The 72,089-nt window shown below is 33.6% G+C and overlaps 1 protein-coding gene and 2 pseudogenes across 1 annotated transcript; 2 read left to right on the plus strand and 1 right to left on the minus strand.

Moving 5' to 3' along the window:
* Positions 1-27,620: 27,620 nt before the first annotated feature.
* Positions 27,621-28,662, minus strand: LOC114370397 (lectin DB58-like). Its single transcript, XM_028327744.1, has one exon. The coding sequence runs from the start codon at positions 28,625-28,627 to the stop codon at positions 27,785-27,787; it is 843 nt and encodes a 280-aa protein (XP_028183545.1). The 5' UTR covers positions 28,628-28,662; the 3' UTR covers positions 27,621-27,784.
* Positions 28,663-40,036: 11,374 nt separating this feature from the next.
* Positions 40,037-47,508, plus strand: LOC114371594 (annotated as a pseudogene).
* A 23,281-nt stretch (positions 47,509-70,789) lies between these two features.
* LOC114371595 overlaps positions 70,790-72,089 on the plus strand; it is a 10,154-nt pseudogene continuing 8,854 nt past the window's right edge.

Consider the following 72,089-nt stretch of genomic DNA (forward strand, 5'->3'; position numbering starts at 1 on the left):
ATGTTGTTAAGTAAATAAAGAGTAGAAAAGAAACGTAACCAAAAGTAAAAGCGGGAATTAAAATGCACAGCGGAAATTAAAAGAGTAGGGAAGAAGGAGACAAACACATAAGAGTTTTTATACTGGTTCGACAACAACCCGTGCCTACATCCAGTCCCCAAGCGACCTACGGTCCTTGAGATTTCTTTCAACCTTGTAAAATTCCTTTACAAGCAAAGATCCACAAGGGATGTACCCTCCCTTGTTCTCTTTGAACAACCTAGTGGATGAACTCTCCACTAGAACTGATCCACAAGAGATGTACCCTCTCTTGTTCTCAGTCAACAACCCAAGTAGATGTACCCTCTACTTGTACCACAAAGGATGTATCCTCCAATATGTTAAGATAAAGTTCTCAGGCGGTGAAACCTTTGAAACTTTGTGAATGGGGATACAAAAGAATTCTCAGGGGGTTAGTCCTTTGAAATCTTTTGTATATGGGAAAGGGAAGAATCAAAAGAATTCTCAGACTGTGTCGTTTTGAATTCTTTGACAAGGGAGAAGGGAGACACAAAATAATTCAAGCGGTTAGTCCTTTGTTCTTTTGGAAAAGGGATAAGAGAGACACGAAAAGAATTCAGGCGGTTAGTCGTTGGCGAATTCTTTTTTGCAAAGGGAGAAGAGAATGAAAAGAATGAATAGCACAAGTTTTCAAGGTTTGGAAAACCAGAAAACTTTGGAAAGCTTTTGGCAAAAGGAAGAAGAAGAAGTTCAAAGAGACTCAGAAATCAATTGGCAAAAGTTTGTTGTCTAAAGAATGAATTGGAAAGATTGTTGAAATGCAAATCAAAGCCTTGCTTTTATAGACTCTTCATGTCTAGTCAAGAGAACCATTAGAAGAGTTATGACCTTTAGAAAAACTTAAAACCAATTTGAAAAAGTCAAAAACTATTTGAAGAGTTACATCTTTTGATTTGTTCAGAAACTATCACTGGTAATCGATTACCAAATCAGTGTAATCAATTACACAAAGCTTTTTTGTGAAAGGATGTGACTCTTCACATTTGAATTTGAATTTCAACGTTCAAACACACTAGTAATCGATTACCAAATCATTGTAATCGATTACAACATTTTGAAATCAATTGGAACGTTGTAAATTCAGTTGAAAGCTTTTTGAAAACTATTTTGCTACTGGTAATCGATTACAATAATCTGGTAATCGATTACTAGAGAGTAAAAACTCTTTGGTAAAAGGTTTTGAGAAAAATTCATGTGCTACTCAGTTTTTTGAAAAAAACTTTTTAATACTTATCTTGATTAAGTCTTCTCTTGATTCTTGAATCTTGAGTCTTGAATCTTGATCTTGTTTCTTGGAACTTGAATCTTGAAACTTGATTCTTTGATTCTTGAAATCAAATTTCCTCTTTGAACCTTGAAGTGTTCTTGATTCAATCTTGAACTCATTCTATGATTCTTGAGATCATCTTTGTTATCATGAAGTGTTCTTGACTTTTGAGCTTTTTGTCATCACCTTTGTTATCATCAAAACTTCTTGGAATCAATCTTGATTCATCATGAAACTTGCTTTTACAAAAGCCTGTCTTATGCAGAATTAGGGTACAACTTTGAAAAGGCCCAGTGCACAGAATTCCACAGCACACCACAGTGCCTATTTCAGGAATAGAGCTCTGGAGGCAGTAAGAGGAGCAATTTTTGCAGAGATACCTAGGTTTTGTAAGCTTATTATTGTTAGGGTTTCTTTTGTAATGGCTGGCTAAACACCCTAGTTGGGGATTTCTAATGAACAACTGATGTAAATACTTAATACCTAATTGATTGTGTTTTCTATGTTCAATGCTTCCTTCAACGCTTAATGTTTGTATGCTTTTGGTCTGATAATCCATTTGTGTGCATAGTTAGGTGACTTTAGCATTGGGAAATGTACTGTTGCCTTAGAACTTAATTGAAGCGGGATTGAAACTTAGTCTTACAAAAGGGATTTGCAGATTAAGTTTTGGTTTTAATTATGTTGTTACAATAATGCGGTTTAGTCTAGGCCTAGTCTAACAAGAGGGATCTGCGGATGAAGCTTAGGGTAAATTAGGCTAAACTTTCGTAAGCTTCTTGAGCTGAGTCTAGTCTTACAAGAAGGATCTGCGGACGAAACTCAGCTTAAGTGATGCAATCCTACCCCGCAAGGGTATTGGATTGAAGACTCCAAGAGGATTGGGCTAGAGCTGCCAAAGAAGGCCTTGGGGTTCTCATGAATCCCAGGGTAGATTTCTGAGCCCATAGACCAAGGTTGGGTCCTCTCTTCTTTGTAAATATTAGAATAGATTTTTCCTTCTTTTGGGCCTTGTATTTTGGCCATTCTATTAGTATAGGATTTTAGCCTTGTATTTCAGGGCATTTTGAGTAGTCTTTGTAGTAGGGACTTTTTTTTTGTATTTTCATGTATTTTGTCAAGGAGGTGAGCTTAGTTTTTAGATGGGTGTATGTAGCTAAGCTCTAGCTTCCCAAGGAAGCTTCTCAAGGAGGTGAGCTTAGTTTTTAGATGGGTGTGTGTAGCTAAGCTCTAGCTTCTCAAGGAAGTTTTCTCAAAGAAGCTTCTCAAGGAAGTTTTCTTAAGAAATCTTCTCAAGGAAGTTACCTAGTCTATAAATAGAAGTATGTGTAACACTTGTTGTAACTTTGATGAATGAGAGTCTTGTGAGACACAACTCAAAGTTCAACTTCTCTCCCTTTTTCTTCCTTCAATTTCATGCTCCCCCCTCTCTCTTTCTCTCCCTCTTTCTTTTCCTCCATTGAAGCATCCTCTCCAAGCTTCTTATCCAAGGCTCATCTTGGTGGTGAAGCTCCTTCTTCCATGGCTTATTTCCTAGTGGATGGCGCCTCCTCTCACCTCTTCTTCTTTGTCTTCTGCTGCATCTCCATGGTGGAAAATCACCATTAAAGGACCTCATTGAAGCTCAAAGATCCAACCTCCATAGAAGCCCCACAAGCAAGCTTCCATCATTAAGTTACTCTACACCTAAGAGGGTCGTCTAAATTGGGCCTAGTCCAATAAGAGGGATTTGAGGACGAAGCTTGGATTGATTTGGTCTGACAAGGGATCGAGGTTTAGTAATTTAGGCTACAACATAGAACACAAGAGCATGATTGATTAGAGAAATATATTTATATACATCAGCTTGTCTGTTAGAAAGACCCAACATTTCTACCTACTGCTGTCACTTTTACTTACGTTGTATTTTATAGTTTTTAGCATAAAGGTTTAGTTTAAATTCTGTTTGAAATTATCCATCATACATGTTCTCTCAACAATGCTTCATTTCTGAATTTAACTCAAGCTAACATTAGTTCCCTGTGTTCGATACTCGGATCCATTCATTTTAATTTTTAAATACATGACGATCTAGTGCGCTTTCCGACAAACCAGATTTCCCTTAAATATATTTGTACGAAGAAAAAGTGGTACAAAAAGTAATCACATGGGAAATCCAACACAGACCCTAAAGCCTAGGCCCAACAATAGGGTTCAAACTACTTGATTACATTGGATTTGACACGGAAATCTCGGGTCGCTCCATGATCTACTGTAGAAGCAAGCTTCAAGATTGATTCAAGGAGTTTTGATGATAACAAAGATGATGACAAAAAGAACACTTCATGTAAACAAAGATGATGACTTCAAGAATCAAAGAATGAGTTCAAGATTGAATCAAGAGCACTTCAAGGTTCAAAAGGAAATTTGATTTCAAGAATCAAGAATCAAGTTTCAAGATTCAAGTTCCAAGAATCAAGATCAAGATTCAAGACTCAAGATTCAAGAATCAAGAGAAGACTCAATCAAGATAAGTATTAAAAAATTTTTTCAAAAACTGAGTAGCACATGAATTTTTCTCAAAACCTTTTACCAAAGATTTTTTACTTTCTGGTAATCGTTTACCAGATTATTGTAATCGATTACCAGTAGCAAAATAGTTTTCAAAAAGCTTTCAACTGAATTTACAACGTTCCAATTGATTTCAAAATGTTTTAATTGATTACAATGATTTGGTAATCGATTACCAGTGTGTTTGAACGTTGAAATTTAAATTCAAATGTGAAGAGTCACATCCTTTCACAAAAAGCTTTGTGTAATCGATTACACTGATTTGGTAATTGGTTACTAGTGATAATTTCTGAACAAAATCAAAAGATGTAACTCTTCCAATAGTTTTCAAGTTTTTCTAAAAGTTGTAACTTTTCCAAATGGTTTTTAAGTTTTTCTAAAGGTTATAACTCTTCTAATGGTTCTCTTGACCAGACATGAAGAGTCTATAAAAGCAACACTTTGATTTGCATTTCAATACATTTATTCATTTCAACAATTCTTTTGACAACAACTTTTCCACTTTGATTTCTGAATCTCTTTGAACTTCTTCTTCATCCTTTTGCCAAAAGCTTTCCAAAGTTTTCTGGTTTTCCAAACCTTGAAAACTGTGCTATTAATCTTTTTCATTCTCTTCTCCCTTTGCCAAAACAATTCGCCAAGGACTAACCGCCTGAATTCTTTTTGTGTCTCTCTTCTCCTTTTTCCAAAAGAACAAAGGACTAACCGCCTGAATTCTTTTGTGTCTCCCTTCTCCCTTGTCAAAGAATTCAAAACAACACAGTCTGAGAATTCTTTTGATTCTTCCCTTTCCCATATACAAAAGATTTCAAAGGACTAACCGCTTGAGAATTTTTTTGTATCCCTATTCACAAAGTTTCAAAGGTTTAACCGCCTGAAAACTTTGTCTTAACACATTGGAGGGTACATCCTTTGTGGTACAAGAAGAGGGTACATCTACTTGGGTTGTTGACTGAGAACAAGAGAGGGTACATCTCTTCTGGATCAGTTCTAGTGGAGGGTACATCCACTAGGCTGTTCAAAGAGAACAAGGGAGGGTACATCCCTTGTGGATCTTTGCTTGTAAAAGGAATTTTACAAGGTTGAAAAGAAATCTCAAGGACTGCAAGTCGCTTGGGGACTGAATGTGGGCACAAGTTGTTGTCGAACCAGTATAAAAACTCTTGTGTGTTTGTCTCTTTCTTCCCTACTCTTTTAATTTCCGTTGTGCACTTTAATTCCCGCTTTTACTTTTGGTTAAGTTTCTTTTCTATTCTTCATTTACTTAACAACATAGTAAAAGCCTTAGAAGAGTAAATTTTTAATTAGTAAAGGTTTACGAATAATTAATTCAACCCCCCCTTCTTAATTATTCTGAGGCCACTTGATCCAACATCTGCCAATTTTTCAATTCAAAGCCCGGGGAACACGGCGGCACCCAATTTGGCTGATCTTGATTGGTTTCATTGTCCAGCACAACAACTTGATCCTCATGCATCCTGTTAGTCGATGAATACGACTAACTTTTGTGTATAAAACTTGTGTAAATTGTATCAAACTCCTCCAATTTATGGTTATTTTGTAGTGTTGTAATTACTTTTGGGTAAAGATAGGTAATAAATACTCAGTACTTCCCTTTTTTGTGTTTAATAATCATTTTCTCTCAATTTCAGGTTAATTAGGCGAGTTTGTGAAGTGCTGATTTTCACCCTCTCGCTAAGCCAATCTGCTGGCTTAGCGAGCCATCCGCTGAGCGCAACATTCCTCGGCTAAGCGCGAGGAAGAATCTAGAAGAAGGATCAGTTGTGCATGTTCGCTGAGCAAAGGGCCATCCCGCTAAGCGCACAGCTTCAGTCCATTCGCTGAGTGAGAAAATCCGCGCTAAGCCGAAATTCACTAATGCGTGCTAAGCGGTTTAGAATTGCACTAAGTGCATGAGCACGAACAGAACCACCTATTTAAGTCTGAAATCAGATTTTGGAAGGGAGTTTGGCCTTTTCTTGAAGCTTCTGCATGTCTAGGGAGTTCTGGAGAGAGAAAGGTCCAAGTTCCAGAGAGTTTGAGAGATTTTGTTGTGTGAAGATCTGCAGAGACCAGAGCTTAAAGAGGAAGTCGTCCTGAGAGCTTGAGATGAGTTTGTGAGTGATTGTGAGGTCCTAGAGGTGGAGGAGACATCCCCACTACTTGTATTTCTACAATCTTTCATCTTTCTCTTCTCTTTGTTGTAAAGGAAGCTTCCCAGTTATGGAAAGCTAAATCCTCTGTTGGATCTTCCTTGTAGGTACTTGATGTAAATATCTTTTTATCTATCTAATGATGTTTTGTGTGTTCTTTGTGCTATCAGTATTTCATTCTAGTATGCTTTTACCTTGATCACGTAGATGCATGCTTTGTTAGGGTCATTCAACAGTGGAAACCGGTCTGATTCTTAGAACTTGATAGGACAGGGCTAGTTTGTCGTACTATCACGAGGGATCGGGATACGATAACCTAGTTGTTGTATGTTTGTCTTAATGCGGTCCTGGCCAAGTTTAGTCCAACAAGAGGAATCTGCGGATGATGCTTGATCAGGATTAGGCTAGACTATCATGAGGAATCAAAGTTTAGCATTTTAGGAGACACCATAGAACGCATAAGCATTATTAAGTAGAGAATATCCTTTTAACATTAGGAACCTATTAAGAAGACCAACGTGTTGTCTATTTGTCTTTACACATCATTACTCATGTGATTTTCCTTTTAATAGTTAGGTTACACACCTATTCATAGTAAACATATCTCTTTTCACACTAGACACCTATTCACTGAAATAGTTTTACCAAGTAACACAAGTTACACGGGAGTTCGATACTCGGTTCTTACCGTTTTATACTACTTGTGCGATCCGGTGCACTTGTCGAAAACAAACAAGTTTTTGGCGCCATTGTCGGGGAACTTCTTTTTATTTGGAAAGTTAGTTTGTTTTTAGGTGCCTATTCTTTATTCGTTATTCTTTGATTATCTATGAATAATTTTTCTCAATTCATATTTTTCTTCTCTTATTGAATTGGATAACCGTTGTTTCTGTTAGTATTTTATATGCATAGATCTCCCACAGACAATTTAGTTCCTCTTGACTTAGAAATTGAAGCTACATTGAGAAGGAACAGGGCCGAGAGGAGAAGGAAACTTCTGCAAGACGGAACAATTACATCCATTCTTGAGGAAGAAACTCATTTTTCTGATTCATTATCACCTGATTCACCATCATCAAGGGAATCCGCTACTCAATTGCCTGAAACCACTATCATGGCAGACAAGCAGCACCAGAGGATCACCCTTGAGGATTATTCAAGCAGCTTAGTACCAAAATTCTTTACTAGCATTGCATGTCCTGAAGTGCAAGTTCACAACATCAACTACCCGCATTCTTTAATTCATTTAATGCAGGGGAATTTATTCCAAGGATTACCTAATGAAGACCCCTATGCACATTTGGAAATGTTCATTGAAATATGTAACACTGTTAAGATTGATGGTGTGCTAGATGAAGCTATTAGACTCAGCCTATTCTCATTCTCATTGGTAGGAGAGGCCAAGAGGTGGCTTCACTCATTTAAGGGTAACAGTCTGAAAACCTGGGAAGAAGTTGTTTAAAAGTTTCTAAAGAAATATTTCCCAGAGTCCAAGACTGCAGAAGGGAAAGCTACAATCTCTTTATTTCATCAGTTCCCTGATCAATCTCTAAGTGAAGCATTGGAGAGGTTCAGAGGTTTATTGAGAACAACTCCCACCCATGGGTTTTCTGAGCCAATTCAATTGAATATGTTTATAGATGGGCTGAGACCACAAACCAAGCAACTACTAGATGCTTCTGCAGGGGGGAAAATAAAGCTGAAGACCCCGGAAGAAGCAACTGAGCTAATTGAGAATATGCCAGCCAGTGATCATGCCATTCTGCGCGACAAAACCCATCAACCCATAAAGAAAAGCTTGTTAGAACTATCATCACATGACGCTTTATTGGCACAGAATAAGTTGCTTTCTAAGCAACTTGATATTTTAACAAAACACTTGGTAAGTTGCCAACTAAACTGTCTATTGGTCAACCTACACATTCTTCTGTTTTGCAGGTTACAGGTTGTACCATCTGTGGTGAGGCTCATGAAACAGGTCAATGTATTCCCATTGAAGAAAACACTCAAGAAATTCATTATATGGGAAATCAACAGCGATAAGGGTATACTCAAGGAGGATTTTCAGGCTTCCAGCAGGGTCCTTATAATCAACAAGGACAATGGAGGTCACACCCTGGCAATCAGTTCAACAAAGACCAGGGTGGACCTTCGAACAAGCCAATCCAACAAGGGCCTAACATCTTTCAGAGGACTACTAAGCTAGAGGAGACTTTGACTCAATTTATGCAGGTAACAATGTCAAATCATAAAAGCACTGAGTCAGCACTGAAGAACCTTGAGGTCCAGGTGGGACAACTAGCCAAGCAGATAGCTGACAAGTCATCCAACAATTTTGTGGCAAATACAGAAAAGAATCCCAAGGAGGAATGCAAAGCTGTGATGACAAGGAGTAAGAGGTTTGTGGAGGCTGAGGGTGAGGAGAGTGTTGTGCACAAGAAGAAAGCTGCTGAAAAGAAAGGTACTGATGGCAAGAAAAATGATGTGAAAGGTGAAAGCAATCAGGAAAAAGGGAAACAAATAATGGTCAAGAAAAAAGAATTTAATGACCAAGAAAAAGAAAAAGAACTAGAAAAAGAAAAAGAAAATAAAAAATTGAAAAAGATGAAAAAAATGAGAATGAAGAGAAGAGTAGAAGTGATAAAGCTGTGAACGAAGGTATGGAAGCACCATATCTTGTGGTACCTTCCAAGAAGGAGAAGGACCGTCATTTGGCGAGATTTTTAGATATTTTCAAGAAACTAGAAATAACCATGCCCTTCGGAGAAGCTTTACAGCAGATGCCACTCTACTCCAAGTTCTTGAAGGATATGTTAACAAGGAAACATAAGTATATTCACCAGGAAAATATCATAGTGGAAGGAAATTGTAGTGTTGTGATTCAAAAGATCCTTCCACCCAAGCATCAAGACCCTGGGAGTGTAACTATTCCTTGTTCAATTGGAGAAGTCACTGTGTGAAAGGCTCTTATTGACCTGGGAGCCAGTATTAATTTAATGCCACTCTCCATGTGCAAAAGGTTGGGAGAGTTGGAGATCATGCCCACTAAGATGACTTTACAACTTGCTGACCGCTCCATTACCAGACCATATGGAGTAATTGAAGATGTGCTGGTTAGAGTGAAACATTTTATCTTCCCGATAGACTTTGTGGTAATGGATATTTGTGAAGATACTGACATTCCTGTAATATTAGGAAGGCCATTCATGTTAATTGCAAGCTTCATAGTTGATATAGGTAGAAAGAAGCTGGAAATGGGTTTTGAAGATCAGAAAATTGATTTTGATTTGTTTGTTGAAGACAAGCCTACTCCAGAATGAAATGTTTGCTTACAGGTAATGGAAGTGGGTCAAGAGGTTCTGGAGGTAAGAACCAAAACATGATATCACCCATTGAGGTAAAATCGTCAAGCTAATGACATTAAAGAAGTGCTTCCTGGGAGGCAACCCAGTTTTAATTTTTGTTATCTTTGTTTTTCCTGCATTATATCATGTGGAACTTGCTTTATAATATGTACATTGGAGTATATCAGCCTATCCTTGAATGTTAGATATAAGGGTTTCAATTTCTTGAGAAAGGGACTGAAAAATAACTCAGAAAATATTTTCTGAAAAACAGTCCTTTCGCTAAGCGCAAGCCTCGCGCTAAGCGCATCTTTGGTCATGCGCTAAGCTGCGAGTCTCAAGCGCTTAGTGCTCAACCCTTGCATCTTAGGCTGATTTGGTTCGCTAAGCTGGCCAAGGCTGAGCTAAGCCAATTTCAATTTGATCTGAGCTAAGCGGTCTTATCCGCACGCTAAGCCAAGCCCTTTGTGCTAAAAAAATTGATTTTGAATTTCAAACATCGGCTAAGCGCGCAGATCCGCTAAGCGAGCATCATTGAGAAACCTAAAATCTCTCTGGCTTGCTTAGTGCAGCGGTCCGCTAAGCAAGAAGGTCGAAAACTGCTTAAGTGAGTGTAACGGCAGTTACACTCACAATTGCCAGATTTCGCAAACTCTATCTCTGCATTCTCTTTCTCCAAAAATTTGCACACCTTGCATCTGTGCTTTCTTTTTGCATTGTCTACTTCGAATCACAAAGCATCAACGATACAAGTAAGTTCCTTACTTCTTTTTCCTTTTCTCTTTTACTTTGTTGAACTTTAGGGTAGAAAACCTTAGATTTAGCTTTAGATTTTTAGGGCTTTAATGTTTTTTTAGAAGTAGTTAAAGATTAGGACTTTTATATATGTTTGTACTGTATAGATTATTTGGGATGGTTTGCATGTTTTGGAGGTGGCCTTTGCTTTTTAATTGATTTGGTTCAACGACTCAAATGTGATGCATATATAGGACTTTCACCGGGATGTGTATTTATATATAGTGAAAGGATAGGATCAAGAAGGTCTAGTTCATTTGGTTGAATAGAATGTGTGAGGATTATAAATTCTTTGATATCATATTCAATTCTAGATTAAAAAAATAGTTAAAAGGATAGGACTATCTATAACTGTCTAGATTTTGAACACAAAATTATAAGACATGAAACTTAAGTCAGGTTTATTTCTTTCGTGTTTTTAGGCAATAATAAATAAAAAAGGCACATGGAAATTTCTTCCGAAAACCTCTACGTACTACGAAAATCATGTCTTTTTTCATATCTATTTTTCCTTTTGCCTTGCAATTCAATAAGGTAAAATCATCTTCGAATTGTGCTTTTCTTATTTGATAAATAAATATGATGCAATTTTATTTTTGTTAAATTATATACTTGTTTTTACCATCTTATTTGTCTATATACGATATATACAAGCAACCTTTAACTTTAATGATCCGTTGGATCAAAATTCTCAAAATTTTAATTTGACAATAACCACTCATTTGATTCAATAAATGTCTAGCATACTTAAACATTTGTGAATCGTTGGATTAAAATTCTAATTTGAGCACAGCCGTTGATTTGATTTAATAAATGTCTAGTATACTTAACATTTATTGGCATTAGATAGAAATTTTAATTTCACAACATGGACTGATTTGATTAAGTAAATACCTAACATAGTTAACATTTATTGGTGTTAGATCAAAATTTTAATTTCACAACATCCGTTGATTTGATAAAATGCACATTTTTATTTTATAAAAAAATATATCTATATATCTATATACTATAAGTAAATGAAGCTTAAACTTTTGTAAACCATTAGATCACGATTTTAACTCTATAATAACCGTTGATCTAAAGTTCACTTTAAATTATTACAATCATTGATAAAAAATTTATACTTCACAATAGTTGTTGATTTTAATCAATATAATATAATATTAATGTTTAAAAATTATTTTATTGAAATTATATTTATTAAATAGGATAAGAGAAAATAATTATCTTTTTTATATAAAAAAATGTAACCGTAAATATAATCATAAAATCATATACTATATGTAAAGGAAAAGTTTGAAATTCCGTGAGCCATTCGATCGAATTTCTAATTTGCCAAGAACCGTTGATTTGATATACTATCTATTTATCTATATACTATATGTATAGAAAACTTGGAATTTTATCAACTGTTGGATCAAAATTCTAATTTGTCTGTTGATTTGATACTATATGTAAAAAAAACTTGAAGTTTTGTCAACTGTTAAATCAAAATTTTAATTTGATAACAATCCTTGATTTGATACTATATGAAAGGAAGAAACTTTGTCAACCGTTCTCAAAACTCTAATTTCACATCCACCATTTATTTGGCTATTGCAATTTCCTTTTTAGAAAAATATTTTATTTAGCGGAAATATTTTGTAATAAAAAGTATTAAACGTTTTAGAATAAATAGATTTTCTTACTCTCGTTGATTTTATAATCAATTATAAAAATGGATTATACAAATATATATAGACATATATAATAATTTTTATTTAATTCTATACTGTTTAATATTATCATCATTGGATTGAAATTAGAATCATCAATAATCAAAATGAAATCACATTTATTTTTTTTTCCATTTAAAATCAATTAGAACGAAAATAGTATGAAGGAAAAAATTAAAAATTATTAAAAATTTTGAAATGTAAAACTCATTTAATATTTTTTTTAAAAAAACTCATTTTATACTAACCCATAACAATATATCTTCTCATCTAATATTTTTTTCAAAAAAAATACTATTATGGACAAACTTATTTGCTTTTAAAAGAAGAAGGTTGGTATCATTTATTTGCTTAAACCTACAATATATGATATATTAATTTATTTAAGTAATTAATATATTAAAAGAGTAATTAAGGTAATTAATATATTCAAGTAGGTAATTAAAGTAATTAATATTCAAGTAGGTAATTAAGATAATTAATATCACGATCAGTGTTGTGGAGCCCGATTCGGCCCAGTCGGTCGAACTGGTCCAACCGGGATCAGGTGGCCTAACCAAGCCAGTTCTTTTATTGCATTGGTTATGCAATTGACTTAGGATGACCCAGCCAGTTAGGTCACCAGATCCCGATTGGACTAATCCGATTTTACAAAACAAAAAAAATAGACCACTTCTACAACACTGTTTTGATATCTCATTATTATCAATTGTTATTTTGAATTTTGGAGTATGAATAAACATTTTTTAATCAAATAATGTTAGTTATATACTTATATATAATTGATACATATATAGTTTTGAATTTTTAATATATACCTAGTCAAATCGGACCAATTACTGACCCACTACCTCGACCAAGTCAATGACCAAGTTTCATAACAATGATCACGATTTGAAGATTCAATTGTTCCTTTTTAATTAAAATTTTGAATATGTTTTATAAATAATCTATTGAGTGAATATTGAACCTATGAACGTCAAACCTTACAAGAGCTTTTTCTTCTACTCTTTTGTAAACATCACTATATATATTTCTTTTGTCATTATTGAATTCATTTTTTGTATCTTCTTTTTTAGGATAAGTTTCTACCTTTTGGAGTAGATTGTCATGTAGAGTTGCCTGAGTTGGTGGTAGGTCAATGATAGTTATATCTTTTGTTCATGTTTTTTAAAATGTTTATTGAAGAATTTTTGTATAACTAGCTAATTGTATTTGTTGTTGCACAAGCATGAGCTATTGTGAGTTTTTTATATGGTGATTAGGTCATTTTGACACATCTTATACTTAGAAAATGACATATTTCAATAGTAGTATCCATTTTCTTTTAAAAAAACATTTATTGTTAGCATGTTAACATTATTTCATTATTTCTACACAAGAAAGAAAAAATAGTACTATTTAGAAATATTTTTAAAACTAGACCGGTAAATAAACTGGTAAAAATACTGGTTTAAGGTTTATGATTTAATCGTAATTGAATTGTTGCTGAATCGATAATAATTAAATAATATTTTTAAAATTTTTAATATAATATATTGATTTTAAAATATATATTAAATATATTATTAATTATTAAAATATTTTCACATTGTTTATTAATATTTAATTTTTTTAATATAATACTTAAAACATAATTTGTTTTCCTTTTTTTACATAATTGTTGTTTTGGAGTTATTGCATTTGACCCTCTGATGCAAACTCATGCATAAATAGTGGAAACAATCAGATCCTCTCCAATTGAAAATACTTGGAGAGTCTTCAATTAACAATTTTTCAACCATTAGTTTAAATTGGGGAATGAGATTTGGCCACGTTTCTAATTAACAAATATTGTTGTTTTGAAAAAATATATCAAATTTATCAAATTTAATATATTTTTAAAACAACAATATTCAGCCTCTTTCGTGCACGAGACCAAAATCCCTTCCCCATTCACACAATTGCTTCTCTCAGCACAACCAATGATGGGCGATGGGTGTCGAACGTCGACGAACAACTTCTCTCCTCTCTCGCTTTTTTCCAACATGGTTTAATTTCTGCAAGGTCACCATCGTCCCTCCACACTTTTTCTAGCAAGGTAGCTCTTATCTCACCCTTTTCGGTGCTTTCTGGCGAGGTCACATTCTTTGCGGGTTGCCGTTCAGGTAAGGTGCCCTTTTCGACACGGTTTTTGTTTTTGCCCTTTTTCTGGGTTTCTATTGTGTGTTTTTGCCTTTTTGGCTTTTCACATTTGTATTGTAAGGTGCTTGTGAGATGATACTATGTTTTTAGCTTTTTTCCCCTGTTTTTTTTTTTGTAAACTCAATGACTTAGAGTGGATCTCACCACATATGGCCTCGTTCCTCAGCAAAATCCACCGTTTTAGTGAAAAGAATTGTCGAAGTTCTTCCAATATTATCATGGACAAAATCGAATACATTTCTACTGTTCTAAAAAAAATTGAAAACGTGACCAATCTGAATCTCCAATTTAATCCAATGATTGACAATTTATTAACTAAATATTATCCATTTTTTTGTTGGAGAGGATTGGGTGAGAGATAGACAAGAGACAGGTATTGGAAAGCGTGAAAGATAGATGAGAGATAGTGAAAGAATTATGATCATTTTTCATTATTTTTTAAAGAAAAAACCAACTTTTGAATCTAAGATCTAGCACCAACGGATGAACCTCACCTGCGATTATGATCATTTGAAAGCGTAGATGAACCTCAGTTGCGAAAGAACTAGAACATCGTCGGAGATGCTGCAACAAAGATGGAGCTCGTGGAGAGGAAGGAGTGTTTACGAGCTTAAGCCAACTGGTTCTCTTATGGCCCTTTTCAGTTTCAAATACAATAGGCATAGTATGCAAATTTTTTCTTCAAAAAAATAGAACCGTTGGAAACTGTAAAACCACTGATTTTGTCAAATTTTCCCAGATGTAGACCGGTTCACAAATTGTTTGACGGGTTATTAAGCACTCCAATTTTATGGCGTATTCAAACAGGATAACAAGTCAGTTTCGGTTCAACTGGTTGAATAGGCCGGTCCGACACGATCTTATATTGTTATTTAGTGAGTGAATAGGCAATTTAGTCCCTAAGATTGTACCCATTTTGCATATTAGTCCCTAACTTAATATTAAATTCAAAATAGTCCCTATTTTTGCATAAGTGTTGTAAAATAGTCCTTCCGTTAAATTTTAAAGTAACGCTGTTAGTGAGGTCAATTTTAGTGCCACGTGGACTATCCAACGTGGCACTAAAGGATGACGTGGCATGACACGTGGATGTGCCTCGTAAAAGATGTCACGTCATTTGATGATAACAAAATGAGAAAATAGGCAATTTAGTCCCTGACTTTGTACTCCTGTTGCATATTAGTCCCTAACTTAATGAAAAATTCAAAATAGTCCCTATCTTTTGCATAAGTATTGCAAAATAGTCCTTCCGTTAAATTTTAAAGTAATGTTGTTAGTGAGGTCAATTTTGGTACTACGTCATTTGATGATGATAAAATGAGTGGCTTCTTCAAATTTGATGGTTCTAAACCAATTGAGGCATATATACAAAAAAAAACCCACACACACTTCCATAAATAAAAAGAACCAAAAATCCACAGCAACAACCTTATCTTTGTAGCCGTCAACACCAATGGGCGAGGTCTGCATAACCATTCTCTTTTCCTCTTTTTTTTTCTTCAATTACCATCAATGTATCATTCCGGGTTCTGATTTTTTTGTGTGTTTTGAATAGGAAGAGAAAAAACCAGAGGAAAATAAAGTGGAGGACAAAAAAGCAAATGAAGAAGAAAAGAAAGAAGAAGAGAAAAAAACCAGAGGAATCAAAAGATGACAAGGAATCCAAGGAGGAATCTGCGCCGCCAGAAATCATGCAAGGCACATGTAGAAGCAAAGCTTCATGGTGAATCAAAGGTGATTCAAAGGTGTTTTGATGATAACAATGATGATAACAAAAGATAATGACAAAGGTGATGACAAAAAGCTCAAAGATCAATCAAAGAACAACTCAAGTGACTCAAAGATCAATCAAAGAACAACTCAAGTGAATCAAGAACAATTCAAGAGTTCAAGATAAGAATCAAGAAGAATTCAAGACTCAAGAATAAAGTTAAGAGTCAAGAATCAAGATTCAAGGTTCAAGATCTCAAAAATCAAGATCAAGATTCAAGAATCAAGATAAGGCTTAATCAAGATAAGTATAAAAAGTTTTTCTCAAAAATTGAGTAGCACATGATTTTTCTCAAAACATGTTTACCAAAGAGTTTTTACTCTCTGGTAATCGATTACCAGATTGTTGTAATCGATTACCAGTAGCAAAATTGTTTTGAAAAAGTTTTCAAATTGAATTTACAAAGTTCCAATTAATTTCAAAAAGTTGTAATCGATTACAATGTTTTGGTAATCGATTACCAGTCCCTTTGAACGTTGAAGTTCAAATTCAAATGTGAAGAGTCACATCCATTCACATAAAAGCCTTGTGTAATCGATTACACTGATTTGGTAATCGATTACCAGTGACTGTTTCTGAATAAATCAAAAGATGTAACTCTTCATAAAGGTTTTTGACTTTTTCAAATTGGTTTTAAGTTTTTCTAAAAGTTATAACTCTTCTAAATGGTTGTCTTGAACAGACATGAAGAGTCTATAAAAGCAAGGCTTTGTTTTGCATTTCAAGAATCTTGAATACTTTTCCAATCAATCCTTTACAAGCCTTGAATCTCTTTGAACTTCTTCTTCTTCTTTGTACCAAAAGCTTTCTGAAGTTTTCTGGTTTTCTAAACCTTGAAAACTTGTGCTATTCATCTTTTCATTCTCTTCTCCCTTTGCCAAAAAGAATTCGCCAAGGACTAACTGCCTGAATTCTTTTTGTGTCTCTCTTCTCCCTTTTCCAAAAGAACAAAGGACTAACCGCCTGAATTCTTTTGTGTCTCCCTTCTTCCTTGTCAAATAATTCAAAATGACACAGTCTAAGAATTCTTTTGATTCTTCCCATTGCCTAATACAAAAGTGTTCAAAGGACTAACCGCTTGAGAATTCTTTTGTATCCCCATTCACAAAGTATCAAAGTTTAACAGGCTGAGATCTTTGTCTTAACACATTGGAGGGTACATCCTTTGTGGTACAAGTAGAGGGTACATCTACTTGGGTTTGACTAAGAACAAGAGAGGGTACATCTCTTGTGGATCAGTTCTAGTGGAGGGTAAATCCACTAGGGTTTCAAAGAGAACAAGGGAGGGTACATGTCTTGTGGATCTTTGCTTGTAAAAGGATTTTTACAAGGTTGAAAGAAATCTCAAGGACCGCAGGTCGCTTGGGGACTGGATGTAGGCACGGGTTGTTGCTGAACCAGTATAAAAACTCTTGTGTGTTTGTCTCCTTCTTCCCTACTCTTTTACTTTCTGTTGTGCATTTAATTTCCGCTTTTACTTTCTGTTAAGTTTCTCTTCTACTCCCCATTCTCTTAACAATTTAGTAAAAGCCTTAGAAGAGTAATTTTTTAATTAGTAAAGGTTTAGGAATAATTAATTCAACCCCCCCTTCTTAATTATTCTAAGGCCACTTGATCCAACAAGTGGTATCAGAGCAGGTATCTTGTAGAAAGTCTAACCACTTCAAGATAAATGGCCTCCTCAAATCCCTTGTTTCCTGAAGGAAATTCCATTCACAGACCGCCCATTTTCAATGGTGAGGGTTACCATTATTGGAAAACCCGCATGTAGATATTCATTGAAGCCATAGATCTAAATATTTGGGAAGCAATAGAATTAGGACAACATATACCCACTATATTAGATGTAAGCACAAGCACTACAACCCAAAAACCTAGAGATCAAAAGACAGAAGAAGATAGGAGAAAAATCCAGTACGATCTCAAAGCCGAAAACATCATCACTTCAGCCCTAGGGATAGATGAGTACTTTAGAGTGTCAAATTGTACTAATGCCAAGGATATGTGGGATACTCTCTAGTTAACCCATGAAGGAACCACAGATGTAAAATGGTCTAGAATAAATACTCTTACCCATGAATATGAATTATTTAGGATGAACCCAAATGAAAATATCCATAGTTTGCAAAAAAGGTTTACACATATAGTAAACCATCTTGCATCTTTAGGAAAAATCTTTCCTAATGAGGATTTAATTAATAAAGTCTTAAGATGTTTAAGTAGGGAATGGCAGCCCAAGGTAACTGCTATTTCTGAAAGTAAAGATCTTTCTTCCATGTCTCTTGCCATTTTATTTGGTAAATTGCAGGAACACGAGATGGAACTTCAACGCCTCAATCAGAATGGAGAAAATGACAAAAAGAAGAGAAGCATAGCCCTTAAAGCCTCATCTTCAATACAAGAAGAAAACGAAGAAGAAGATTCAGATGATGAAGAAGATTTTTCTTTCCTTGTTAAGAAATTTCAGAAATTCATCAAGAAAAGAAGAATTGACAGGCGTCAGAATTTCAATAATGGAAGAAAATCACAAGATGATTCTCAAGTCCTTAGGTGTTACAAATGCAACCAAATTGGTCACATAAAGGCCAATTTTCCTTCAAATGAAGAATGGTCAGAGAAAAGTGAAAAGAAAAGATTTGATGAAAGAAGAACTAAGAAAGCATACATTGCATGGGATGACAATGATTCATCCGATGGTTCAGAAAAGGAGATTAATCTCCTGACCAAAGATTATGAAAGTGACGAGAACATCTCTCAAGAATGAAAAACAAGGAGAAAAAGCATGATCCTCATCTTTGAAGATCTAGATACTTCAATCCTGAAAAAGGTAATATCAAAACCATTATCTTATTAAAATTTCTCTTAAAGTTGAAATTTTTATTCAAAAAAATTTGATTATGATGACTAATAATTCTTTATTTGTGTGTCTTTTGATTGTTTTAAATCATGAGTATATTTGCTTGATTGATTTCATCTTATTTGCATGAAATATTCATTCATTTATTTAAGTAAAATTAATAATCCTCTTACTTGTGTTTTGATTTTTTATTATCTTCATGTTTTAATGTTTTTGCATGACATGATATGTGAGTTACATGATTGAGAATTATTCATAAAGTATCTTCAAATATATTTTTCATAAAAAATATTTTGATAATAATTCAAAAACGTCTTCTCTCCTAGAAAGCTCTTTTATTTTTTTGTTTTCTGGCTAAAATAACCACTGGTAATCGATTACCATAATAGTGTAATCAATTACAAGCAGTTATTTCTGGCAATGTTGCTCTCTGGTAATCGATTACCATATTTGTGTAATCGATTACAACACATCCCTGCACCTATATATTCAAATTTCAAATTCTGAAACCTGCAACCCCTCTTTCTCTCGAAAACCCTTGCCCCCAATTTTTCTTCCAGCCATATCTCACTCAATTCTTGTCCAAATCACTCCCCACAAAGCCCAAACTTCATCTTTTTTCAATCTCTTTCATTCGAACCAATTGAAATCCCGAAAAAAAAATCCTCAAATGGCGGAACCATCGAAAAAGCGGAAAGACACTTCGAGTCGGAGTCAACGGCATTCCGGGGCACAGGAAACCTCAATGCCTTCCTCCATTCCCTCTGGATCATTGTTCTCATCAGAGGAACAGTGTATACGGTACACAAACCTCTTTTCCTCTCGTTCCATTATAGACCCAAAATTCATAGATATGGATTTCTTCTCAAATGAGAGTTTTGAATGCCTTCAAGCATTTGAAAACTCCAATCTTATTCCATTCATGTCTTTGAAATTACCTGTTTATTCTGAACTAGTCAACGCTTTCTATTCTAATTTAGAAATCCATGAAGGTACCCTAATATATGAGGTTTGTGGGATTAAGATGGTCATTGACTAATCCCTATTTTATGATTTAACAAAATTGCCTAGTGAAGGTGTGCCTTTTGAGGGTGCACTGATTGATGAATGGAAATTCGATTTTTCTGTGCATGATGCCCGCTGGTTGGTTTGCACCAACCAAGTGGATATGACCAGAAGGCTTCTTGCTGGTTCATTGGCTTTTGAAAGCCGCATCCTCCATTACCTTATTGTTCGCATTTTGCTTCCTAGATCTTCAAACCTTGCCCAGGTTTCTGAAGAAGATCTCATTGTCATGTGGACCTTTCATAAAGGTTTTCAAATTGATTGGGCACACCTTGTTAGATATCGCATGCATAAGGCATTGCGATTGAAAGCCCCTTTGCCTTATCCTCATCTTATTACCCTTTTCCTTCAACACTTCAACATCCCTCTTGATTCTGAACCCTATGTTCCAATCAAGAGATCATTCCTTATAGGTGCTTCAGTCATAGCATCCTTTGGTTATATTAAGGAGCATGATGGCTCTTGGGTAAAGAAGGGTGCTAGAAATGTTGGTGAAGAAGGACATGAGGGAGAAGATTCATCTCTTCTTTCGAAGATTTTGGAAAGGTTTGATGGTCTTCAAACCTTTGTTGGTGAGAGGTTTGATACTTTGGAATTGCAAGTGGATATGTGCTTCAATGAAATGGAGTCAAGAATGACAAAGGTTGAAGAAGATGTATCTTATATTCGGTCAAGCTTCCATCTTCCACCACCTCCGCCACCATCATCTTAGAATTATATTTTAATATTATTACTACTTTGATTTTCAGCCTTGTATTTTGGCTATATTATTATTGTATTTGAACAATTTACTATTTCCTTATTTGCATGGTATGCTTGGACCAATATTAAGTATGTTATTTGACTATGTGGAGTTTAAAATTAATCTATTCATGGTTGTTGCTTCATGGTTTTCATGGTTCTTTCTTCTTGCTTCATGATTTGGTTGATATTCTTTTCATGAATATTAAGTATGGATGTTTAAGTTATATTTGTATACCTTAAGTTTGATACGCACTTTGGCTTTTTGTTGATGCTAAAGGGGGAGAGAAATGGGATTAAATCAAGAACTCACATGAGTAATCAATTTAATTTTAAGATAAGCACAAATTCAAAAACAAAGGGGGAGAATTTATGGGAGTGATCGACTAGGAAAAAGTGTATGTGTGTTTCTTGATTTCAGAAGTTATCATCATCAAAAAGGGGGAGATTGTAGAAGCAAAGCTTCATGGTGAATCAAAGGTGATTCAAAGGCGTTTTGATGATAATAATGATGATAACAAAAGATAATGACAAAGGTGATGGCAAAAAGCTCAAAGATCAATCAAAGAACAACTCAAGTGACTCAAAGATAAATCAAAGAACAATTCAAGTGAATCAAGAACAATTCAAGAGTTCAAGATAAGAATCAAGAAGAATTCAAGACTCAAGAAGAAAGTTAAGAGTCAAGAATCAAGATTCAAGGTTCAAGATCTCAAAAATCAAGATCAAGATTCAAGACTCAAGATTCAAGAATCAAGAGAAGGCTTAATCAAGATAACTATAAAAAGTTTTTCTCAAAAATTGAGTAGCACATGATTTTTCTCAAAACATGTTTACCAAAGAGTTTTTACTCTCTGGTAATCGATTACCAGTAGCAAAATTGTTTTGAAAAAGTTTTCAAATTGAATTTACAACGTTCCAATTAATTTCAAAAGGCTGTAATCGATTACAATGTTTTGGTAATCAATTACCAGTCCCTTTGAACGTTGAAATTCAAATTCAAATGTGAAGAGTCACATCCTTTCACATAAAAGCCTTGTGTAATCGATTACACTGATTTGGTAATCGATTACCAGTGACTGTTTCTGAATAAATCAAAAGATGTAACTCTTCATAAAGGTTTTTGACTTTTTCAAATTGGTTTTAAGTTTTTCTAAAAGTTATAACTCTTCTAAATGGTTTTCTTGACCAGACATGAAGAGTCTATAAAAGCAAAGCTTTGTTTTGCATTTCAAGAATCTTGAATACTTTTTCAGTCAATCTCTTACAATCCTTTACAAGCCTTGAATCTCTTTGAACTTCTTATTCTTCTTTGTACCAAAAGCTTTCTGAAGTTTTCTGGTTTTCTAAACCTTGAAAACTTGTGCTATTCATCTTTTCATTTTCTTCTCCCTTTGCCAAAAAGAATTCGCCAAGGACTAACCGCCTAAATTCTTTTTGTGTCTCTCTTCTCCCTTTTCCAAAAGAACAAAGGACTAACCGCCTAAATTCTTTTGTGTCTCCCTTCTTCCTTGTCAAATAATTCAAAACGACACAGTCTAAGAATTCTTTTGATTCTTCCCATTGCCTAATACAAAAGTGTTCAAAGGACTAACCGCTTGATAATTCTTTTGTATCCCCATTCACAAAGTATCAAAGGTTTAACAGGCTGAGATCTTTGTCTTAACACATTGGAGGGTACATCCTTTGTGGTACAAGTAGAGGGTACATCTACTTGGATTTGACTGAGAACAAGAGAGGGTACATCTCTTGTGGATCAGTTCTAGTGGAGGGTAAATCCACTAGGGTTTCAAAGAGAACAAGGGAGGGTACATGCCTTGTGGATCTTTGCTTGTAAAAGGATTTTTACAAGGTTGAAAGAAATCTCAAGGACCGCAGGTCGCTTGGGAACTGGATGTAGGCACGGGTTGTTGCTGAATCAGTATAAAAACTCTTGTGTGTTTGTCTCCTTCTTCCCTACTTTTTCACTTTCTGTTGTGCATTTAATTTCCGCTTTTACTTTCTGTTAAGTTTCTCTTCTACTCCTCATTCTCTTAACAATTTAGTAAAAGCCTTAGAAGAGTAATTTTTTAATTAGTAAAGGTTTATAAATAATTAATTCAACCCCCCCTTCTTAATTATTCTGAGGTCACTTGATCCAACAGCACAACCTTTGCAATGCATGGATACTTTAAGCACGATTTTTGGCATCTATTAAGTTATGGACTATTTTGCAACACTTATGCAAAAGATAGGGACTATTTTGAATTTTTCATTAAGTTAGAGACTAATATGCAACAGGGGCACAAAGTCAGGGACTAAATTGCCTATTTACTCATTTTGTTATCATCAAATGACATGAAATCTTTTAGGAGGCACGTCCACGTGTCATGTCACGTCATCCTTTAGTGTCACGTTGGATAGTCCATGTGGCACTAAAATTGATCTCACTAACGGTGTTACTTTAAAATTTAACGGAAGTACTATTTTGCAACACTTATGAAAAGATAGGGACTATTTTGAATTTAATATTAAGTTAGGGACTAATATGCAAAATGGGTACAATCTCAGAGACTAAATTGCCTATTCACTCGTTATTTAGTCCATTTCATTTGTATCAAATTAATTATAATGTTTAAACAAAAATTTAATTAGTTATGAAATCAAAAACAAATAATTATATGTATCAAAAATAAATAATATAGATTAAATAAATAAAATAATATGATATACTAATATTGATTTCAATAATAATCATTTATCTTTTAAAGAATTTTTTTATTATATTAAAGAAATAGATTTATATGTATTGTTACTATATTTATTTTCTTCCGCAAAAAAATTTAATTTTATTATTTCACAATAATTAATAAAGGGATGCGTTAATAAAAATAAATTATTTGTTTATCATTAAAGATTAAATATTATAACAAGATATTAAGTAATGATAACAATTTTTATATTAGTTTAAGTTTTATAATGAAATCAATAACAAATTATTTCTATAAATATGAAAAAATCAGTAATAATAAAATTTAATTTCCATTTTTTTAATTAATGTATATTTATTCATACATTTTAAAAAAATAATCATTTATTTAAAAACATGTTTTTATATAAAACAGTAAACAGTATAAGACTTTAAAATTTACTATCATGGTTACAAGAAAAAGTCATAATTACAAAATATTATCATTAAAAATATAATATCACAAATACGTAAATAAATGTTGATAATAGTATTGTTGAAATAAATTTCTAATATTTTAAGAAAATATTAATCAAGTATAATATCATTTCAAAATACGGTGCTAAAACAACTTTAAATAAGAAAACAACATTTTTTTATTATTCTTCAATTTTAAATTAAATTAGGACAATAAATTAATATACTATTACTTTTAGTTAATTCAAAATCACGTTAACATCAATAAAGTTTTTTGAATTATATTATATTATTAATAATCATTAATGTTAATTAATCAAATCGTGTAAGTTCAAATATGGGTAATGAACGTAATTGTACAACTAATTTTTGTATATTAAAAAGAATATATTATAGAATTAACATAACATTTTAATCTAAAAATTATTTAGAACTTTAACTTAAAATGTATTTACTTATATTATTTTAATTAAAATAATATCATGTTAATTGACTACATTCTGTATTTAATTTTTATTAATTTAAAATGTATTTACTTATGCTATTTTAATTGATTATATTTTTTCATTTAAATATAAATTATCATAATAAATTAATTAATTTTCATAAAATTATTTTAAAAATTATATCAATAATAATTTTTTATTAAATAACAATTATTACTGTTAAATTCTTCTTTTTTATTTATTTTTTTATCTCGCTGCCATGTGCTTGAATTCCTCCTCTCCAATAACGATAGTACACTGTGTGGTGTACAACAGTGATACACAGTCGATCAATAGTGGACATAAATTCAATACAGACATGATCAGATATGCTTATTGACTACTACAATAAAATAAAAGTATTATCTTATCCTCAAAAAAAGAAAAAAAAATGTTTATATATATATATATATATATATATATATATATATATATATATATATATATATATATATATATATATAACTCCTGACTTGCCCCATAATATTCAATCCATAGTAGCCACGTCTCGCGCGTGATCGTGCCATAAAAATATATATTGCTCAATGCTCACTGTTCTTATGAATATGATGGTTAAATTTGTTTAAATGATTTTCCAGTTATATATGACAGCTAAATATTTTTTGAATATTGCTTCCATTCATTGCACTCATGGTGTTATGTTATGGAATTATTTAAATAATATTTCTTTGTTTATAAGAAAATGTCAACTAGATTTTTTGAAGTTTTTGTAAGACTAATATATATGTATGACTGAAAGAATAAAGAAAAAGTTATGATGATATGTTACATGAAAGGTTTAGGTGTTAATTTTATATAACTATTAATTTTAGGTTATAGATGTTATGAAATAATATAATATTAAGATAAATTTTATTTATTTATCTTACTATTAAATTAATGAATAAATTTTATTATATTTTATTTAATATATTTATATGGACTTTAAAGTGATAAGATTTGTTAACATAAAATTACATCTTTTATTAATCTGTTTTTGGTCAATTTACAAATATTTTACATATAATACTTTTATTGCAAAATAAGATTTTTTTCAAAAACTTAATGCATCCTTTTAATTAAATTCTATTACCAATTTATTTAAAAAATAGTAAGAAGTACATGTGTCTTAGAGTAAAAAGATGTTATATGATAATGATATATATGATGGCTTATCACCCCTTCCATTTTCTCATGCACGTGTCCACAGATAATTTATCTCAAAATTTCATTATTTCTGTCTCTCTTAAAGTACGGTACGGTCAGTGTGGGTATTTTGTTCTCTATTCTGCGCGTGAACTGTCCTAGTTTATTCTAAAATAAAAGGCTGATGTGATGTGTTGCCTTTATTTTGCCCTCAAAGGAGTACAAGACCAAACAACTTATTACTCTTAAGTAGCTGATAATCTGAAATGAAGACTTTTTTCTTTTTAGATAATAGATATTGTAATGTGAGATGCAATTTGTTGAAGTTAATAAGATAATTATGAATGGTAATTTTTTTCTTTTTTATATATTTAATGTACTTAAATAGATATTTTTGTCTTTAAATGTGTAGATAACTTACAAATTCATTTTCAAAAGATGAAAATTCAAATTTTAGTCTCTAAAAGTGAAAAAAGTACGATAAATTGATTTATCTGTTAACTTTCTTCCGTTACTTTCAATGAAAGAACATACCTGCTACAGAGGGGCGAAAATGCCACAAAAATGATTGTCGATATCATTGTTGAATAAATTGGATTAAAACATCAATAAATTACCATTGGACCAAAATATAAGTAATTTTCCATTGGATCAATATGTCAATATTTTTTTAGACCAAAATGTTAATAAGTTTCCATTAAACCAAAATGTCAATAATTTTTTTTGGACCAAAATGTTAGTATGTTTCCATTGGACTAATTTGTGAGATCCAAATTTTGTTTCATTTAATGGTAAAATATAATTTAATTTTCATATTTCCCCCCTTTTTTTATCATTGTAAGCATAACATTAAAATAAATACTTAAAGAAATAGAGAAGCAAATATAAGTTAAAACAAACATAATAATAAGCATAATATCATGCAAGCATAAAATTTGATTAATTATTTAAAAAAATATTGATTAATACACATAATTACTTTAACAAATATTATGCTTACTATTATATTTGTTTTAACTTATGTTTGCTTTCCTATTTTTTTAAGTGTTTATTATAATATTATGCTTACAACAATAAAAAATGAGGACAATGAACATTAAATTATATTTTATCTTTAAATGAAACGAAATTTGAGGCCTAACAAATTAGTCTAATGTAAATATTCTGGTATTTTGGTAAAAAAAAAATTACTGACATTTTGGTCCAATGAAAAATTATTGACATTTTGATCTAATGGTAATTTACTGACATTTTGGTCTAATGTATTCAGCAACCATGTTGGTAATAATTTTTGTGACATATTTGTCCCTTTGTGTCACTAGGCTCTTTCATTAATGGTAACAGACGAAAGTTAACAGATTAATGAATTTGTCGTAATGTTTTTACTTTCAGGAACTAGAATTTGAATTTTCATCTTTCGGGAACGAATTTATCAGCGCTCTACATATTCAAGGATAAAAATAACTATTTACCTAAATATTAATATTTGATAATAAAGAATATATAGAAAAGGTGGATTCAAACAATGAGAGATAGCTTCTAGTTATTGTGGTTTGGAAGTTAATTTAAACTAAGGTAGAAATAATCAAAGGTAAGAGGTAGGTTTTGTTTGATTTTGGTATATAAAAAAAATAAATGTTAAATTGTTTGCTTAGGTGTGTGCTCAAACTCAAATTGAAGAAGCACTTTTCTCTATATTTTTAAACCAATTTTAAATAAAAATGCAAAAGCTACTATTTTTAGACCAATGTAGATAAAGTATTCTAGTCGTCTCTGATCCAAAGCCAGACGACACACACTAAATTGAATTTAATTAATTACTGAAGAGAGTTAACATGACTTCTAGATCATGAGTGGACAAAGAAGTGTTCTTATCTTGTCTTATTTTACTAATTATGATATAGTCTAAAATTTTGTATCGTTCCAATCAAGTCCAATGTTGTTGTTTTTTTTTAAATGGCATTTTTTTTTAAAAATTATTATGTATTAATGATATAACTTCTTGAACTTTTTTTTATAGACTATAGTATATCCTCACTCAAAACAATCTTGTTTCATGTAGATAAAAAATATTATGTGAATTTTTTTCCTACATATATATTTAATGTAATTATATATCTGAGATTCAACTATATATAACATTAAAATTAATATATTGTGTAACTAAGTTAAGTTAATCCTGTCTTATTCTATATATTTTTAAGTTTTAATAAGATTGGTTCCACTAGAAAAAATTGATTAATCCTTCAAAATATTGAATGAAAGACATAAATAAATATATACGTCATGATATTATGTTCAATACTTACCCATAAAATAAATAGTGTAGATCGCTTGGATAAACATTATATTTAGTATGATGGAGTAAAAAACCAATTATTATTTCAAATTACGATAATTTTTGTGACAGATAAACATTATTAGTAGTACTAGCCTCTAGCAAGCTAGAGCGCTATTTAGTTGTTATTCTTCTGTCACATTTAACTACTTACGACGTTGGAAGCTAGATGGCCTCATTGAGCAGAAAGCTTGGAAGATCCAAAGTATCACTGGTGCTACCATCTGACAACTTGGAAGCAAAAGACCAAGAAAACACGTCATGGGTTTCAACGAAGCCTTTATTCAACCCGGTGGTGGCAGAGAACCCAATATTCACCCATTCTGGAAGATTACTCTTCAAGCTCACTGTCTCAGAGAGGATATAACTCGTTTTCCGTGAGGGGTGGATCAAAGAAGCGACTAAGAGGCTCGTGTCGGCGTCATAGGTAATGAGAATCCGTGCTATTTGCCCGTTGGCCAACCCCCACGACGCCGTTTTGACGGACTTGATGGAGTTCACGTCGATGCCAATGTGTCGGTTTGCCGGGTCCCACTTTGCGTTATAATAAGTATCGAACTCAACCGCCACGGTTTGGACTGACTTGTTCTTTGAGTCACTATTGAAAAGACCAAGGAACCCTCCTTTGGATTGGGGCTTGGACCCGACGGGCGCCAAGAAGAAGGCAAGCCCGTCGGCCGTCTTGTTGGGCGAGAAAACTTTGAATTTAAACGATGTAGCCCAGCTAGCTACCTTGCCTGTTTCACTGTCCCAAATCTGGATTGGGGCAGCATAAAGGGCACGTCCTAGGGATCCCGTCGTTGGCACGTCGTTGCTGTCAACCTTGGTGAGTCGTAACACCCCGGAGGGTGAGATAGCAGCATCTCCTTGGAAGATAAGGTTTTGTTGGCGTGGGGAAAACTTGCTGACGGTGAAAGAAACGGTGTTGGTTGAGTTTGCCTTGGTGAGTAGCACTAGAAAGAAGGCTAGGGAGAGAGAGAGAACAATTGAGAAGTTGGAGGTGGCCATGGCTTAATATGATTTGGTTAAACTCAAATGTGATGCATAGGACTATCACCAGGTTGTTGTGTATTTATAGTGCAAGGATAGGACTATCACCTTTTGATAGATAAACTAAAAGACATGAAAAGAACAAATTTATTTCTTTCGTGTTTTTACATATAATATAATAAGGCTTAACTAAATTTTAAGTTCATTCTATATATTCAATTTTTTTAATTCTTAATAATTTTTTTGTTATTAAAAGTTCATGTTATATATATATATATATATTTTGTTGTGCCGTACAATACTCCTACACTATGATAGCTTTCAATTTAAAAAATAATAATAATAAAATTTTACAACATATTTTTTCATATATTGCATACTTTTAGGTTAAATATAATAATTACATTTTAAGAAGTGTTTTTATTTAAAGATTAAATAATATATGACTGACTGATTAACAATAGATACGTACCAATCATTCAGTAGTACTTAGTCCAACAACAGCTGATACCCATCACCTGTTTTAAGGCAATGATTAAAAATAAAGGTAAAAAGAAAAAAAAAAAGGTTAGGAAAAATGTTACGAGCTTAAAGTTCCCATGTGTGCTTTATATTGCGACCATTTTGTAATAGATCGTACTCTTATTTGGTAAGAAATATTTGTGTATTTGTAACAAGATATGGTCTCCATGCATCCATCGTACGGAGACCAATTATATTTTTTATTTATAATTTTAATTAATAATTATAATGAAAATATAATATTGGGAAAAAATTGAAGTATTAATGTATTATACTTATAAAAGTTGTATTAATCTAAATTTTGAATTTAATGATGATACACCGTGTAAAATTTGTCACAAATCACTCTTAGTGTATCTTTAAAAACAATTTTATAAGAATTAATAAATTTATCATACATGATTAGATTAAATAATGGTAAAAATAATTTATATTATTACTACATAACTCTTTTTTCACTAACTTTTTATGGAAAATATCATTGTACATAAATAATTAATTTTTTTGGATAAATAATTATTTTCGTCCCTGAATATATAGAGGACTGATAAATTCGTTTCTGAAAGATGAAAATTTAAATTTTAGTATCTGAATGTGAAAAAAGTGCGACAAATTCATCTATTCATTAACTTTTATCTTTTACTGTTAATGAAATAGCTTATGTGACACAAAAAAACGAAAATATCACAAAAATGATTGTCAATATGTTTGGTTAGATTGAACCAAAATGTTAGTATATTTTCATTGAACCTAGATATCAATAAGTTTCCATTGAACTAATTTGTTAAACTCCAAATTTTGTTTCATTTAAGATAAAATATAATTTAATCTTCATTTTTTCTTTTTTTTTATTGTTGCAAGCATAACATTACAATAAACACTTAAAAAATAGGGAAGCAAGCATAAGTTATAATAAACATAATATTGATTAATAATCAAAATCTGTCTATTATTCTGAAATTTTTAATGTGACAGTACCTTATCCAAAATATGATACTCAAACAAAAATGAGACCCAACTTGATTTTATCACTACCTAATGTTGTCACAATAGAAATTTTAGATCAACGTACAACTTATGTTTTTTAATCAATATTATGTTTATTATTATCTTTGTTTTAACCTATGTTTACTTCACTATTTTTTAAGTGTTTATTGTAAGGTTATGCTTGCAACGATAAAAAAAGAGAGAGGAAGAAGATGAAAATTAAATTAAATTTTATTCTAGAAGGAAAGAAATTTGGGGTCTGACAAATTAGTCCAATGAAAACTTATAGACAATTTGGTCCAATGAAAACTTACTGACATTTCACCTTTCTGTGCCACATAGACTCTTTCATTAACGGTAACGGACGAAAGTTAACAAATAGATGAATTTGTCATACTTTTTTCACTTTCATGAACTAACATTTGAATTTTCATCTTTCGGAGATGAATCTGTTAGCGCTCTACATATTTAGGGACAAAATGAAGAATTTTTCCTAAAATGCACATTCTCTCTCCTATATTTTCCTAATATACGACACTTTCAAAATTAATTCCTGGAATGCACTTCTTTGTGATGGTGGTGAGAAATCGGGGTTGGGGAACTCAACTTCTCTATGGTTTCGTTCTTTTAAAAAAAATTAAATTTTTTTTTAAAAAAAAAATTTGAAATTCTTTTTAGTTAAAATTATAATATAAGAACACAAATTGTGTTTTTTTATTTCAACAACATATGTAATATTTTTTTTAATTTTATTTTTTAAGGAAGTTAAGAAGTTGGGAATTCACTACCCTACTTCCCAACTTTATTTATTTAAAATGTTATATTTTATAAAAAATAATTTTTATTTATATTTTTTTATGAAAATGATGTTATTAAATTTAATTTTTTTGCTTATATTTTTTAATTTTTAAAAATTAATATATTTTTGGTTTAATAATAATTCATTTATACAAGACTTTCAAACTTTTGATTTTTTAAAAATATTTTTTGTATAGTTATCACATGTTAGTTATATTATATGAAGAAATTAAAACACTCAAATAACGAAAAATACTGTCATTAAAAATTAAAAATAATAAAACAAAATTGAAACAAAATAAATAAAACATAATAAAATGAAAATAACGGAATGTACTAACAATAACAATTCAAACATGAAAATAATGAAACTAATCATAGTTTGAAAGGTGTTGTGCAGTAGACATATTATCTTCCAATAGTTGGATTATTGATTTGTTAAAAATAGCTAAAATTTTTATTGGACAAAAACGCTTCTAGTAGTTGGATTTTGCTAACACCTTTAACTCATCTTCATTATTTTTCAACTCTATTATTTGATATTTGATTAATTTTTCTGAATATTTTGTATAGCCTGACTGTCGAAAGAACAATTGTCTGACTAGTTGTGATTTGTGAATTCCATAAGGAGAAACCCCTATAGGTGTAACTTGTTTGATGACATCCTTGATTTTTTCGATGCAACATTTTGAAGGAATTTCAAATCTTATTGGGTTTCTTCTAGTGAAGGAGTAACCCAAAAAATTGCCTTGTGGTATCTTTCACTTGCCGTTGTAATACAATATTGCATCATGAGTATGAGTGATGGTGGATCAAAGTAGGTTGAGTATACCATCACGTGTTCTGTAAATGATACATAATAATTTTATAAGGCCAATACATGGGTATTGCTCGTTGCACATTAACATTGTGCAAACATTATCATCATTTTTCAATTGTAGAGAATGAAAAAAAGATTGTTGACATGCATCTATGGAAGGTTATCGGTAGTAGATTTCATCCACAAACTGTTCATTGGTTAGTCGAAGGGTGTTGTGCATTTTACTCTTGAGTGTCTCAAAAGAACACTCATCAAGAACTCACATTAGTATTGGAGTAGGACATTGAAAAAAAAAACACCAGTTTGGTTGTTAATGATTGATCCATTTGGAAAAATGAATGCTAATCTTGAGTTAGAAATGATCTGAGTGTTTATTTCTCCCAAGAACAAGAATGCCATATTATTGAGATTGAATATGGTTTGTAAAGGTATGTTGTGTGGAAGTGTATGATTGTATTGAGGGTGTTTGGTGTTATTTATAGTTGTTTGAATATTTGCCCCGCAGATGTTTATTGAGACATGTCATTATTCTAATTTCGCTTTTATCGATATAATGCATGGTATTGTGAATTTTGACTGTGATTTTACCTTGCTACCCGGTGCACCAGTCGTTCATTATTACTTTCGGACTTGAATTTAAATTGTGAGTTATCAATTCAATGTCAGTTTTGTTGGTGAAGTATCTATTGTTTTTTCAAACATGGGTAAATTAAAAAGTGTTGTTAATTTCCACTGTGATTTTACCCTACTTCTTGGTGCACTAGATTGTCCATTATTACTTTAGGACTTGAATGTAAATTGTGAGTTGTCACATCAATGTCAGTTTTGCTGGTGAAGCATGTTGATCGAGGCCGTACCCGAATCAAATAAACATTAAAAATGCAGTATCTAGGAAGTGATCCTAGGTCGTCTCTCAACGAGCAATGGTCAACTAAACATCCATAACAGATAGTAATAAAATAGTAACGAATTGGGGGGGATTGTTTTTTTTTTTTTGTAAATTAAACAACAAGTAAATTTGAATTAGAAAATATCAGAATTAAAACACGTTGTTTTCCCTTAATTCACAAGCAAGTCTCTTATCCTAGGTTACGAGGATTTATCCTTTATCAGTTCAACCACTTAATCCAACCCTAAATTAAATTACTAAGCGAAATTTAACATAAGGCATTCATTATGTGATTAAGCAACATATACACCAATTAATCATGAACGAAACTGATCATTAAGCATAAATTAAGCGCAGAGACAATTAATCAAACACTAAACATGCATGGATTAATAGCAACAAATATATAGTAATTGGTGAAGAGGAAAAACTGATCAGAATTCAATAGAAATAATAAAACCTCAAAGAGAGTTGTGCGTGATCCTCAAGAGAAAACAACGTTGGAGACTTAGCCTTCCATTAATCAGTAGAAACAAAAATTGTAGATTGAGGTAGAAAACAAAATTTTATTGCTACGTGAATAGTAAAAACTGGAATTACAAAACCTAAAATTATCCTTTGTCCCTAAAACAAAGAGAGAGAGAGAGAGAGAGCGAGAGAGCCTAAAACTAAAACCTTGGTGCTGTTATATAGTTTTCAGCCCCAAAGCTTACAAATATGTTTTAAGTCCAAGCCCATAAATAAAAAAAAATTAGATAAGATAAGATAAGATAAAATCTAGATGAAATAAAATCTATATAAGATACGATAAGATAAGATAAACTAATATCTAGATGAGATAAAATCTAGATATGATAAGATAAAGTCTAGATGAAATATCTAGATGAGATAAAATCTAGATAAGATAAGATTTGGTAGAATAAAATAGTCTGCTCTCTTCAAGTTCATGCCCAATTCTGGATTCAAGCCCAAGCTCAAATGATAAAACTGCATAATTAAATTGACAATTAAGGCTAATCAGTAATTAAAATGGTGACAAAAAGGGTTAAGAAATATGAGAAAATGATGACACATCACATGTATTATTTTTTTAGAGACTTCAGTAAATTGCAAAGTGTTGTCAATTTTGACTGTAATTTTATTCAGTTACCTAGTGCGCCATATGTCCATTATTACTTTCATACTTAAATTTAAATTGTGAGTTGGTAACTCAATGTTAGTTTTGCTGGTGAAGCTTCTATTGTTTTTTCAGAGACGTGGGTAAATATCAAAGTGTTGTCAATTTCGACTTTGATTTTATCTTGCTACCTGGTGCAGCAGATGTTCGTTATTATTTTCAAACTAAAATTTAAATTGTGAGTTGGCAATTGAATGTTAGTTTTACTGGTGAAGCATCTATTGTTTTTTCAAAGACGTGGGTAAATTGCAAAGTATTGTTAATTTCGACTATGATTTTACCTTGCTACCTGGTGCAACAGGTGTTCATTATTACTTTTAGACTTAAATTTAAGTTGAGTTGTCAATTCAATGTCAGTTTTTTTGTAAATAATAGAGGCTTGATTACCAATTTCATTTGAATATTGGTTCATGGGAAGGAGACGTGTTGCATCCTTGCGGCTTGGAAGAGGAGTCACTATCATTACCATGGTCTTTGACCCAACAACTCTCGTATTCGTATAATAGGTCCTCAACATTGGAGGTTGAGTCATGTTGGTTGTTTGGTGGGTTATTGTTGTCATAAATTGTGGCAAATAACTCCACGAATGGTAGTGCTGGGTTGTTGTAAAAAATGTTGAACATTGGTCGAAGGTCGGGATCATCTCCCAGAATAAAACATGTGTACATATGTGGTTGTCCTAGCTCAAATATAGGGCATTGAAAGCAGAGATGTTGGATATGTTTGTGTGGCTCAATGCTTATTTTTTGGGGAACAAGTTCAAGCAATTGTGTAAGGGTTATGGCCTTGTTGACCATGAAAGTTTTTATGTTGTTACTAATGAAGGTGGGGCCCTCGTTAGTGTTGTAGATTTGGCCATTGTAGTAAACACAAACATTTGCAGTTAGGTGACACATTGTGGTGGGGGTTGAGACGAATATTTGAAAGTTCTATGAATGTCTTCAATTGACAGTGGTATTTATAGAATTTTTCGGTTGCAAGTAGGTGTTCACTATTTAGTCACATGCACTGGTAAATGACATGTGAGCTTGTCCAGCATAAGATGACCACTTAAACATTCTTTTAATGGTAAAAAAAAACATACCATTTTTTTTTTATTTTTTACTTTTAATTTAAGGTCCTCTCTTGATGAAACTGTTACACGATTAATTTTTTTTTATTCTTTGACATGAAACTATGAAATAAATTAGTCACAAATATTTTTAATGTAATTGAGATAAATTTTATAAATTGCATAAGATAGTCACTTAAACATTGTTTTAAGGGTCGAAAACATTATTTTGTTTAGTCTTAGTTTGAGGTCTTTCTTGATGAAACTGTTAGGCGATTTTTTTTTTTTATTCTTTGATGTGAAAACTATGAAATAACTTTGCTACGGATATTTCTAATGTATTGGAGATAAATTTTATAAATTGAATAAGATGACCACTTAAACATTGTTTTAAGAGTCGAAAACATACTTTTTTCTTTACTCTTACTTTGAGGTCCTTCTTGAAGAAACTGTTAAACGATTAATTTTTTTTTTTGGATTCTTTGACGTGAAAATTATGAAATAAATTTTTCGTGGATATTTTTAATAAATTGGAGATAAATTTTATAAATTGCATAAGATGACCACTTAAACATTATTGTAAGGGTCGAAAACATACTTTTTGATTTATTTACTCTTAATTTGAGGTCCTTCTTGATGAAACTATTGCACGATATTTTTTTTGGATTTTTTGATGTGAAAACTATGAAATAAATTTTACATAGATATTTGTAATGAACTGGAGATAAATTTTATAAATTGCATAAGATGCCTACCTAAATATTGTTTTAAGGGTCGAAAACATGTTTTATTTTTTTTACTCTTAATTTGAGGTCCTTCTTGATGAAACTGTTACACGATATATATATATTTAATTATTTAACTCTTTGACGTGAAAAGTATAAAATGAATTTGTCATGGATATTTTTATTGTATTGGAGATAAATTTTATAAATTGCATAAGATGACCACTTAAACATAACATAATATAGAATGTCCACTTTAACATAATTTTGAAATCTATATTACAAGTGTAGTTAAAATTAGTTGATCCCATTATCACAACATTCTATACTTCAACGACCAAGACAATGACAAGTCCCACAGGGCGGTGGACGTCGATTACATCACGGATTTCTTCTCTCCTATATGACTGGTTCTCTCTTATGATGATCATGTTGTTGTTTTGTCTCAGTGTTTTCAATGTGGGTTGCTATAACTGAAATGGTAAATTAGGTAAAAATGATATAAAATTTGAAGTTGGGCGATGAAAATGTGGTATTGACATGCACCTCCCATAATTTACAATATAAACTGTGTTGAGATTTCAAAGCATATTTACACTTTGTCTCATGGTAAGGCCTCGAGATTCGAAAGCATGGTAACACGATTATGTTACTGTCACACATCAAGATTCCAATTCACGTGAACCATGGACTCGTGATTGATTGTATATATAAAGGCACCATATCTCCATAGACTTTGCATAGTTGCATCAAATCAAATTGTGCAAGAAAACAGAGAGACCAAGAAAAATGAGTTCAGAGCCAATTTGTGCATTCATTTATATCAATGGTGAGATCATTCACAGCTCAAGTGAAAATGAAGTTTTTAGAAGTGACAAGACAAAATCGATACTGTTGAATCCAACAATGACGTTGCCAAACATAATCACCGCAATACAATCATCAATTAGAGATAATGATGTTACACCTCTAATTACTGTACTTTGGTATCGTTGTCATGTATACCAAATCAATGGTGGTGTTGAGTATAGGGTAATTCAAATTATTGACAAAGAAGGTGTTTGGTGCATGTTCAGTACATTTGCAAATATTGCAAGTATAATATGTATGGAACTTAAAGTTGATGTTCATAATTCATTATTACCTTCTTAAGTTAATGACCTAAGCTAGGCAGAGATGGAGCAGAAGCTGCACAATTCCATAAAATTAAAATGAATAATTTAACATATTTTGTTGTTATATTGCATTTAAGTTTTTGTTAGTCTTTATTATGTATTTGTAGTTGTTCCATGCTTTTCAGTTTTTATTTTTAATTTACTTTAATAATATGATCCTAAATGCTTGAGAATTGCATTAATGCGGATCTCAATAATCCACATGGACTTGTGCGCGATGCGGAACAGTTCCATGAACAGACGCAATGGATAGAATGTCATCAGTAATGTGTGCAGCTGCACACTGCTAACTCACATGCATTAACAACCGCATTAATGCGGATCTCAATAATTCGCATAGGCTCGGTGCATGATGCGGAACAATGCCTTGAATAGTCATGACACAAAAAAACAGGCTAACATTTGCAATATGTGCAACTACACACTGTTCATTAACATGCACAGACACCGCATTAATGTAGATCTTAATAATCTGTGTGAGGTCGATGCGTGATGCGGAACAGGGTCATGAATAGTCACAACGCAAAAAAAACAAGTTTTCATATGTGATGTGCGCAGCTGATGCAATCCTACCCCCCAACACACTTCCAATGAAAGGCCTTTCTTTCGTGCTCCCCCCTCTCTCTTTCTCTCCCTCTTTCTTTTCCTCCATTGAAGCATCATCTCCAAGCTTCTTATCCAAGGCTCATCTTGGTGGTGAAGCTCCTTCTTCCATGGCTTATTCCCTAGTGGATGGCGCCTCCTCTCACCTCTTCTCCTTTGTCTTTCGCTGCATCTCCATGGTGGAAAATCACCATTAAAGGACCTCATTGATGCTTAAAGATCCAGCCTCCATAGAAGCTCCACAAGCAAGCTTCCATCAGCGGAAGACAAAGGAGAAGAGGTGAGAAAAGGCGCCATCCACTAGGTCCCCTCCACCTTGGAAAGGATTTGACCTCAAATCCAGAGGTTCTTCATACTCTAGGCTCCTTTCCTCGACACCTGTAAAAAGAATAAAAACATATGTATTAGTGGTGTTGGGCATGTTAGAGTAGGGTAAGGTCTGAAAATCCCTATCATGGACATCTTCCCGTGAGGGAACATGGTTCCTCACCAACTCAATGAGTGGTGCTAAAAGTATAGAAAAATATGGGACAAATCTTTTGTAAAAGTTTGTTAAGTCATGGAAGCCCCAGATTCCCCTTATACTTGGTGGAGTGGGCCAATCAGGAATGACCTTTATTCTCTTAGGGTCCATCGGAACCCCTTGATCACTATTTAAAAAATTAAGGAAAGTAATGCAATAAAACGTACCTTTTTCTATATTTTCATATTGATTATTCCTACCAAAAAATATGACAAACCTAAGGTGTCCCATATGAGTACCTTAGTTTGTATGAAAATAAAAAATAAGAACAAACCTACCTAATGAGTCCCTATGTACATGAATCATGAAAATGTTGGGTGCATGACTGATTTTACGAAAGAGGGTTTCAACACTCAACACATTAATCATATCACTTATTTTAGGGATTTGGTGCCTAATAATACCTATTTTGGGCACCAACAAAGCACAAGGATTTAAGCTCTTATGAATCAAACCCTCATCCAACAACTTCTTTACTTGAGGAATAACCTCAAGCCCAAGAGGTGTGACAGTGCTAACAAGTGTCTTTTTACAAAGGAGAAGATGTGGAGGTTGTCCAAGAGGGGAAGTTTCTTTAATATTTGTCTTTATTTCAAAATGACTTTCCTTCTTAGCTAACCTCTTGGAGGAGACACTTACCTCCTTACACTCCTCCTTAACCATTAAAAGTTGTCCTTCTTCTTGGGGGTAGATTTCTTCACTAGATTCTTCCCCTTTTACTTCTTCACTTTCACTAGAGGAAAGTGAAGTAGTAGCCTCATCTTGGCTACTATAAATGTCTTGGCCCCTCATAATCATGGTTTTCTTGGTGGTGCATTAAGAAGTAATGTGCCCTCTTCCAAGACATTTAAAGCACTTTATGGAGCTAGTTTTCTCTTGCATACTAGCCTTAAGGGGTTGATTTTCTATTGTCTTCCCCTTATCATCTTTGGGCTTAGAAGATGTCACCCCTAAGATGCCTTGACCTTGGTCTTTCTTTAGATAAGAGTAAGAGCCATAAGATTTTGATGTAGACTTCCTTTTAAGTTGTTGCTCTACCATTATTTCCCAATCTAAGTTAGCCTCTACATTGTCCTTCCCATGGAAGTATGGGAGGTTAATGTTAGCCTCTTGAGGCTTTCTTTCCTTTTCTCTTCTATGGGAGTGAGGTCTAAGATGTGACCTATGCCTTCCTTCATAATAGTCACGAATTTCTTCACTTAGGCTCTTGCAAGAGTTATGACTACTATAGGAGGCATGTTTTTCTCTTTTCATTTCTTTCATTATTTTTCTTCTTTCTTCCTCTCTTATTTTCTTTCTTTCATCTTGACTTATTTCTTCCACTCTCTTTTTTCCTTTTTCTTTTCTCTCTTGTTTTTCTTTCCATAACTTGAGGGAACTCAACTCATCTAAGATTCTAGATAAAAGGTCTTTATGACTAGTACCCTCGCCATTAACACTAGATGAATGATGACTCATGTTGGTTCCTAAGTTGTGGTTCTTTCTTGTTGGAGGTTTGAAAACAAAAGGTAAAAGAAACTATGGTTGAAACTAGCCAAAATAAACACTAAAAGAGGTGTGAAAGATAAGGTAAAAAAACTAATTGGTAAAAGGAAAGCTATCTAGGCGGTTTGACAATGGAAGGTAAAGGAAATAAGCTATAAAAGTAAGCAAAAAATGTAAACTAGGCGAATCCTAAGAGTTTTTGGATGACCACATTCAAGGTTCCCAACAAAACACTCACTATCCTAAGGAAAAATTGCCAAAAATTATTACATACAAATGGAAGTTTGGTAACCTATTGGAGGCTCCCAACACACTTCCAATGAAAGGCCTTTTTGTTACAAAACTTGAAAGCAATGAAGGTAAGTAAATTGCAAATTACAAAATGATCCTTGAGAAGCCAGAGCTTAGCTACACACACCCCTCTAATAACTAAGCTCACCTCCCTGAGAAGAGAAGCTAGAGCTTAGCTACACACCCCTATAATAGCTAAGCTTACCCCCATGACAAAATACATGAAAATACAAAAAAAATCCCTACTACAAAGACTACTCAAAATGCCCTGAAATACAAGGCTAAAATCCTATACTACTAGAATGGCCAAAATACAAGGCCCAAAAGAAGAAAAAAAAACCTATTCTAATATTTATAAAGAAGAATGGACCCAACCTTGGCCCATGGGCTCAAAAATCTACCCTAAGGTTCATGAGAACCCTAAGGCCTTCTTTATCAGCTCTAGCCCAATCCTCTTGGAGTCTTCTATCCAATATCCTTGGGGGGTAGGATTGCATCAGCAGCTGCACACTGTTCACTCAATGCACCAACAATCGCATTAATGTGGTTCCATTAATCCACGTGGGCTTGGTGTGTGATGCGAAATAATGCGGTCAACAGTCATCATGTAATGGATAGACTGTTGTAATATGTGTAGCTGCACCCTGTTCACTCACATGCACGGATTCTGCTACCTATGTCTCCCACCTAACTTTCTCATCTAACTCTCTTACCTAACCCTATCACCTAACTCTTCTACCTAACTCTCCCACCTAACCCTCCCAGCTAACCCTCTCACCTATCTCTTCTACCTAACTCTCCCACCTAACCCTCCCAGCTAACCCTCCCACCTAACTCTTGTACCAAACTTTCTCACCTTATATATAATCTGATAACTGCTATGTAAAGGTATATTTCAGGATTAAATTATATAAGAATTAATAATTTTTCTCTTTTATTTCTTCCTTTTTGTGCTGATAATTGGAATTTTAACATCATATAAGTTTTTATGCAGAAAATATTAAAAGTTGATGAATTTATGATGCTTAGTGAATAATTGGCAGAGAAGAACAATGTAAAGCCCAAGAAGCAAATTGAAGATCTAAAGCTACTCGCTTAGCGTGTCTCAGGTGCTTAGCGTGATGTGCAGGCTCAGTGGGAAACTCTCGCTTAGCGCCAGTATAATTCGGGAAAATGAAGGATAATTTAGGAAAACATGCTAATTCAAGAAAGAGGTGTGCTTAGCGCGAGTCACACGTTATGTGCGAGGTTACTGCCATCCTCGCTAAGTGCGGCAAGTGCGCTTAGCGCGAAGGATGCGTGAAAACTAAGTTGATTTGCACATATAAAAGGAGAGAGAAGAAGAAAACAACACGTAGAAAATTCAAGAGCATACGATTTCTTATAGAAGGCACAGGCTAGAAGAAGGAGAAGCAAACATTAGAAGTCATTCCTTCCCTCCATTCCCTTTCTCAATTCCCCCTTTACTAAATATTCTCCTCTTGCAATTGTAAAACCTTCTATGACAATGAGAGGCTAAACCCCTCTTTGTTGGGAACTTGGCAACCAACTACTTTTGATGAAATTCTCTTCCTTTCTATTTAATATTATTACCTTTTGCATTATATTTTCTTGTGCTTAATGTTATTGTTTATGGCTTGATCACCCATTTGCATGGTAAGTTTTAGGGGTAGCATCGGGAAAGCGTTATTCTCTAATAGAACTGGGAAAGAGTATCTAAATAAAGTCATCAGTCATCACTAGGGATATAGGTTGATTTTGTTTAGCATGTTATATATCTCTATTCTTAATGTAATTTACTGTTTTACTCTGCAAAAAGATTTGGGAGAAAAAATAGATAAATTAGGTTCTTTCACTCGAGAAATCATGGTTATATAAGTAGTTGTAGGTGTAAATTGGAATAATTATAAATAGAGAAAATTCATTAACATTGCATAAAAAAGTAGCTCTAGTAGGCTAAGTTCCCAATATTCTCATCTTTTGAATTTAACTTATATAATATTGACTTTTCTCATTTGTTCTGTTTTTAATTAATTAATTTAAATTTATGTTTAATTTCTTCCCTTGTTTATTTTAATTCTATGCTAATTTAATTTATTGTTTTTCTCACAATGTTTTCAAATCAATTTATTTATTGCTTAAAAATTATATATTCATCTACCTAAGTACAAACAAAGTCCATGAGGATTCGACACTTGGATTTCAATCTTAACTTTACTACTTGTGACAATTTGGTGCACTTGCCAATCATCTAACATAATACCACTCTTTCACAACACATCACACACAACAACATCCTCACGAAAGTAATCTCTGTTCCTAACTCTCATAGTCTTCCCACTCACATCCCACAAACACCACCCATGACTCCTCCTAAAGAAATATCGGTTGTCATTCACCACCATGGTTAGATTGCAGATGGCATGATTCGAGGATCAATGTACTCATGTGTAAACCCAATATTTCTATGTGAGTTGGTCTATTACGTTAACATAATTGATTCTGAAAATTAACAACTGTCTCCCTACCCGGGCAACTAAAACAGTTGTTTAGTTGTTATATTATGTGTCCCTATTTCATTTTATCGTGGCTAGACATGTTTTATTTCAACACAACTACACGATAATGACGATCTCAGAGGAGTGCTAGAAACAATTGTCAAAAATCCAGAATTGAATTCTGCCAAATTGTATGCTATTATTGAGCTTATTCCTCAACCACAACCACAATCTCCACAACCATAATTACCGTCTCCATAATCACCGTGTCCATAACCACAACTACCATCTCCGCAACAATTACCGTACGACAACCTGAACCTCAATGATCTAGTGTTTTCATACAATAACCTTGAAACACAAGACGCCTTTGACATTTTATATTTTATACACATAATTATTATCCCAAAATGATTCTTTTTCTGATGCCCAACAAACCTCCTTTGACCAACAAAACTATCATCCATCACAATATTTTATGTCACCCCATCACAACAACCACAAACACAAAAATCAAATCCAAATGAACATCCCATAACTAATGAAGATTCCATTATAAGATTTTATGAAGCAAGAAAACATGGATGATTTTAGTGAGCATAAGGATAAGGGTTGTTTCATCACAACGATGACCAAAGCGGTGACGAGGGTGTTGTGGTACCAATGTCACCTTTGTTGCAATATCACCAACCTAGGTGTCCAGTGGAGTTGAACCTTGACCACCTACCACAATACATTGATCATTACCATTTTGTTCAACAATAAGACCATGTACAACCACCAACTGGTGCACTCGAGGTTGGTATGACCTTCGATGAAAAAACACAATATATTCAAACAATTGAAGAATTCAACCTTAGAAACCATTTTGACTGCAAATCAATATATTTTGACAGAGGTCATCATACTTGTCTCGCACCAATGCTCAAACAGGATCATTGGCTCAACAAACACGTTATAGCACAAATCATCCAACCCATTGTCATAATGAACCCAGCCATCTCCATCAAAATGTTGGTTGCAAAGATCAAAACTTTCATGAATTATACTCCACCCTACAAAAAGACATGGTTAGCAAAGCAAAGAGTGTTGGAGATGATTCATGGAAACTGAGAAGAATCATATGCCAAACTGCCAAAAGTTTTTGGAGCTTTGCAATCTTGTGTTCCTACGACTATGGTCGCTACTTAAACAAAATCTGTGTTTGAAAAGGGAGAAATGGTACCCGGCAAAAATATGCTTAAACATGTGTTTTCGTCATTTGGTCCATGCATTAATGGGTTTGCATATTGCAAACCCATTGTAAAAGTAGATGATGCATGACTTTATGGGAAGTACACTAGAACATTGTTTATAGCTAAGCATAAACCATATCTTCTCTATTGCCTACGCCATTGTAAAAAGGGGGAGCCTAGGGTCTTTTCTAAAGAATTTAAGAAGGCTTGTTACTCCGCAAAGTAACATTTCTCTCATTTCAGATAGACACCACTCGATTACAAGTGCCTACAACAACCTAAGTAACTTATGGGTTTAGGACACATCCCTACACCACATTTGCACAAAATTCCCTTCACGGTAACTCGAACTGCAAACATCTGAAGAAACCACTCATGTAGGCCTGTGAGAATCTATAATATTTTATTTTTTCCTTAAGCTATATTTTAAATCAAATTTCACAACATATTAAATTGATTGAATATTTACCAGGTACGCATATACGGAGGAGATAGCACTGGCGGCATCTTAGGGATATATCCGTGTGAATAAGCCAAGTGTAGTTGAATGGCTTATCAATTACCCAGAAAATATTGGATACAATGCTTCAATGAGGGTGAAACATTGGGGACATATATGACTACAAATTTGTTTGAGTCGATCAATTTCATGTTCAAAAGCACAAGATATTTGTCGGTATCATCGTTGGTTGAAGAGACATACTTCAAGATCGCAAAACTTTTTGCTATTAGAGGCCGACAAGCCCAGGCAATAATCAAGTTCGGCTCGTAGTATTCCGAATTTGTCTCCGAGACAATGAATAGCAGTACACAACCACACCATTATTGTAACCCAAGCCCCACTTCAAACACCCAAACCACCTGAAAGGTTTAGGGTCATGTTACAATTCCAAAATTATGATAAACACTTACGGTGTTATCTCGTAATGGCCGTCTGTAAATCTGTCAATGTTAATATCATACTATATGTCCCCGCTATTTACTTTATAGAACATTTTGCGCACGTCTACGACGACAACTCCTTTGGTTTCCACACGAATTAATATGAAGGAGATCAGTGGAATCCTCATCCAAGGAGAAGGAGGGGTGCAAAGGGTCATCCGGTTGAGATGGATGAAGAAGAAAATGAACCGGATACTAGAAAAAAGTATGGAATCTACCGATAATAAGGCCAAAAAATTGTCCCAACGTACCTTCATCTTGAGCTTTCCCTAAGACAACTATTATTGTTTATGTATTTTATCTATGATGTAATGTATTCTTCTATAAATAAATTGTTAAACAAAAAATATTATCATTTCTTAAAAAAATTAAATGACATAAACAAAAAAATATATTTAATAAAATAATAATATTAAAAGTTTTAATTATTTTATTAACGCAAAAATAATATTAAAAAAACAAGTCAATAATTTTTTAAATGAAAATTATAATTTTAACTAAAAACAAGTTTAAAATTATTTTTTTTAGTTAGCCACGTGCAACCCGCGGGATTCAGGATTTTTATCTTTAGCGTATAAATAGTCACGAGTGTTGCTAGGTGCACCCAGCAAAGCTTTTAAATGCCAAAATTGCCCCTACCTCCTTTCTTCCTTAAAAATGTAACTTTTTTTCCGGAAAAGCTTCTTACCTCCATTTTCAGAAAGCTGTGCTTCTCGTTTTCTCTTTTTCGTGCGGCATTGCCTCTAGTTCGTGGGGGTAGCAGCGTTGAGTGCAGCGGTGAAGGTGAAGGTACCGGTGTCGAGCTTTGCGGTGGTCGGTAGCAGTAAACGAGGTACGCAAATGGTGGTTTGATTATCACGGACGTACGGATGAGTTCCGGATCAAGTAGATCCGTAAGTGTATTATTTTTGGTATTTGCTATTTTTGCATTTATTTTCCTTTTTTCTTTTAAATTACTAATTTTTTTGTATGACCATTTTTTGTTTGATTTGGTTAGATGGACGAAGATGAGTGGATGTATGAAATAATTTTTGAACGAGCGGATATGGATTATGAAAATGCAGAATCATGTGGTGCGAATGAACCACGTGTTGATTGTTCGGATGCGTCCAAGACTTCTCAAGTTATAATGTTAATGTTTGTCACATATTTAATAAAATGAATACTGGTAGAAAACTTAAATTATGTGGATTTTGTAGGTGTTTGAGTGCCGAGAGGATGTTTTGCGGTGGGCTCGATCCATAGCTCATGAAAACGGATTTGTGGCGATGATTTTAAGGTCGGACACAAACACAGGTAGTAGAGGAAGGACTACGTTTGTGTTAATTGGTTGTGAAAGGAGTGGCGAGTATAAGTGTAGGAAAAAAGAATTTATCAGAAGAGACATTGGGACTAGGAAATGTGGGTGTCCCTTCAAGCTTCGTTGCAAGCCAGTGGTTGGAGGAGAAGACTGGATGGTGAAGTTGATTTGTGGAGTGCATAATCATGAATTGGCCAAGTCATTAGTTGGACATCCATATGCGGGGCGATTGACTAAAGCTGAAAAAACACTTATTGCTGATATGACGAAGTCCATAGTGAAGCCAAGAAACATTATGCTAACTCTAAAGGAACACAATGCCAATAGTTGTACAACCATTAAATAGATATACAATGCAAGAAGTGCATTCCGTTCTTCCATAAGAGGAAGCGATCTTGAAATGCAACATCTGATGAAGCTTCTTGAACGTGATCATTATATTTGTTGGCACATAATAAAGGATGAAGACATGGTTCGTGATATCTTTTGGTGTCACCCTGATTCAGTGAAGTTAGTCAACGCATGTAATTTGGTGTTTTTGATAGACAACACCTACAAAACAAACTGGTATAGACTCCCATTGCTCGATTTTGTTGGGGTGACACCGACTGGGATGACATTCTCTGTCGGTTTTTTATATGTGGAGGGTGAACTCATTAATAATTTGGTATGAGCTTTACAACGCTTCCGAGGTCTTTTTTTAAAGCGTGATGCCCTCCCTGGAGTTATTGTCACTGACAGAGACCAAGCATTGATGAATGCAGTGAAAGATGTATTCCCTGAATGCACAAATTTGTTGTGCATCTTTCACATAAACAAGAATGTGAAGGCCAAATGTAAATCACTAATTGTGCAAAAAAATGCTTGGGATTTTGTCATGGATTATTGGGGATCTCTGACTGATTGTCCTTCAGAACAACAGTTTGATGAATGCCTGAAGAAGTTCGAAATAGCTTGCGCACCTTGGCCAATGTTTGTTGACTATGTCAAGGAAACATGGATAATACCACACAAGGAAAAATTTGTTTCTGCCTGGACTAATAAGGTGATATACTTAGGAAACACAACAACAAACAGGTATGAAACTGTTCAACTATTTTTATTAACATTGAAAAATTTATGGAATTGTATTATTGTATATGTTTATTTTTATTTGTGTATTTGAAATGTAGGGTTGAATCTGTTCACTCGTCTTCAAAAAGACTGTTACAAAATAGCATTGGAGACTTATGCAGTGTGTGGGATGCCATGAACAACATGATTATGTTGCAGCATGCACATATTAAAGCATCATTTGAAACAAGTACACATGTCGTTGGACATGTGTTCCAAAAAACCTTATACAGGAGGCTGCTTGGAATGGTTTCAAGGTATGCTTTAAATCAGATTGCTGCTGAATTAGAGTGTGTTGACTATGCTGGCAAGAATCCCTCAAGTTGTGGTTGCTTGGTGAGAACCACGGTTGGTCTTCCTTGTGCTTGTGAGCTATCCAAATATGTTGGTGGTTGCATCCCACTGGATTCAATCCATACGTTTTGGAGGAGACTCAGGTTTTCAGACCAAGGGTTATCTGAGCCCGAGGTGGGCATCAAGGACGTAATGGAAACAATATACCAAAAATTCGAAGAACTTGATGTTTGTGGCAAGTTTACTCTAAGAAGTAAACTTTGGGAAATTGCACACCCTGATCAGAATTCTATGTGTCCTCCTCCAGCAAAGGTTAACACTAAGGGGGCACCGAAGAAAACTACGAGCAGGAACCCAAGGTCAACAAAGCGCAATCCATCTTACTGGGAGTATGTAGATGCCTTTGAATCACAACAAAATAGTAATTCGTCGGTGAGGCGTACTGCATCATCCTCTGAGCAACCGAATTGAAGAACGATGATGCCCATGTTGGACCAGTTTCAGCCATTTATGCACGACTTCATTGATAAGATTGTTGATGTCAAAGCTGATGGTAACTGTGGATATCGGTCGGTTGCCGGTTTATTAGGTATGGGTCAAGACTCTTGGTCGGTGGTCCGCAACCATCTGCTTAAAGAACTTGCCAATTTCTCAGAAGACTATATCAAGCTCTTTGGTGGCACAGAGAGATTTGAGGAATTAAGGATGTCACTACTTGTTGATGGGTTAACCAAGGTATGTAATTTATGTATTTGATTTTTAAGACTTTAGTTTGAAATTAAGTTTGACGTGTATATTTGTTTTATTAAGGTGACAACGGATAAGTGGATGGATATAACGGACATGGGACATGTCATTGCATTAAGGTATAACATAATCGTTGTATCCTTGTCTAAACAATAAAGCATGACATTCTTTCCCCTTAGAAGTCAACCGCTGGCAAATTCTTCATTGCATCATATAATTTGTATCGGTCATGTGTATGACAATCATTTTGTTGAGGTACATTGTAGATATGAAGTGTTTTTTTATATGATTATGCAATGAGTTTTGTAGGATTGAGTTAACATTTTTTTCGCATACACAACAGGTTTATTTAAAAGAACGTTGTCCCTTACCACCTGTATCATTGTTATGGTCTAGCAATTGTCATCCGCAGGCGAAGTCGTGGCCAAATCCATATATTAGCAGAATGCAGCATTACAAGAGCTTCGTGATGTTCAAGAGAGACTATGTTGACATAAATGATGATTGAACATGTAATTTATAAATGGCTGATCGTTTTGAACATGTAATTTATTTGTTACGTCCACAACAAAATTATTACTTAATTCTAAAAAAGCATGTATGATATATCGTTGTCTGAGTAGACTACACATTGTGGAAAACCGTGTATGATAAATTGTTGTTTGCATTAACATAAAGTGCGTGAAAGGACCCTGCACAACATGACTACACATGCAGATCTGATGCTAGCTAAAGCATGTCATGTCATTCGTGTAGTTTACAACACATACAGAAAGCATGTGCATGCGTATTTTCAATCTTTAAAAAATGCAACATTGATATTAAAACTCATCTATATATATGGCACAACCTAACCTTGTAAGAAAGCACAAGTTTCAGTATCAACCCAAGTCTTACAAAAAACTATGGCATTCTTGGGAGAGACAAGCAGTCAGACAGTTGTGAACTCCACATTAGGTTTTATTTTTCCAAATGGATCCATTGTTCACAACGACAGTGGTGTTTCCTTCCAAGCTTCCACTCCAGTTCCCATTCGAGTACCTAACGGGTGTGATTTTCAAACATTAAAAACCAGAATACACAATACCCTTAAGCTAACTGACAAGCAATTTTTGGATGAAATTTACTACCGGCAGCCTTTCACGTATGCAGGTAATCAATTTCGGTTTCAATGTATGCAACTGAAAGATGATGTTGATGTTAACACAATGTTAATGTGTAAGCATTGCTAGAACCCCAGATGGTATTTTAAACTTACTTGAAACTACTATGACCCCTACTCATGATGCCCTGCTATATTACAATGGGAGGTGGAACATGTTACGCCAAAATGAGTTTGTTGGTTACTTGTTCACAGGAAAAAATCCCAAAAACTTTGACATTCCCACCGGATGTACCATGGATGAGTTGAAGGATTTGATCAAGCAAGTTGCGCCTTGTGGGATTCCCCCTTATGGTGTTGATGAAACACAAATGGTAAGGCGATTGTTTTTTCGGAAACCAAGTCACCATAAGTATTCAGAAAAAGTTATAAAATTTGAAATAATTGAACTCAAAACCAACGAGGACGTGATGAAGGTGCTCATTGAGTCTAACTACTGGAAAAAGATTGGACCAATAGAAATTTTAGCTGTTTTCAGTAAACCTGTACCGCAAATGGAAGATGAGTTGTCCTTGTCGCAAAATTAGCATGAGTTAGTTGTAGTATTTGATGCAAATTTAATTTCGTTCGACTATGTTGAAGTTAATGTACTATTTGAATTCATGTATTGCATAATCGTTTTCAATTACAACAATCTCAACTAAAAAAATAGTTTACTATATATAACAAATTAATTAATGTAACAATGGCATTACCAACGATAACAGTGAGAAGCACTGGCAGCAAAAAATAAACAATTCCAAATACCTGCCAATGTTTATACCTCAACAACTAAAAACTAAGACGAAGAACACAAGTCTGAAGCACAAAAAACAAAAAGCGGGATAGTAGAAATGAAAATAAAAAATTAATTATTTATAATAAATCAATATTTATAAATATAATATAATTAATAAAATAAATATCTTTATAAATTATATTATAAAATAAATATCTTTAAATGTATAATTAATAAATTATTGTTTTTCCTCTTACGGATCAAGGTGATCCGTACGTTGATCCGTAAGAGATTATCGGATCAACTTGATCCGTAAGAGACTTACGGATCAAGTTGATCCGGAAGTTACGGATCAACTTAATCCGTAAGTCTCTTACGGATCAACGTACGGATCACCTTGATCCGTAAGAGGAAAAAACAAGCAGGAACAATTTTGCCATTTTGTTAGAATGCTGGGTGCACCAACAATAATGCTGGGTGCACCTAGCAACACTCAATAGTCCCGTATTAGCATCCACATTGTTGTGCCGTACAGTACTCCATCAATATTTGATCGATAGATATGAATTAAAAAAAAACAAATTTTACAACATATATGATCCATTTGGTTGGAAGAAAAGAAAATAATAATAAAAAAGAAAAATTAAAAATTTTGAACTAGAAAGAAAATGAAAGAAAATAAAATTTTTAAATTTTGTTTATAAAGGTTAACTTTCTTTTCTTTTCTTTTCAATCAACAAACAAATATTTCATTGTTGGCGTTTGTTTTTAAAAAAATTTCACCTATTTTCTCTCCGACAAGACACGGGGATATTTTTTTTTTTGATGTTCTTACCACCCATACTTTTGGGTTGAATATAATAATTACCTTTTAATAAATGTTTTTATAAGGTAAAATAATATATGTGTGACTGATTAACAATTTATACGTACCAATCATTGGCTAGCTAGTACGTATTCCAACAATAGTTGATACCCATCACCTGTTTTAAAGCAATGATTAAAAAGTTGAAGGTAAAAATAATAATAATAAAGGTAAGAAGAAGGTTACGAGCTAGATTGAAGTTCCCATGTGTGCTTTAATCTTTATATTGCTACCATTTTGTGAACATATCGTACTCTTATTTGGTAGGGAATATTTGTGCATTTGTATCAAGTTATAGTCTCCATGCATCATCGAATGAGTCTTTCTTAATTTTGGAAAGAGCTAGCTAGTAGGTATAGTCACATCATTATGACCAAGAAAAAGACCCTCAATTAATGTGATTTTACATTTTTTAACTTGGCATAATGCAGGAGTAAAATTTAGTTAACTTAATTTTTAGTAAATTATATTTTTGATTCTAGAATTTTTTTAATTTTATGGTATATGTCTTTTTTTAATTAGCATGAGTTTTGTTCGAAATCATGCAATCTATAAAATCCCTCAATAATTTTTGAAAATTGTTGAGCAATGAAGAAGAAATCAAAAAAAAAAAAAAAGAAGAAAAATAGCTCGTGCCTGGGTAGCAATTTCGCGAATCATCTTTTTGCAATTACTATGTCGTTTTTGAACAAAATTACACATTTAGTTTTAAGCATGGGTTTTGCTCGAAATCATGCAATCTACATAAGCTCTCAATGATCTCATATAAATTGTGAAATTTATTTAAATGTAATGTGTCTTGAAGACACTATCAAATAAAGAAAGTCTGAAATTATTTTTGTAAAAGATCTTGATGACCTTATTTTTTTGTAAAAGGTCCTGAAGACCTTTTGAAAGAAAGAAATTTAAAGTTTTTTTTTCTTATTCACTACTAAAATAATAATATTCTACGACACTCCAACCACGTCGGTTTCAATAAGCCATCGTTGAACAAAATGCGGTGACAATATCGTAATTAATATGAACTGAGCAACATTGTTTTTGTTAAAAAATGATTTAATTTATTCTATTCAGCAACGTTTTTAAACTAACACGTCGTGGACTTGGGTTTTTTTTTTGTTTTTTATTCTTTCTCGCTCCTAGAATATGGAAAGGCACAATGTAGAACCTAAATTCCAAGAGCAGCGTCGTTTCTCTCTCAGGGACCACGAGCCTCACTCCAAGCATGGGTGATGGAAGGCTATCGTGTGCTAGGTTTGTTGGTTGTTATCCTCTTTGGCGTCCTGACTCCGCGAGGGCTCCTACAAGCTGTTGATGAGATCAAGAAGAGGAGGACAATGGTGACATGGCGACACGTGGCTGATGTCGGTGTTCGTGATAATCCAAATCGGGGTTTTCATCACCACCATGCTCGTCAATGATTGCTGGAACAATTCTCACGGTGATTGCGTTCTTCAAGCCCTCGGAAGGTTCTCGTTCCAGCCTCTCTCCGAGATGTGCATTTTTTTGTGTGTTTTGTGCAGAGGTAGGAATTCACACTCCTGCATTCGCAGACTGTTAGGATTCCAATTGCGGTTTGTGAATTTCTTCTGTGTTGTTTGAATTTTTAATCGATGATGAACTCGTTTGTTTAGGGTTTGACATGATTTTAGGTTTGTGTTTGATTAGCTCAGTTTTTGTAATCAAATTAGCTCAGCCTTGCCCCATGTTGTTTATCATTGATCGGGGTCACTAACATGTAAAATAATGCCTTGTGTTTCTCTTTGAGGCTCCTTGAAATTAATGAGGTTTTCTCAAAATTGGTTTTTTTTTTTAATGTTAGCGACCTTACCCTAGTTCTAGTTTATTATATGTTACGTTTTCAGGTGGTTTAAATTCTAGATGAGTCGAGTTTAGCTTATATAGGCATGGTTTTGAATGATGATAAATAGCTTGTAATGTGAATTTGACTAGGGCTGCGTAGGTGAAAATTGGGATGTTAAGTCAAGAATTGAAGAGTTGTTTGATGAGGTATCATTGAATGGAGAATTGTATGCGATTGTGAGTGGTTTTATAGAGTGAGAAATGAAGTTGTAGTTTGATAATATCTTATGGCTTTGTTTTGTATGATAATATTTTGCAGCTGCTGATATGTTATTGTGGAGGAACAAGAAATTTTCTATTGGCGCACTTGGCAGAGCCACTGTTGTTTGGGTTCTTTTTGAGTTGCTTGAATATCACCTTCTTACTTTGCTGTGTCACATTTTGATACTGTTTCTCGTAGTTCTGTTCTTGTGGTCCAATGCCCATACTTTCATCCACAAGTAGGCCTCTAAAACTTTGTAGTTTGTTGAACAGAGGGGTAGTATAGTGTGTTTTGGGGTTTTGGCTTATCTAACCTTTTTAGTTAAAAAACATACATATTCTGTTTACGTGTTATTAAGTAATTATATGTTTTTCCTTCTCTTGAAACAGTATTACAGTGAGTGTTTAATTTAAATTATATTTTTAAAAATATTATTCTTTTATTAGTGTCAATTAGTTAAGCAACAGTGTATAAAACTAAAACATGCCAGGGAAGTCTGTTGCTTTTATCATTGTTATGTAGCTTCATTTGGAAATTAAATTTTGTTGCTATGCTACTTAAGGTATGCTTAATATTATTATTTCTTATGAAATTTAGTGAAGGTATGCTTAATTTGAATTATAATGGATCACTTTATGGTAATTTTTCATTGATTGCTTCAGAATTTGTTTACCTTTCATACTGATTAAATTAATTTTGTTTTGTGTAGGTGACCTCGAACGTATTTGTGAGACTGATCTAGGACTTGTTTCACAATGTTGCTTAACTAAGCATGTCTTCAAAATGAGCAAGTAGTACCTTGCAAATGTTGCTTTGAAAATTAATGTCAAAGTTGGAGGGAGAAACACCGTACTGGTTGATGCGCTCTCTTGATGCATTCCCTTGGTCAGTGAAAAACCGACAATTATTTTTGGAGCCGATGTGACTCATCCATATCCTAGAGAGGATTCAAGCCCATCAATTGCAGCAGTAAATTTTTTTTATAATTATTTTTCATGGTCCAAACAAGATGTTTTTTGCAATTGACTTTAATTAAGTCATGTGTGTTTAAACTGTAGGTTGTGGCTTCACAAGACTATCTTAAAATTACAAAGTATCCTGGTTCAGTTTGTGCCCAACATATTGCCTGGTATTTACTCTAATTTAACTATTTCGTGTATACTTTCATAATAACAAGTTCACTGCTTTGGTGCCAAATATAACACTCCTGGAAATGAAAATATTGCAGGTACTGTTGTTGACTCCAAAATTTGCCATCCCACCGAATTTGACTTTTATCTCTGCAGCCATGTTGGAATATAGGTGAACTTTTTTTACTCTCTTGCTCACTAAATATAATTCTAATGTTATTTAGATTATATAATTTGATGTTGGGTATGTTCTCATGTTTTTTTAATGCTGCAGGGTACAAGCCGTCCAGCTCACTAGTATTGTAATTATAAATACTGATTTTAATATTATACAATAATATTTATTGATTATTAGCAATATTGATAGTATTGAAAACATAAATTTTGATTATTAATTAACCCAAATTTTAATTGCAGGTTATTCAACATTTAACATCGGTGGTGACGTAAGCACCGATGTAGAAATATGTAATTTCTAAGACAGTGCCGACGTCAACACCGTCTTAGAAATTACATATTTTTACATCAGTGCTTACGTCACCACCAATGTTAAAACACATTTTTTACATCATTTTTTAAACAATACCGACTTAGAATGTCTAATTTCTACATCGATGGTCAGGATAACACCGATGTAGAAAACACTGTCTTTCTACAATGGTGGTTTGGAGACCGATGTTGAAACTTTTAACTTTCAACAACTTCCTATTCAACATCGATTGATCATCGATGTAGAATGTGATTTTCCACCGATGTAGAAACTGCATTTTGTAGTAGTGATTTTATTATCTATACTCTGTTTGGTAGAATATTTATGTAACTATGAAATTCATCATTTAAGAGTCTTGAAGATTCTCTCTCAAAAAAAAGAAGAAATTTTAAGAATATTTTTTTCATTGGAAGTGGAAAAATATTTATATTTTTATCTTCACCTGAAGTGAGAAAGTAGTGTGAAAAGTGAATAAAACAACTTTCTTTTAAATCTTCCATGATATGTTTTCATATGATTTTTGGGTTTCTTATAGTAAGAATTTTTTTTTGGAATTAGTAACATTTTTAGAATATTTTTTCACCAAAAGCGAGAAAATAATGCAAAAAGAAACATTAAAGAATAATATTTCTCACTGGAAGTGTAAAAATAATGAAAAAAAAGGAGAAAGGGAGAAATATTTTCTCTTCGATAAGGTGAATAAAAAAATATTAGTTCTTTCACTAGAAGTAACAAAACAATAAAAAAGTGGAAATAAAGGAATGTTCTTGAAAGGCTTTTGGCTTATATATGAAAACAGTTTTTATTTTTTATTTTTATTTATGTTGATTCACTTATATTCATTGTCTTTCCCACTATTAAAATAAATAATTTTGGCTTAAAAGGTTTGATGACTTAGTAATTAATAACACAAGTCTATATGAATTTTATATCATTTGATTGTTTGATTGAATTGGCTAATTAGCATATTAGGAACATATAATGTAGTGCTTGTGTATATGATGTTCTGGAATATTCATAAGGGTATTTTGACGATTTATAATTGATTTTCAAGTTTATATATGAAAATGATGCCTTTTATTTTATTATTATCTATTATTATAATACAGTTAGATCAATATCGTAGAATGTATATTTCATATTAATTTAAGGAAAATATTTGATATTGATGAGATGTTTATTTGAAATTTATTTCTTATATACATGTGAAAAAAATGATATGAAATTCATATGAAAAATCATGACTAATTTGATTGACATGGTTTCATTCCTTAAAGTGAATGACACATGTATTTTTATAAAATAATTGTTTGAATGTTTTGTTTTTATTTTATTCATTATTATTTATTATAGGTGTAATTAACATTGATTACTTATAATTTAAATGCTTTATATGGATTACTTTTGGATGATTTTCTATTCACACTTATTCTCATATTATGATTTGATTTGTGCTTTTGTCAGAAGATATATAATCTGGCTTAAAATATTTGTAAATTCTTGACACCAATAATGTATGTATATATAAATTTTATAGACTTGTTTTTGAAATGTTTTATTGAATTGGTTTATTGGCCAATGTATAAAATGTGGTACTTTTAACTATCATCAAAATTCAAATTATTTTGAGTTTATGTATGTATGTTGTCACCATTATATTTACAAGTACATTTATTGAGTTATCATTGTTCGTTTTGATTATCATGAACATGATTGATTATATACGATCGGAAACATAGATGTTGTTGTGCTTGTGTATCCGCATTTTTATTTTGCTATCATATTTGTTTTACTAAAATTGATATATTTTAACAATTATTTTATTATACATGACTTAAGCAACATAAAAAGAACTTTAATAGCAAGTGTCTTGAATCCATGTTTAATTTTGGGCTTTGCCCCCACTCCATGAAGAAAATACAAAAATTAAGAGTCATTTAGGTGTGAAAAGATATTTTGTAATAGTATTTATAAAAGATTGAATAAAAAGGTAAAAACAAAATATAATAAAAAATGTGTTTTATGTTTCTTATATAATTTTTTGTAAACAAACAATAAAGTGAAAATAAAATTACATTTTTATAATTAAAAGAAAATATAAAAAAATAAAGTGAAAGCAACCAAAGTGTAAGATGAATGAAGAAGAACAAAGGATCAAGAGTTTGAAGGAAGTTAAAAGAGGATTAGAAACTCCATGGCCAACATTAAAGAGGAAAAATAAACATGAATTGTCTTCTCTTTTTGCCAATTTTTTGAAGAAGTGGGAAAACTATCTGATGTAGCTCCATGTGGAGTTTGTAGGTCTTGGATCTTCTTCATCAATGGATTCCTTTACTTCTTGAGGTCTGATTGCAGCGGAATGGAGAAGGAGAAAGATGAATGGAGACACCACTTCAAGTAGAAGATGAGTCTAGAAGAAGCTCACCATCATAGGAAGCCATAGATAAGAGCTTGAGGGTATAAGAAGATAATTAAAGGGAGAGGAAGAGAAGCTCACACAAGGCCTTTATTTATAGCCTAAGTGTCACACAAAATTGGAGGGAAATTTGAATTTCTATTTAAATTTCACTTGAATTTGAAATTGAATTTGTGGAGCCAAAATTTCACTAATTATGATTAGTGAATTTTAGCTATGGTTCAGCCTACTAATCCAAGATCAAGTTCAAGATTCTCCACTAAGTATGCTTAAGTGACATGAGGCTTGTAAAGCATGAAGGACATGCACAAAGTGTGACTATATGATGTGATAATGGGGTATAGCAAGCAAATTCTCACCTCCACCTCTAAAATTTAATTGGATTGGACTTCTTCCAATGCAATTAAATTTATTTTCCAACACACACATCAAATATTCACTCAATGCATGTGAAATTACAAAACTACCCCTAATACAAAAGCTAGTTTAGGTGCCCTAAAATACAAGGGCTGAAAAATCCTACATTTCTAGGGTACCCTACCTACATTATGGAGCCCTAAATACAAGGCCCAAAAATAATGAAACCTTAATCCAATATGTACAAAGATAAGTGGGCTCATACTTAGCCCATGAGCCCGAAATCTACCCTAAGGCTCATTAGAACCCTAGGACCTTCTCTTGCATCTTTGGCCCAATCTACTTGGAGTCTTCTATCCAATGCCCTTGTGAGGTAGGATTGCATCACTATCTTACCTGTGACTTGTGATAGATATGAGAAAAAACATAGGTCAGACTCAACCACGAAGGAGAATTTTCAAAAAAAGAAAAGAAAGAGGGATAGAAGTTTGAAGGAAGTGGGATGAGTTCCATGGTTATGTCATAGTGTCATTTCACACCAAAATAAATTAAATTACAATAAGTTAATAATCTAAATTCTAGCACAATCCCATATTAATTTACCTTAAAGCTAGGACCAAGAGGTTGAACCCTTGCCACTTAAGCATCACCTTCATTTGAAGAGAAATTTGAATTCATGATAAGAGGAGGGGCTATTTTACTTGCTATATTATTTGAAAGGAAAACTATAAACAAAAATAATCGGAGATAATAAATGGTCAAAGCTACCAACTCCAAATAACTTTGTCCTCGTCGCTTGTGTCTTTGTTGGGCATCAATCCCATAGATGATGTTTGTGGCGTCCCTAAATTAATGACTGGTTTAATAGTAATAATTTAAATAACAAAAACCATGGTAAATTTTTTTTTCTTTTCCCTGTTCATATCTTTCTCTTTTTCACAATAACTAGGTGTAGAAAGAAAATCCTCACTATAAAGTCCTGAATGGCCAGTTCACAACTCTATTCGGAGTCATTTCTTTCTTACCGCTCATAATCCTCTAAATTATTTTGTTGTTTCAAAAGGAAGAATATACCAGCCATTACTTTAGGTCGTCACGTGAAAACAAAAGAATATAATACGGTCGATAAACTCTTTTACAAATAAAGTTGCTAATGCTTTCTTTTCAAATAACAAGACCGATCATAAATGCATTCATCATTTAAAGCTGTCCAAAATATGGGAGTTTTACAAAATATATAGTGTCATCCAGAGCAAAGGTGTTCATAGTGGTGGCTTCAGCCACATGTATACAATCATCAAATTCCTATACATCAGGTCTACCCATACAAAAACAAAAGAGTAAACCTAACAGTCAGTCCTAGATACACCCACCCTCAAAAGTATACAAAACTAAACCAGAGAGCTGTCCACTAGGATGAAGAGCCTCCGCTGATCGCCATCTCCCCCGGACCACCATCCTCCGTAGAATCTGCCTCAGATGCCAACATGACTTCCTCGGGAGAATCCACCTCAGGAAGTAGGTCCTCATCGCCCTCTAGAAAGTCAAGAGCATCCACAGCAGGCTCAGGAGGTAGCTCCTCGGGATCCTCCTCAGGGTCTTCTTCGGATGACGTTACCTCGATCACTTGGACGGGCTCCACTAGACGATATGGTGTAGGTGTGGGTAGTATCCACTCCACAGTGCGCTGAAGCGTCCGTGCAGGCTCATCTGGATGCACTAAAGAAGTCGCCGTAAATCGAATGGTGCCCCGAAATCGGCACCTCGTGTTGCCTTCGAGGGTCTCCCAAGCTCCCTCTAGGCACTCCATCTCTACTCGATCACGGATTAGCTGTGCCGCCATCACGATCTACAAGGAAGAAAAGAAAGGGGTAGACTCTTTCACAAGAATCTAACTGCGCTGCACTCAATTTGTCTCATAACCACTACATGCAAGTAAAAGGGGTATTTTAAGGCTTTCCATCTCTGGTAATCGATTACACAGCCTTGGTAATCGATTACCAGAGGCTAAACTTGAGTTACACAACCTCAGGACATGAAATATGCAAAAATGCACTGTGTAATCGATTACACATGCCTGGTAATCGATTACCAGTGACCCATCCCTCTGTGTAATCGATTACACAGGTTGGTAATCGATTACCAGAGGCTCCCTTAGCTTCCTGACTTCGTTTTCAAGCCTGGTAATCGATTACACCCCTTGGTAATCGATTACCAGAGACCATCTTAGCCTCCTGTCTTCATTTTTAAGCCTTGTAATCGATTACCCACCCTTGGTAATCGATTACCAGAGACCATATCTCACATATCAATCAAGTTTCACAGCTGGCCAGCCACCACAAGCCTCCTTGCTTTGTGGTCTTTGTTCCTTTTATCTGTTGACTGCCAGGAGCTCGCCTGCTTAGGTACATCACAGGTTCTCACTGACCGACTATGCCCGGGTTGGGTCGGGATTGGTCAAGCTTGGTTTTGGGCAATAGCACCCCACCTGACGTCCCCAAGGTCTCCTGACCCCCGCGACATATCTCCAGGTACCACTCTGTGGTCAACAATAAAAGCAGGAAGTTTCACCCTTCTACACTTCCTCATCTCAAGCTTGTAGGATTATGGGGTACCCATCACATGTGGTACTAGGTGGCGGTCGGGCGATGGTGCACAACAAGTTTTCCATATCCACAAAGCGCGCATAAACCCACCATCCCCTGTTGCCCACCTCCAACTGAGCTCACGTACTCCCATGTAGCCCATATCCTCGTTTCTCTCAACACCGGGTCCCCATCAATCCTCCAAAGCTTCCACAACATCCAAGCAAAACAACATTCAAACAGCACAAGCTATCACGGCCAAGCAAAACAGAGCAAAGGCAGAAAACTCTGCCAAAAAAAAACCAACCAAATCACAACTTTTCTCACTTAAAGATCCCAGTAACAATTTCCTCGTTCCGGTTCATTAACCGTTGGATCGACTCGAAAATTTTACTGGAAGTCTTTAGTACATAAGCCTACATTGTGACCGTTGGGATCTACTAGCAAACATCCAGAACTCATTCTGTACTACTCTTCCCACAGCCAACCACACACAAGCGTTTTTCTGCACAAAGCCAAAATTCTGCTGCACCCATTTTGATAGCAAAATTCTGCATAAGTGCAGATTTCGAAAATCACACTTTCCCTCATCCAATCTTGCCCAAATCAATTCCTACAAGTCCCAAATCATGTATCAATCATGTCTAAACCAAAGTCAAGCTTTAAAGCACAGCAACACAGAATCTAGATGTCCAACACCCCTCCATTCAATGGGTTTTCTAGGTTTGAAAAGTGAAATTTAGAATGAGGTAAATTTGAAGCAAACTCTCACCTCACACTAGTCCATAACATCAATCTAAACTTGCTCAAACTGGATTTACACCTAAAATTCCACCAAATCGAAATTTGACTCTTCCACACCCAATTTTGCCCTAGAAATGGCTCTTTATTCACTTTGATCATTTGTTCTTCTCCCTAGTACAGTCCAAGCTTTCTCCCAAGTCCTAAATGACATTTCAAGCTAGTATTAACTCACCTTAACCTCCATTTACCACAGAATTCAGACTTAACCTTCCAACTCTCAAAGCCTCACTCTTTTTCCACTCATAACATCACATTCTCACTTTCTAACCCTAGGTTAACTCTACCATTCATCTCTAACAGTTTTCCATAAGCAATTTCAGCATATAAACATCACAAACATCATCACAAAAATCCTAAAACAGAATGGGTATATCTAACTCATCCAAACATGGCAATTTCAACAAGCTTTCAACAAATGTCTTCACAAATAATCATCACACAGCAGAAACCTAGCAAGACTACCCATCATATCTCCCCAAACCCCATACCCACGAAAATTAAAGGAGAAAGAAGTCCACCCAAACTTGAATTTTCGAAGTCCCACTCGTAGCCACGCACTTCACGACCCCGAAAATGCCCTCCTTTCGCGATTTGGGGCAGAAATGATGGCCAAAGGTTGAAGCTTTGCTTGGAGCTTCAATGGAGAATGAAGAAGAAGAAAATGGCAACGTGAGGGAGAGAGAGAGCTGTCTGAAAAGTGTGGGGGCTGAGTGAAGAGAGAGAAAAGCTTTTTTTGGTTTTAAATAAAAGGGTTTTCTCTTTTTCTATTATTTTATTTGAGCAATGCCACATGTCTCCATTTGAGTGGAGCAAAAAGGGCCCACTTTCTCTTTTGATTGTGACCCATACTCAGCCACAAAAAGTGAGAAAAATATGACCTTTGAAACGCTAAAATCCTGCCTCGGTTTGCGTGCTGTTTCTCTGGTTCCAGTTTCTCGCGTTTCTCTGCGTTCGTCGGGGCCAGTTTTTGAAAGTAAGCAATATATATATCATAACGCTCAGAATAAAACCCCGAGCGTGGTTCAGAGGTTGGTTTCGTTAAATTTTAAGTCGCACGCAAAACGATGATTTTTAAACTAATTAATTAAGAATTAACCCACAACCTCCCAGTTATGGATTTCTCTTCCTTAATTAGCCTAACCCGCGTATCTTGCCCCCACTATTCCTACTTCTACCAAGAACATATAGGCATATACACTGAATAATACTTATATATATATAATCATTCAAAATACATCGTTTCCAAAAACTCCGGGTAGAAATTTCTAGGATGTTACAATGTTGATCTTGAGATACTTCTATTGTTGACTATGACTAAAAAAATTGAATTACATAAATGGGATTCAATTTCACATGTACAACCCAAAATAAAAAACATCGGGAAATAAAAAAAAGAAAAAGGAAAATTAGAAAAAGTCCACCATAACCCTGGCTTGTATTCCCCAAAATTTCCACTCCTTCCCGTATGTCATATCTCACCCTGTAGTGTCTAGTAAACATATTGAGTGACAAAAGAACATGTTTAATTTAATTTAAGAGATAAGGGAGATTACTTTTAAAGATAAGGATCGTTACTTAATTTCAAGGATAAGGATGATCTAGAGATAAGTATGAAACAAACTAACACTTGGTTAAATAAGAAAAAAATGGTTCTTCATCTAAAAAAAATCAGAAAAAAAAATCAAGTTAAAATATGGGAAAATAAAACATGAATAAAATAGAGGGGGATAAAGATGAAGCAAAATAGAGGGGCTGATGCAGAAATAAAAGAAAAAAGACATACATTAATATGGAAGACTCCATCTCAATTACAAATGAACCAAAGGAAGATAGTATAATTTAAAGAGAAATATTCAACAACAAAAAGGACATGGCGAAGAATAAATGTTTAAGAAAACAAAAGGAAAATTAATCTTAGAATTTCAAGCAGCTTCTCAAAATTGCAGTAGACTCAAAATACAAAGATAGATGTTTTGTCGTCCGTGTAGGGAAGGGAGGTGCGTTTACGATGGTTACGACTTATAACAACCTATGTTTTGGAGTGTTAAAAAATTAAAAAAAAAACAACAACAATATCATAGTCTTCAACATTGTTTCTTGCATTTTAAATTTAAAAAATAAAACATCTATGACAATGGGGAAATCATTCGGTTAGTTCCAGTTCTCGGAATGTAGAAAGACAAAAAATGGTTTCAACCAAAAAGATCGAGCCTAGATACATTTAGAAATAGAGTTGGAATGAATGAAATGAAAAAATATACCTGAGGCCGTGAATGCTTTATTGTAGTATGTTGCAGTGAGTTGGAAGAAAAAGGAAAGGCAAGGAATTAAAAAGCTTGAAAGAGAAATAGGAGGAAGTAGTTACAAAATAACAAAAGACGAGGGAGTTTTCAGTTACCAAATACCAAAAGATGAGGAGCATGCAATTATTTAGTTTTCAAGCATTGTTTCAACAAATTGTAAGTTACAAATTTAGGCGTCACTCAAAGAGGATAACGTATAAGTTTGTTATGGCATTTGAGGGTAAAAGTGTCCAAAAAAGTGAAGACCAAGCAGAAGGTATCTCTTTTATCTATTGTTATAGATTAAAAGAAATGTGGATTTGTTTTAAAATTGTGTATCACACATGATTGATTTCATATAGGCTGATAGCTTTTACAAGTATTAAAGTTGCAATGCTTTTCTTTGAATAATTATATTGGTTTATAAATATGTATACATGGTATGCGGTGTGTGTCTTTTATAGTGACCAATATCAAGAAGTAAAAGAAATAGTTTGAAATATATTTTGTATGTCTCGTTAATAGTACTACACATTTATTAGTAAAGTTGAAAAACATATGATTGTAAACCAAAAGTCACTACTATAAAATATGCATTTAACATCAGTTATATGCAAAATCAATGTTAAATAATGCACAGTGGCATTTTTGTAAATAAATGAACACTATTAACATCGGTTTTGTTATACCCGATGTTATTTAATGCTCGTTAACATCGGTTTTATGAAAATCAATGTTGTGTAATGCTTGACAACATCAATTTTAACAAAACCTATGTTGTTCAATGCACTTTAACAATGGTTTTTTTTTTTATAAAAAAACCAATGTTGTTCTTTTTTCTTAAACCTACTCACACTCATTCTATTATACTTACTCTCTAAGCCTGACCTGCTCATCTCTTCTCGTTCCGTCATCTTCTTCTCGTGCCTAACCCAAACCTCAACACCCCGTCGTTGTCGCCCAATTACGCGTTGTCCCCTGCCTTCATCACCCAAATTTCCCCCTCTGGCCTCTTCGTCCTCATCACCAGTGCCACTGGCTTTGTCGACCCCTATGTCTCCCTCTCCCTCAAGCATTATGGCGATGATGTCCTCGACCTCGACAACTTCAACCGCTACTATGAACCCGCCAATGCCTCCTCGATTGTGCCAGCATCTTTGTCGTTGACACCAACCTCAATGATGTTGCCCTCCTTTGCATGCTCTTTGGCGTTGTCCCCATTACCCACGAAGGACATTCTCAAGGGGAAGCATATTACGATATTCAAGTCTCCTGATGGGGGAACTGTGGCAAGGGATTTCACCTACATTGACAATATTATGAAGGGGTGTTTCTGGGCTTTGGATACCACGAAGAAGAGTACCAAGAGTGAGGGAAGAGTGAAGGGCTAGCGTAATATAGGGTTTTTAATTTGGAGAATACTTCCCTTGTACCTGTGAGTGAGCTTGTGGAAATTATGGAGAAGCTTCTTAAAGTAAAGGCCAAGAAGAAAGTGCTTCCAATGCCTATAAATGGAGATTTAAAGTTCACTCATGGTAATATTAGTTTGGCTCACAGGGACCTAAAAAAGATGATGGAACTCATAAACCAAGAAAGGGGCGGGGGCGAATTGGTTTTCAAAACAAAACAAACTTTTAAAACCAGAGTCACAAAAAAACTTCTTTTGTGTGGATCGTATCACAAAAATTTGATAAAACGAACTTAATCAATACTAAATCAATCACCTTTTACACAAGATTCTTTGTTAAAGTTCTTGCCCTCAAAAAGATATGTTCTTGAACATTTAGTAAACTGATTAAGACCATAATGAGAAAGAGAGATAAGATCAAGAGAAGAAGTACACAACTTTTTATACTAGTTCATTCCCTATCACTAGAGAAGCTAATCCAGTTATCTAATCCAAACCCGAATTAGATTTTTACTATGCATATAGAATTCTTATAAGCAATCACTAGTAATCTCAGCTCCTACTCCAGAAAAAGAGACTTAGGCACCTAACACTAATGTCCTCTGTGCATTCAGAAATTCATGCACAATTAAGTAATGTGTAAAACTATACACGAAAAACTAGAATAAAGATAGACACAACCTAACCAATGCTTTTCGCAAACCCTTGCTTTGACTGAAAAAGGTGTCTTCTTGAATTCAAGAAAGTATCATAACTCACTTATCACAAAAGGTCATCATAATCAAAAGATTAGAAGTTGTGAGTCACTATTTCTAAGGATTTTTCTTCTCTTGTTTCTTTAACTAAAATCAGCACGTGATTCAAGCTCACTCAGAAGTTCATTTCATTGTATTTTGAAGAGAACACAAGGTAACTATTTATAGAGAAAATAATTGTAACTGCCTGTAATGGATTAAATCTATAATGTAATTGATTATTTCAATGAACTAATAGATTAGATGATCTTTTGAATCGATTAACGTGTTCTTCCCAAAAATTGAAAACAACTCAAGAACAATGTAATCGATTAAAGTGTTCTTGTTTACTTCTGAAACACTTATAGAAAGAGAAGTAATTGATTATATCACATGGTAATTGATTAAGGTAGAAACTCCTGAATAAATCAGTCATTGTCTCAAAAACAACTATGTAGTCAATTACGATAAGCCTGTATTCAATTAAATTGATATGAGACATAACTCTGCAAGCTTAAACAACTTTTGTAATCGATTACTGTAAGGTTGTAATCGATTAAAATAAAGGGTTTTTCCTTCTGAAGAATTTTTCCAACTTTAGAAACTTTCTTCTAACTCACACATGATGATGCGTGATGCATAAATGATATGTTATAGACTAAGATGCAACATATAAGATAAAACTTCTTCACGCTCTTCTTCAAGCTTCAAGGCTAAGTCTTCATGTTGCTCATGTTGCTCCCTCTATCTCTAACAATCTCCCCCTTATTGGATTATGATGCCAAACTTGAACAAGGGTCATTGAGTGCATTTGGAGGGTCTGAGTCTTAAGAGTAGAAACTTGCTTTTCTTAGTCAATTTTGAAAATTCTTAACACTTAAGAAAAGATCAATTCATATCATCATCATCATTATCAAGTGTAATATATATCTATCTTAATGATGCAAATGCTAATGTAGTGTATTCTCCCCTTTTCAACAAAACGATATGCTAGTTCTCCCCCTTTTGGCATTAACAGCGCTAAAAAGTTTAAACTATACACAAAATCAAACTACAAACAAAATCTGAAGGGAAATAAAACCTTACATTACAACTTTATAACTTTAATCATAAAACATTACAACTTTAATCATAGAACTATTGAACAAAATCATAACTTTTATCAAACAAAGACAAACAAACATAACATAACAAAATAGAACAGACCATCAAATAATAGGAACAAGCACATAAACATAACTAAGCTTCATCCTCATCTGGGTTAAGGAGGTTACTAAGGGTTGACTTAGTTTCTATGTTTTCAAGTCGAGTAGTAATGTTTTCTAAAGTACTGTGAATGTCAGCTAAGTGCTCTTGATGGAGGTGAAGCATGACATCCATCTTTTGAATCATGAGAGACTCAAAAGGACTCCATTGGTGTGTAGGCTCTTACAAAGCTTCAGCTTCAGCTTCTTCTTCCATCTGATCCACGTTTCCTATTGCTGCTGGCTCTCTAGCCATAATCCACTCATGGTTAACAAACCTCATCCCAAGCTTCTTGAGATGCCTTTCGGTGATCTCACTAGACGCTTTGGTGAAATCTATTATCTCATCATATACATAAAAAAACTTTGACCAAAGCGGTGACGTTAGTACCATGTCTTAATGTTATTGAAACACTAATGTATCTTACTATGCATTCACGACCTGATATATCATTTTTCACTTATTCACTTGCAAAATATATTACTTCACCTGTATGAAGACATTTAAGCATGTACTTCATTATTTTAGAGGTTATTTGTTAGATTTTCATATTGATATGTTATAAGTCTACATGAGGTGATACAATAATTCTACAACAATATGAGAAACAAGCCAAAATAGACACATCAACCAATCATGCAGAAATTTTAGCCAAACATTAGGAAAATGACATCGACAATCACATGTGAAGACAATGTTACATGCATTGTTCAGTTGAAAGAAAGATGCATCAAATGAGATAGAATAAAACATATTTTACCAAAATTTATTTCCACCCATGATCTTTAAAAAACAATGGTGATATAAATGTTCAACAAGTTCGTTTGTGTGAGAATCAATAAGATTTTTTTACAAAGTTATTATCAAGGAATAATTTTAAACAACTGACTAACAAGATTAGATTTTGTCATCTTAAAGATGATTGCATGCATGAGGGGGAGAAATAAATACATTTTGCACTCTTTTTCCCTTAGCGATGGTTTTGTACCACTAGGTTTTCCTGAAAAAGGTTTTTAATGAGACAAATGATAATGTGTTGAAGAATAATGTACTCTTTTTCCTTCAGTAAGTTTTCATCCCATAGGATTTTTCCTAGTAAGATTTTAATGAGACACATCCTTAGGTAATGGACATCCAAGGGGCGTGTTATGAATAATCTTTTGTATATGTCATGATTTTCCTTTATCTTTATTTGTATTTATCTTTATTTGAATTTATCGTTTGTAACTCTTCTATTACCCTTTGTATCTATTAATAGGTTACTTGATGAGGACCAACTCAGGAGCATGAACCTTGAAGCAGAACGTGTATTTGATGGACCAATCACAAGAGCACATGCTAAGAAAATGGTGAATGAAGCCCAATCTAAAATGGAAAACATAAAGCCCAAACCCAAATTGGTCAACTGCTTGAGAAATAAGAAAAATGAGCTAAATTGAAGATAATACCCAAGAATAAATTTGATTTGTCATTTTGCCCCAATATTTTTGTTTGGTTTTTTATTATCAAAATAATGGGTTGAAGTTTATTTTCTTTATTTTTAATTTTTATTGTAATTTTATTCGAGACTAATAATACTGGTTGTTGGTTTGCTTAGAAATGTGTAATAGCCACTAACTTGGTATAATTTATGCCATTAAGAGTTCAATTACTAGTAAAAACTCTTGGCATGCCTTATGACATCTATATGTATCTCACAATTTTATCAATGAGGATACTTAGATTTGGATGAAATCAAAATATAGTTTTGAAAACTGATGTTGCATTTTGAGTTTAACATTGGTTTTTGAAAAATTGATGTTATTAATCATCAAACAACATCAATTTTAATAATAATAAAAAAAACAATGTTAACGATCTCTATTTATTTATGAGTATGCCACTGTGTTTTTTTTACATCAATTTGATAAAACCAGTGTTAAAATGACGTTGTTGAAAGCACTTTTTCTAGTAGTGCTTGCACTACAAATACACAACACAACAATAGTCTTATGCATCACATTTGAGTCGTTGAACCAAATCAGTTAAAGTTGTAACATCCCATTTTTAGTAAATAAATTAAAAAGGTTTTTTAGTAAAAAAAAATAGAGTTTAAAAAAATGGTAAGATTTGATAATTAAAAATAAATAAGGAGAAATGATGTTATTAATTAAAATAATGGTTTAAAGGAAAAAAATAAAAAATATTTGATTTATTCATTTGATAGGAAATAAAATAGAGTATTTGTTTATAAAATAATAAAAAAATAGCGTAAATAATAGGCTGTGAGTATCCTAGCTATAAATAGAAGCATCTTAAGTCAGTTTTCAGACGGGCGATACTCTCTACGCCTCCTTTCTCTCTCTCAATTTTGTTTTCCCATCTCCTCCTCTCAAAACCCTCTATTTTTCCCGCATACCACCAAACGTGTCTCGGAAAAACAACGATATTGGACTAATTCACCGTTAGATTGTCGTGAAATTTAAGCACCAGATTTGGAACTGATTTTCGAACATTTTCATCATTGGGAATTACGAAAGAATGTCAGAGCTAAGAGAAATATCCTTTGCATCGTAGATTTTCCCTTTCTCACATAAACCCAAAACTGTCTTAGTAAAACTATGATTCCAAACTTGTTAACCATTGGATTATTATGAAATTTTGATATGTGGTTCAAGATTCATTTCTGCATAGCTTCGCCATTGGGATTTGCAAAATAATATCTATGGATAGAGAAATAAGCATCACCCGTAGACAGTGGAATGGAGGCTTCAATCCTTTATTCTCTCTCTAAGGTTTGGGAACCCTATCAAAGCAGTTAGAGGAAAAATTTGAGGAATCTTAAGAAACCACTAGAGATGTCGCTATTGCTATCAAAATACACAGTGAACTTGCTTAGAGGTAAGGGATGAGTTTATCGCAATTGGGGTTAGAATGAACATGTGTAGGGTTCTTAAAGGATAAAATTGGGGTTTATTTTGAGATGTTTATTGTATTGAAATTTTTCTTGTATGATTTTGTGAAATTGTTCGAGGGTTTTTACTCCCCGTGGATTGAGAAATATTTTTGTATAATTTGTTTGTGTTTTGAATACGATTAGCGTAATAAATAGTTATATTGAGATTATCAAATTGTGATTCAAATTGTATATAAGTGATAAATTAAATATATGATGAATTGTAGAATAATATATTACTTTGAGATTATAATATTGTTATGGAGATTGAGTATGAGTGCAAAGTTGAATGTGTTAAATTGTGAGATACACATAAGCATGGGATGGTTGATTGTGACATAATGAGATGTGAAGTTGTGAACATGAGTTTTAGTTGTGAATAAGTGTGTGGTTAACACTTGATGTGACATTACTTGTGTTGTGAGTTGCGAATTATACAATAACCCGACCAGTGTTTATGATGAGAAAAATGTTGATGCGCAGTGTTAGGAACCAGTGTTAAATTGTAGCGCAATGTGTTAAACGTGTTTGAAACTAGAGTGCAAGGTAATGGGTATTGTATAATTCATGAGCAGTGCCTGCTTATAATATTCTTGTTGAAATCGAGTATAAGTACAAAGTTGAACTTGCGTTAATTTGTGAGATACATGTAAACCTGTGATGGTGGATTGTGACATTATGAGATGTTAAATTGTGGGCATGATATTTGGTTGTGAATAAGTGTGTGTCTAACACTTGATGTGACAATAATTATGTTGAGCTGTGAATTATACAATAACCCGACCAGTGTTTATATTGAGAAAAGTATTTATGCACAGTGTTAAAGAGAAAGTGTAGGTTCCTAGTTAGGAACCAGTGTTAAATTGTAGTGCAATGTGTTAATCGTGTGAGGTCATGGGTGTTGTATAATTCATGAGCAGTGTTTGCTTGCAAAAATTGTTTTAGGGGTTGGACTTGAATCAGGAAGGTGAGGCCCTAACAGATTCTTCGGAGTCTAGGCCTTGGGGGTAAAGACACTCGGTTTGAGTACTCCTTTAAGCCTATGTTGATCCCAGATGGTTGGAGCATTCTCGCAACCTCATGATTTTACTTAGTGAGAGTGACCTGACATACCCATTGTGTGGTGTGTCTTGTTATGTACTCCTAAGCGCCCCAGAGTGGTTTTTCATTGACATGGTACCACATTGCATATAGGCTTGAGTCATAGTATAATTGTTGCATAACACTTGCTAATTATTTATTATGAAACTGATGAGTGTTATTGCATGTTGACTCGAGTGTGTGATTCATGTGTAAAAAACAAATTTTAAAGATAAAGTGGTGAAGTGACATGGGTTGTATTAAGTTGAGTTAGGTTATAAATATTTCCATAATTTATTTTGATTACGTCTTGTTTATTTGTTTTGTATTTTTTTTGTGTGATAACTCACTCCCTGTGTACTATTTATGTTTGGATCCTGTGATGATCTCAAACCTTGTGTTCGTGGGAGCAGATGAATAGGTGGATGACTTTAAAGAACCTCGTGCCAGAGGACGTTGGGACACAATGCTCTGATAGGATGTGACATTAGGGATGAGTTTTTATTTTAATTGCATGGTGTTATTTTATTTTATTTTACCTCACTGATATAAAAAAACTTTTTTTGTAAACTTTGACAACCTTGTTTTGAGTCAAATATGTTTTTAATAAGTCTTATTTGGTAATAGTGAAGTGAATGTGAACCTTTTACCCATGTGAATTTGTTGATCAATATTTTATATGTTTTATTTATTTATATGTATGTTGGGGTAGAGGGTGTCACAAAAGTCATGGTCACCTCCAACATCTATATTGTTCTCTCCCTCTCCCTAGCCTTCTTTCTGGTGCTACCCACCAAGGCAAACTTAACCGGCATTGTTTCCTTCACCTTCAACGATTTCTCCAAAGGGAAACCAAACCTTATCCTCCAAGGTGAAACTGTTTCATCTTGGTCCGGAGAGTTATGACTCACCAAAGTTGGCAGCAACGACGTGCCAACGTTGCAATCTCTCGGCCATGCCTTCTACGCTGCCCAAATCCAGATTTGGGACATCAAAATGGGCACGGTAGCAATCTGAACTACATCATTTACATTCAAAATTTCCATGCCCAATAAATACATTGCAAACGGGCTTGCTTTCTTTTTAGCACTTGTTGGGTCTTAGCCCCAATCCAATAGAGAGTATCTCAGTCTTTTTAGCAACACCACAATATCTGTTCAAACCATGGCTGTTGAGTTTGACACTTTTTCAAAGAAAAAGTGGGATCCTACAGAGTCACACATTGGCATTGATGTGAACTTGATCTAGTCCATCAAAACAACATCGTGGGATTTCGTCAATGGGCAAGTTGTAAGAATTAATGTCTCATGTGAGAGGCATATGACTTATGTAGGGACTAATAAATAAATAATTAATAATTAAGGACTAAATTTTAATTGGGTTAAATTGGAGTTGTTTCTAAAGATAACTACTATTTGATGATAGTAGTGGTTATAAAGAGATTTAGTCCCACTAACGTGAAACAAGGTTCCCTTCCTAATATAAAAGTGCCCTCTCAAAAACCCCTAGCCATCACAAACGTAGAGATACAGAAAGAACAGTCAAGGGAGTGAAATCCTGTTGCTCTCCTCTTTCAAGGAATCAAATTGCAATGGAGAGGAGTGTCATTATGGAGAAAGGTACACACTGTTTATCGATTATTTGTGAGAATCATATATTTCAAAATCTTATTGGTTTCTTATAATTGTTAATTTCGGGAACTCTTAAGACTTACATGTGGTATTAGAGCATGTGTTATCAGAGCATGTGTTATGAAATTTATGATTCTCCAAGAATGATTTATTTTCTCCCGAAATTTCATGAACCCTAATTATGAAATTTAGGGATTTCTATTCTGCTACATTTATTACTTTTGTCAATCAAAATTACGTAATTGGATTTGATTGATATCATGTAGCCTAGAATGCTTTGAAGTTGTTGGTAGCAGTAAGTAAGTGTAGGCCATATATTTATTTGAAATTAAGTGTGTGATGGATTTGTTAGTCACCAAAGTGGCCAAGTCTATAAGATTATTTAATTCCAAATTAAT

This window comes from Glycine soja, chromosome 10 (genome assembly GCF_004193775.1).
Source record: "Glycine soja cultivar W05 chromosome 10, ASM419377v2, whole genome shotgun sequence".
Lineage (NCBI taxonomy): Eukaryota > Viridiplantae > Streptophyta > Magnoliopsida > Fabales > Fabaceae > Glycine > Glycine soja.

Excerpts from the sequence above, each read along its gene's own strand:
- LOC114370397 (XM_028327744.1), bottom strand. The coding sequence starts at position 28,627 with ATGGCCACCTCCAACTTCTCAATTGTTCTCTCTCTCTCCCTAGCCTTC.